Source organism: Clytia hemisphaerica, unplaced genomic scaffold (genome assembly GCF_902728285.1).
Source record: "Clytia hemisphaerica strain Z4C2 unplaced genomic scaffold, Clytia hemisphaerica genome assembly, whole genome shotgun sequence".
NCBI classification, from domain to species: Eukaryota; Metazoa; Cnidaria; class Hydrozoa; order Leptothecata; family Clytiidae; genus Clytia; species Clytia hemisphaerica.
In genome coordinates, this window is record NW_027104551.1 from 523,699 (window position 1) to 595,278 (window position 71,580).

At 35.2% G+C, this 71,580-nt stretch overlaps 6 protein-coding genes and 2 long non-coding RNA genes across 8 annotated transcripts; 2 read left to right on the top strand and 6 right to left on the bottom strand.

Annotated features, from left to right (window-relative positions):
* Positions 1–10,983: 10,983 nt before the first annotated feature.
* Positions 10,984–11,372, bottom strand: LOC136822867 (uncharacterized). Its single transcript, XR_010848953.1, has 2 exons — positions 11,328–11,372; positions 10,984–11,013 (listed from the first exon to the last, which is right to left on the bottom strand). It is a non-coding gene; the product is annotated as an uncharacterized lncRNA (long non-coding RNA).
* A 775-nt stretch (positions 11,373–12,147) lies between these two features.
* LOC136822897 (uncharacterized) lies at positions 12,148–13,230 on the bottom strand. The gene has a single exon (XM_067079205.1). It carries the CDS (start codon positions 13,228–13,230, stop codon positions 12,148–12,150), a length of 1,083 nt encoding a protein of 360 aa, XP_066935306.1.
* Positions 13,231–13,403: 173 nt separating this feature from the next.
* Positions 13,404–14,432, bottom strand: LOC136822898 (uncharacterized). The gene has a single exon (XM_067079206.1). The coding sequence runs from the start codon at positions 14,430–14,432 to the stop codon at positions 13,404–13,406; it is 1,029 nt and encodes a 342-aa protein (XP_066935307.1).
* Positions 14,433–29,583: 15,151 nt separating this feature from the next.
* LOC136822899 (uncharacterized) lies at positions 29,584–30,399 on the bottom strand. The gene has a single exon (XM_067079207.1). The coding sequence runs from the start codon at positions 30,397–30,399 to the stop codon at positions 29,584–29,586; it is 816 nt and encodes a 271-aa protein (XP_066935308.1).
* A 3,233-nt stretch (positions 30,400–33,632) lies between these two features.
* On the bottom strand, positions 33,633–34,770 carry LOC136822866 (uncharacterized). The gene is made up of 3 exons (XR_010848952.1): positions 34,511–34,770; positions 34,008–34,163; positions 33,633–33,759 (listed from the first exon to the last, which is right to left on the bottom strand). It is a non-coding gene; the product is annotated as an uncharacterized lncRNA (long non-coding RNA).
* Positions 34,771–34,789: 19 nt separating this feature from the next.
* Positions 34,790–36,662, bottom strand: LOC136822900 (uncharacterized). Its single transcript, XM_067079208.1, has 3 exons — positions 36,476–36,662; positions 34,877–36,300; positions 34,790–34,793 (listed from the first exon to the last, which is right to left on the bottom strand). Exons 1-3 carry the CDS (start codon positions 36,620–36,622, stop codon positions 34,790–34,792), a joined length of 1,575 nt encoding a protein of 524 aa, XP_066935309.1. The 5' UTR covers positions 36,623–36,662.
* Positions 36,663–42,017: 5,355 nt separating this feature from the next.
* On the top strand, positions 42,018–45,203 carry LOC136822901 (reticulocyte-binding protein 2-like). The gene is made up of 3 exons (XM_067079209.1): positions 42,018–42,918; positions 43,099–43,213; positions 43,592–45,203. Exons 1-3 carry the CDS (start codon positions 42,018–42,020, stop codon positions 45,201–45,203), a joined length of 2,628 nt encoding a protein of 875 aa, XP_066935310.1.
* A 555-nt stretch (positions 45,204–45,758) lies between these two features.
* Positions 45,759–46,935, top strand: LOC136822902 (uncharacterized). Its single transcript, XM_067079210.1, has 3 exons — positions 45,759–45,836; positions 46,010–46,720; positions 46,900–46,935. The coding sequence occupies exons 1-3, from the start codon at positions 45,759–45,761 to the stop codon at positions 46,933–46,935; spliced, it is 825 nt and encodes a 274-aa protein (XP_066935311.1).
* The last annotated feature ends 24,645 nt before the right edge of the window (positions 46,936–71,580 follow it).

Sequence of the window (71,580 nt, forward strand, 5' to 3'; positions counted from 1 at the left end):
TATCTCGTAACCCACACCCCATCTTAGAGCTTTCTATCTCGTAGCCCACATCCCATCTAAGAGCTTTCTATCTCGTAGCCCACACCCCATCTAAGAGCTTTCTATCTCGTAGCCCACAACCCATCTAAGAGCTTTCTATCTCGTAGCCCACACCCCATCTTAGAGCTTTCTATCTCGTAGCCCACACCCCATCTAAGAGCTTTCTATCTCGTAGCCCACACCCCACTTAGAGCTTTCTATCTCGTAGCCCACCCCATCTAAGAGCTTTCTATCTCGTAGCCCACACCCCCTAGCTTTCTATCTCGTAGCCCACACCCCCATACGAGAGCTTTCTATCTCGTAGCCCACACCCCATCTAAAAGCTTTCTATCTCGTAGCCCACACCCCATCTTAGAGCTTTCTATCTCGTAGCCCACACCCCCACACGAGAGCTGTTCAACTTCTTAGCCCAGATCTCAACTAATCATCACTTGTGGCCGAGACCCCTACCAATGGCTGTTCATCTCGTAGCCCAGACCCCATCCATGAGCTGTTCAACTCATAGCCAAGACGGTGACCCATAAAAAAACGGGCCATTCCATTTTATATCCTTACAACTTTCTGGATGAACATTTGCAGGGGGTAATTCGGAGAAGAATTTCCAGGAGGTCAAATGAAAGTTTTTTTTATTTTCAAGGCGGGATAAAAAGAATGATGTCCACCCCCAGCATGGAACATAAGTGGAACAGCCCAATGTATCGATTTATCATAAACACTATTACACGTTTTCTTTATAAGAATTTTTAAAGTCTTTGGATTTTCTTAACTTTTTTAGTTTTAGGTCAAGAGTTCTTATTTTCACAACTCTATGAGCACTTTCTTCTTAAGAAATTTGGTGTTTTGGAGTCCTGCAAAGCCTTAGAATGTTCTGAACTTGTTCTTAATTATATTGGCCATCGAAAGCTTAAGTTTTTATATAGTTCTAGTTCTAGTCTACTCTTATAAAAACGTATGCTACATTTAGTTGCTAAGTACTTGAAATATGAATGTGGTTAGACAAATCAAATTCCTGTCAGTTACATGCCAATTTCTAATAAAATTGTTAAGTGGGAAAAACCGCTTAGACCGAGATCATCATACCAACCACAAGCGAATTGATATGCAAATCTGTTTTGATGAGTTTCTTCCTAATCGATAGAGAGGAGTGCTGAGGAGTGCACAATTTACTTACTGGAAACATAATTGCTGCATGTGACCTAACCTCAAATCGTACTTAACACTCAACTGTGACACGATTTCTGGATAACTTGTCATCGAGCTAAACAATATGTTCGATAAGCCAATAATGTCGAGAATAACCTCGATAAACCAATAATATCGAGCACAACCTCGACATACCAATAATATCGAGCATATCCTCGATAACCCAATAATATCGAGCTTCAGAATTAGTTCGATCTACATGTGCATCAAATCCGGGTCTTAACTCGGTACTTTTATTATTTTCAATATCAAGATGACAACCAGGTCACGTTAATTAAAAAAACGACCAATCCGATTAGGTTTACTTTACCCAACTTACACTTCTCATTTTTTTCAACGTTTACTAATGTTTACAAGGTTCATTACTTCATATACCGTTTAGATGAAAGTTGAAACAAAGTTGTGTCTCGAGTGACTTAGGGCAAGTCTCAAAAACCTAATAGTTTACCCTAAGTTTTTGCGAGCTATCGCAGTCAGATTCGGAGATCCACCTAGGGTTTTAAAGTACCTCTATACCTTGAAGTTTATGAAAAATCTATAATAAAAACATTGTAATCATGACGTCTTAATTATTTGATCAAATTCGGTGACGTCATGAATTGTATAATCGCTATAATATATTAAGGTATGTGTTCACCTTTCTTGACACATCTATATTATAATACGCTTAAATCGGAACTCTCCCATTCTCGCATGAGGCTTTTTCGCTAGCGATTTTTAAATACACGGCAATTTTTTTCGCGCCTTTTTGATTGTATATTCAATTCTATTCGCCAAGTGCACTTCCATTCAAGAGAGCACATTTCTCCTTGATGGAGAAACACAACTGACTGTGCAATAGCACTATCAGCATAATTTATAGTTTTTAAAAAAAAAGTTTATGTCGGTTATGAAATAATTTTGATTCACATGGGAATACGTCGAAGATAAAATTTGAGTTTTCAAAAAGACATCATATTTATGATTACCCTTGAGATTAATAAAGCTCCGATGACATTTCCCTTCTATTTGATACTCTGATAAAAACATTTCAATTTAATGGACTTGACAATATGAGAAAAGTTGATGACTTATTCCCAATTCAATTATGAAATTTTTTAATCAATGTTTGCTATTTTTTTTTTCTATTGAGATAGCAAAATGAAAACGCTTTTACTTACGCATTGAGTTTAATTGTTAAATAATTGTTGACTCTGTTAAGAGGTATTGAAAAAAGGCACTCTTTATATTCTGTGGTCTTTGGAGTGATCGGTGTTGCCAAGTACCTCTAATACTGAATTTGAATTTCTATTTGTTTTTTATCTTCATCCTTGCGTGAGGAAAATAATAGTCTTTCCTCTCCCAAAAACCCAAAAAAAAGCACGTTTAAAGTATGACCGATTTCTCGCGAGAAATTTTTAACTCAATTTTCACCAATATTTGCATGAGCATTATTTTTAGCGAGTCAAGAACATTATTGTTTGAAGGTTTTCAACAAAAGAAATTATGACAAATTTATACAATTTAATAAGGAGAAGAAAAATCAAAATTCAACTAAAAATACTTTCACCATATTTTTTAATGTGCATTAATTTTAGTGTCCCCTTAAAAATTTTAAACATCAATTTTTACGAAAAAGGCCTAAATTTAAGAACATTTCTTCTCGCAAAATAAGTACATTTGTATACAAATCCCTACAAGTTTCTGAAAAATAGAAAAGCGAGCGAAGCGAGCGTATTAAAAGGAGTAAGAAGTCGTCTCGGACGACGCCGGGACGGCTAGTTCTCTTTAATTGATCATATCTTTAGAACAACAAATTTTTATATATCAAAAGTATATAGCCAATAATATTCTCTTTATAATGGTAAAAGTTTCAGCTGAATTTAAAAAAGTGGGCAGGATATAATTAAAATCTTAAGAATCTTAACCTTATACCTACTTCAAAGAAGTTAAAGTCACCCATAGCTTTTGAAATTTGAAAAAATAATTTCGATACTATGTTCCCAATAGATTGAACTGAAAAATTGTCTTGGGATTTTTTTTCGGATTGAGTTTAACTCGTTAAATCCTTAATTCTGTAAAAATATCGATGAAAAAGTAAATTTAAATGTGATTTTTACAGTTATCTGTAAATTGAGGAAAAACAACTCGGTTAGAAATAAAATCCTAAGACACTTTTTAAGTTTTATCTTTTAGGAATCTTATAAAAAAAGAATGAAGTCGATAGCTAAATACTATGGGTGACTTTAACTTCGTTAAAAGTAGTATGGTATGGTAAAATTTCATTTTTTTCTACATCAATTTGAAATTTTTGACGAGATAATTACTGTTTAATTAAGTAATCAGAGAAATGTGTCAAACATGTTACTATTCAATAGATGTGAGAATAAACAACAGCTGAATTCTCTTTTTTCTCTTTGTTGTTTCCGAAAGAGACAATTATTTGAGTAAATAGTCAATCATGAGACGAACTTTGTTTTAAAATTTAAATGTTTATAAATACAAAGCTTTTCAGTTCATTCTCGACAATGGGACCTGCTAGGGGTTTGTAATGAACCCAGTTTAGCCTATACTAGACGTCACCCGCGTTTATTCTACGCAATTAACGTCTATCCCACTTTGCGACTTTTTGGAATGTTTTGAGCCCAGGTTTTCGGGCTCCAAACATTCGATTTTTTGGCGTCACTTTAAACTTTTGAAGCCCTTGCAGTAGGGAAAAATCGAATTTGCGTCAAAACATTTGAAAGGGCTCTATTTTTCAAAAATCGTCAAAGTGGAACTTACTAAGAAACGAGATGAAAAAATCCCGGTTTTTAGTGAGTTGCTCGCTAAACCCAGTTAGACTTTGATTTTCGACGGAATTCTAAACAAATATCATGGGTTTTCTGACAAAAACGTGTTTTGCTGGAGACTTCCCTTCCTGAAGCAATTCCCTCGTCTAGATATCACATCTCCCAGTCCTTCACATTACGTGCTTTTTTTAAATAAGAATATCTTCTATAAGAATACCTGGGTGAAAACTGGCCAAATCGACAGAATAGCCTAAGAATACCCTCTAGGGTGAATTTCACAGAATTTGATAAGAATACAGTCATTTTGTATTTGGTTAACATAAGTAACTGCTTCCTTCTGCTTCCTTTGTTGAGATAAATTGAAGCTTTGAGGAAGAAATGTAATTTTAACTCAAATGTTCACTCAAAAGTCCAAGACTCTCAAATTTATCTTTTTTCATGATTGTAAAAAAGTCAAGTCTAAAAAAGTAAGAATACGTTAAGAATATTTCACCCTCAATTTTGGCCCTTTCTTAAGAATATTTGACCATATCCAAAGTACACTATTCTTATAAATAAACAAAAAGGTGCATAGCATAATGATGAATGGTCTGCTGCGAGGGTTAGCTCGGATCTTGTGTTACTTACTTTTAATTTAAACTAGTCATAGCTTTCACTAAATGCCCCCACATAAAGATCATGTCAAGCACTTATAAAGCATTAATGCATTAAAGATTAAAACATTAAAAAATATTCAGGAATAATTGATTGATTTAATAGACCTTTTCTCAAAGAGGACGTCCTGTTGAATAATTATGTAGTCCAGCCATAAAAACAATGATAGAGCCATGCATAATTACTGTATCATGCATATTGTAATAATTATGCATGGTTTTATCATTGTTTTTCTGCTGGACTACATAATTATTCAACAGGGTGGCCTCTTTGAAAAAAGGTCTAATATTGATTGATTGGTTGATTGATTGAGGCATTTGCTTGAAAAAAAAATTATATTCCATTAACATAGGGTGAAATAGAAACCAATCCTAGTTAAGGCCCGGCCTCCACTTGCGTACGCTGTGATTGCACTTCTCAAACAAAATCTTCTATTTTATTGGTCAAAAGAAATATAAAGGAATGCCATTGTGGTCCATTAAGACGTACAGTCAAGAAAAGTTAAAATGCGCCTAAATTTTTTTTCAAGTGCATAGTACTTTTTCATGATGCAATCTTTCTCCAAGCTGAAAGGATTGAAGCCATTAGGATGATTGCAGCGCAGACAATGAAGATACGTGCCTTCAGGAAGCTAGACTTTTTGAGTTTATAGCTATATATACTTTCCCTTTATGGTGTTTCTGTATGACTGTCTGTGTACCTAGTCTAACCACCGTTAAATGCCTTCGGGAAGGTCCATCCTAACTTGGAAAGCCAGAATTGGAGCTATTTCACCAAACCACTGGAGCGTAAGATTATTTAGGCTATCACAACTGCATGAAAAAGTTGAATGTGCGCATGTAAAGTTAAACGAATGTAAACAAACATTTTGCAGGTTTTTGAAATAGATTTACCACACTGAAAAAACCGTGAAAAAACTCTAAGTGCGGTAAATCTATTTTGAAGACCCCCAGTGCCCAGAAAAAGTTTGTTTACATTGATTGATATTCAACATTCATTCAACCACTTTTGGATTCAACTTTACATATGCATACATTCAACTTTTTTGTACTTTGCCGGTATCTTGTTTTACTAAGTTAAGAAGGACTTTCTCGAGTTACGACCATATGATGGTATTTAAAACTCGAGAAGCTCTATAAACAATAAAGGTAGTTATTAATAAAATAAAAGATAAAGATAAATTAGAGTTTGAACAAAAATATCAAATGTACATTTGAAAACCTGAAAACTTGAGCAAATTTCTTTAAAGATTCCGGAAAAAGAATTGAAATCATTTGAGTTTGAGTCAATTCTCCACCTATATGACCACTGATTTGGGGTTAATTGGGATTCATTTTGAGGTGCTTATACAGTGCATTTTTGAATTTATCAACTGGAACATTTTTCCTTTTTTCACGTGGTTTCAACAGAGTAGCAAGAATAAGTACACACCTTAAGGGTATGGCCTATAGATTTCTCTTACAACAACATGATGCCAGATTATTGACGTCACTGTAGCTTTATAATTTGAAAATATTGACGTCAAATATATCTGTTTAAATATGACTTTTACTTCTTCGTTTTCAGAATTGCTAAGAAATCGAGTTTGGATTCGCTGCCGACATGTCATGTTCAGTTTGCATCCCTTGTGTAAGTGTCATTCCTCTTTTTCCTGATTCTTCCGTTGCATTTTTCTCTTTTTTAAGAATATTTTTAAGAATGGCTCAACATTTGCAAAAAAACAAATTTAAAAAGACCTAATTTCAGACGAGGCTAAGGATAGAAAGACATTTTGCTTTCTGATGCTTTCGAAATTTTCTGTTGAGAAATTTTATCCTTTTGGTTTTTCTTAGCCTGTGAATAAATATCAATCTAACGTACTCGATAAAACTACTTAAATTTAAAAGCGTTTGATAATTAATCATTATCTCCCGACTTTTCGTCGAATGAAGAGGTGGCCAAAGCTTCTCTAAAAATTTATAAAACATCCTTCCATCGAAATTTTTTGAAGCCTCGACAAATGTTTTTAACTTTTTCAGTTTTATGCCTAAAAAATGCTCTAAATATTTTGGCTACGGAAGCCTTATGTTTTTATAGTTTTCTCTTAATTAAAAAAATATGTACTTTTTGCATTTGTATCCTCGCTTGTATTTGCAAAGACAATTGTTCCCATACTCTTTCAGTTATCGAATTCCACGGTGTTTTGTGAATTGACTCTTGTCACAGGGCTTTTCCAGAAAAAAACAGTATACCCCCTGTTGAGGAGGTCCCGGGGGGGGGTACTACCCTTGTCGACCGACGGGGGTGCTCCGCTGAGGTTCGAAAAATGGACCCTACGTGGGACTCGAAATTTGCGGAAAAAGTGACCCTGAATGGGACTGAAATTCCAAAATTTTCTACTTTTTCCCCAAATTTTCCAAAATAGGCACCCTACGAGGGACTGATTTTTCTATTTTGGTGTTTTTGCGACCCTACCTGGGACTCGTGGAGGTTGAAAAAGGTAGCCTGACCAGCGGAGCATCCCCGTAACCCATTTTGCCCTAGTACCCCCCCCGGGGAGGAGGTCCATCCTCTGTGGCTGGAAATGCTGTAACCCGCCCTGGAATTTCAGGCAATTTCAGGTTTAAACCCCTCTGGAAATCTGACTATTAGTATGATTTAAAAAGCTACCCCCATGGAATTCCAGTTATATTTGACAGATATTTGTATCTCCCTATGGAATTCTGCCACATATCAAACCTTACCCCCTTGGAACGGAAATGGACCTCCTCAATGGGGGTATACGGTATTTTTCTGGAAAAGCCTGTGGAGATTCCTGATATACATGGAAGTCGGATAGTTTTGTTTCCTTACTTACACCTCTGTCTCGGTGATTTAGTGTTGGGCGGGAGGTGGGATTGGTGGGATTGGTTACTGACTTGGGTGGTGGAGGAGTTAGAGCTCGAGAAATAAAGCTTATCCGACACATCATTTTACAACAATATTTCACCCTTTTGCATGCAAAACTTTTCACCATGAATCCTTTTTTATGTAGAATTTAGATTCTAAAAGGCAAATCTTTTTCTCTGTCAGAGACGCCAAATGTAATATTTTTTTCCATACTCAAACCTCAAAGGGTTGTAAATTATCAACAGTCACTCTTCCTAGATAATTATGGCAGAATTAATGAAATTGAAACCCTTTTAGACATTCTCAGAGACTCTAAATGACCTTACGAGTCCGTGCATAATTTTGCCTGAGTGATCCCCACGGATCTAGTGAGAATTTGCTGGGAGAATTTGTTTGCTATTTTGAAAAATAAAATGTCGTTTAGGGTTTATCACCGGAAAAGGCTTTGTGGATCCTATTTTGGAACAAGTTATCCCGGCCGAATAAATGTTCCGCCTTTATTGCCGCCCTCAAGTTTTGATTTACTCCGCTAAAACTTGAAAACTGAATAATTGACGTCAATATCTTAAAAAAGTGACGTCAAATATATAATCTTTAAAAGAAAGAATTCGCAAAAAAGTTGAAAAGAATGAAGCAGTGTTTGGAGGCGCATTTTCAATGAAGCAACTTTTGGAAAACCTCGCGCATATTATGGTAAGAATTTTGTACAGGTTTCATTGTCTTAATTTATTACAGTTTATTACGGAATCTTTTATTTCTTAAAGTATAGACCTTAACCTTTTAAAAGGTAGGGCAATATTTATCACGGATTGAATCTAGTTCTTTGTTATTTCCAAAATCTATAGATTCTACGCTCTTATCTTTAAGAGAGTCTTTAATATTTTCTAGATGCTTGCAAGGGAGTATTTTGTCCATTTTGTAATTGGAATTTAATGGAAAGGGAATTGAGGAGGTTTCCTTAAATAAGAGTTGGAAACAAAAATTCGATTTGAAAAAATTTCATTTGAATTTTCGTTAGCACTTTAAGGGGGTCTTCCTACCTAAGGAGAGCCTTGACCCCTCTAGAAATTTTATTTCATTCTAAATCTTAGGGTTAGGTTGGATGTTGAAATATATTGAGGTAAGTTTTATGAAGTATGACAAAGGGAAGCGAAGTTGGGTAGTTGTGTTTCATATTTCAGCCTTTCAATGTGCTAGTCAGTGGTAGACAATTCTATCGTCTCCACAAGGACAATAAAACGTAGTACTCTCGGGTACTTCATAGCCGGGGGGTTTGGAATAAGCGGGGGGTTTGGAAAAAATCTCAAAACTTAATAAGCAGGGGGGGGGGCGGTTGGAATAAGAATGTCCTGGGTGGAAAATCTTTGAAAAATTAATTAGCGCCCCCCGGCTATTAGGTACCCGAGAGTAAGCAGTTGCGCAGTAGTTAAAAGTTTGTTTCAAACTCTACCAAAACTATTTTCTATGATTTTTTCCGTAAACTGCCGTGACGGCTGTAATCTCTGCGTATATATATTTTCCTGCGTTTGCTATCCCTCTAACGGACGATAGCATCGTCTAAGCCAGTTGCCGATTGACTGGTCATATAGCAATCTTAAAATCTTCTTGAAGTAGACTTTATTCTCCTGAAATCATTGTAAAGTAGAATTGTTGCAGTTATTTTTACATATTACGATCTTTATATCTTTTTCCCGTCACCATTCATTTGGTACACTGACCCCTGCGGGGTACCAAGCTTGCTTGCAAATAAGAATGTACCGTGAAGATTCAGAGATTCTAACTTATCTACGGTTAAATGTGACTAAAACTGGCACAAGTACCTTGAAACTGTTTTATAACTCGTTACCATCCCTCTCTCGGAATGGCATCAACCATTTGTGAGCCGATATTGTCATTAATTTTAATCAAATTAAATAAGTTGCTCTTTGATTTTATTTTCAAGAGTTGTATCCTACAGGGTCGACTTGTGGTTATTTTTTATTTTTGATAATTCTCAGAGCGGATATAGTGGAAAAATTTTTTATTAAAAATCAATTTTTTATCTACTTTTTATTTTTTTTACCACTTTTCAGGGTGATTTTTCTTTCGATTTTTCATACTGATAGCAGGGTCCTAAAATTTACCAAACATTCATATTTAACAGGGTCAACTTTTCAAATTCCAGTGGCATGCAAAAAATTGACGTCACTAACTTTGAATTCAAAAAAATGACGTCAAATGCTTTTTTATTTTATTTTGAAAGTTAGATACTTTTAGGAAATCAAAATAGCAAATTTTAAACGCCGCTGATTTAAATCGAACGAGACTCTCTCTTTGAAAATAATATTTGTAATTTGGTGTATTTGGTGTTCACGGAAGATAGGTAGTTAAAAGAAAGGTATTTCTTAAAAGGTTCATGGACCAATAGAAATTTGCTGAAAGATAGCTGATGCCCCTGTCTCTTTTGATGTTTTAGTCCAACAATTTAAACTTAAACCTCATAGGGTACACCCCTGACATTTTTCACAAGTAGGGGTAAAAATAAAGTAGACTGGCTAATTTGCGTTATTACAGCCCAGGTAGCAAGTAGGAGTTCCTGGTTTCTACCTCGTGTGCTTCTGGGATGAGCTGGAGTTTTCATAAGATATTTCACTAATTGGTCATTTGAAATGATAGAGATGACGCGTTATTTAGAAAAAGTAACAAAACTGTTTTATAGCGGGTAAACGACCAACCAAATCTTACCTGTAAACTGAAAATAAGCAATATGATCAAAATCGCCATACTTTTGCTTCAAGTATGTATCCCATGTTGAATTTCGGTTGAGTTTGGATCCTAACCAAAAAAAGCCTAAAGACACCCTCTTCTTACAGACCTACTGGGACCCCTTCACACTGGAAAAATTGGCCAGAACATCGTCCCCAGTGGAAATTTTTTGTTCCCATCATAAATAATCAAATTAATCAATCCTCAATGTAAAATGTTATGCTTTTATCCCATCCCCACTGAAATTTCTGATCTGACTTGAAAATAATAAAATTTAAATCCCCTGATATTAAATAATATGGGAATAAAAATCCCCATCAAGCTTAAATCCGTTATTTTTACCCCCACTGGCTGAAAAAGTTTTACCGGGTCTTTGAGAAGGGGGTGTCTAATGAATTTTTCATAATGAATTTCCTAAAAAATTTAAAAATCATAACGTCTAATGAAATGGAAAACCACCATATTTAAAAATGCCTATTATGAGACTATTCATCTAACGTTTCCAGATCATCTAAAAAGAACGACAAATAACTATTCCTTTTTGAATATCACGGGAACTGCATGTGGTTGAAAAGAACGGTAAATTACGCATGCGTTAAGTCTCTATTTGGGTGAGCTGGAAACATTACATGAACTAACTCTTATGAAAAAATGCACAATTTGTTGGGGCAGAAACAATGAAGGGTGACAATAGAAGGCTGTGTTCGTAACACTTGATGTGAATGTGTTCAAACTAAAAGAGAAAAATTTGACTAAGTCTTACAAAATGTCTCTAAGTCTGAAAAGTATAAGTTTGAAAAATATAAGTCTGAAATCTAAGTCTAATTTGAAATTTATATGTCAGTACAAAGATTGATTTGAATATTTGAATTGAAAAATGAAATCTAAGAGTATATGTATAATTTGTATGTCTATGTTGAAAAAATGTAAGTAGAAAATAAAAATCCAAGATGGCCGACCTAAATCCTACAAGTGCATGACTAAGCAAAAAGAAAGCACCCCAGGCAAAATGGCAAAACAAAGCAAACACTGTAAAGCAAAACTTACCAGCTAGCCTGGGTGTGAATGTTGTGAAATGTGAAATGATATTTGAGTTTGAATTGAATTTGATGTTCACCCTTCAAGTGTCTCTTTGTGAAATGAATTGCAGGTCTGAGAGTGACTCTGCAATTTATGCACTTTGATGTAAAAATGGCAAACAAAAACAAACACTGAAAGCAAACTTACCAGCTAGCTGGTGTGGAATGTTGTGAAATGTGAATGATGTTGAGTTTGAATTTGAATTATTGAATTTGATGTTCACCCTTCAAGTGTCTCTTGTGAAATGAATGCAGGTCTGAGAGTGACTCTGCAATTTATGCACTTTGATGGTAAAATACAGACCAAAAATTTATAAATTAATTATGCAAAAATAAAGCAAAGTTGACTAAATAAATATTGATTTGATGAATAAATTAACATAAATTAACATAAAAATGGCCAAAAGGGACAAAAAACTCCAAATGCAAAAAAAAAACAAGACAAAACACAGACCAGACTGAAAAAATGCCAAAAGGCAGGAAACTGAAAAGACCAAAAGAACATGAAACTGAAAACAAACAAAACTGCAGCTGATGCTGTAACACTCCCCCCACAAAAATATTGAATTGAAAAATATATTTGTATTTGAAAAAACAATTTATTTGAATTTTCCCATTGATCATATATTCAAGTTGAACACTTGAAAAGTTCTTTAGATAGATCTAGTTCATCAACACAGTGAATTAATATCAGTGATCTCACAGATCTTGTAGTCAGACGTTTTACATTTTCAGATGAATTTTGGTATTCAACGACACTTTTCGTATTTTGTCATCACGATCCACTTTCACTTCTTTGATAATCCCATATTGATACGTGGATGAAATGACGGAATCCTGTTTGTGAACAGAACGATATCACCAGCCTTGACGTGCTTGTTTGAGTTGAACCATTTTGGTTCAATAAGATTTGGAACGTGTGACACTAGCCATGAGTCAAACCAAGCGTTGTAGATCTTTTGGTTCGATCGGATAATCTTGTCATAATCATTTTCAACAGATAAGGTACCACTTGGGCCACGATTGTTGTTTCGCCCAAGGATTAAGCGGTTGGGTGTTAGCAAGTCTCCCATTTCGAAGTTTCCTTTCACGTTTCGAACAGCTATTGGTGCATCATTAATGGAGTTTGTGAGGATGGCTGCCATTGTCTCCCACTGTATGATTGAAAGTCTTTCGTTGTGCATTGATTTTTCTAAGGATGATCTGACCTCACGAATTTTCCTCTCAACACGGCCATGATGATTATGACCACCAACTGGGCATGTTTCAAAGTTGATTCTTTGATCTCGATGAAGTTGGAATGCGATGTCAACAATGTCGAGTTTCATTGTCTCACAGCCCTTGATGAGCTGACCTCCTTCGTCTGCCAGAAGTTTGTTAGGATATCCAACCTGACAGGAGAAACGTGTGAAGGCTTGCAAAAACGACGTAGTAGAGTAATCCTCCATTACTTTGATGTTAACAGCAGTTGTTGTGGCGCAACAGAATACAACCAGCCATATCTTTACGGTAGTGCGTTTGTGATGTTGCGAGTAGCTTGAAAATGGTCCTGCAAGATCCACTTGTGATATGTAAAATGCAGGTGCGATGATGAGGTTGTCTTGTGAAAGTGGTCCCATTTCCACAGCGATTGTCTTTTTGTTGATATAGCGACAGCGTGGACATGAAGAACGTATGAAGTTGACGAGTGATCTTCCTTCTAAGATGTATGCGGTCTTGAGGACTTCTCGCCAAGTTGTTTCAACACCAGAATGTTTGACGGTGCTATTCCAGTGGATGTCGTTGATTATGCTGACAGCCAATGGTGAGTGTTTATCGATGATTGGCACACAAAATGACGTTGATGTAAGATCTTTCATGGTTGATGTCATTCTACCAGCAACTGTAATCGAGTCTTCTGGCAGTAAACGACCAATGTGATGAAGAATACCATCCTTTTCAATTGATATCTTGCCAACCTTTTGTTTGACGAAATGTTTGACCTCTTGAGTAGCCTTCTGAAAGAAATATCTCTCAGCTTGAGATATCTCCTCATTTGTAAGGATTATGTGTGGTTTATTGAAGAATTGATCTTTGTTTTCCCTTTAGTGCGACAAAGTTTGATGAAACGTAACATTATTGCGAAGACACGCACAACTTTGGTGAAAGAATGGCGATTTGGGTCAACCACATAATTGGAGAACTTGTATCTTTGTTGCGTTTTGTTGAGAAACTCATCAGTGATTAGTTGATTGTGATAGACAGAATGAGTTGAAGGAATCTTGGCTTCACGATTAGCTTGTTCCAATTCCACCTGACTGAGCCTTATTTCTTTGGCGGTTAGTGCTGGGAATTCTGATACTTCTTGCGTCATCCACTGGAATCCATTGATCCACTGGGAGGATTGGTCAACATCGGTCATGGTTGTACACCTTCTTGTTCCGATGTCAGCGATCATGTTGTTTGATTGGACGTATTTCCATGATGTAATGTCTGTTAGTCGGTGAATCTCGTTTACACGGTTGCGGACCCACTGCTTGAGTTGTAGTGAAGTGTTGTTGATCCAGTAGAGGGTGATTTGCGAATCTGTGAACTTGGAAGCTCCAGTATGTGTTGAATGGAATGACTTTCTTACAACTTCACTTGTGTGGGTATTGATGATTGATGCATACAGTTCCCCTCTTGGTTGAGTATATTCATCCGGTACAAGTAGTGAGCGGGCGAAGATCAATTGACAGGAGTAGTCGCCTTGTTTTCGTTTGAATCGAGCATAGATAGATGAGCATGCTAGATCCTGGCTTGCATCACCAAAATCGAGAGTTGTGATGTCTAGATTAACTGCATCTGGTGGCACAATAGCACGGTTGAATTTGATGGATTTGAGTTCTTGAATCATTTCGAAATGTGATGACCAAAGATGTCTGAGATCGTTGGGTAGAATATCATCCCAATCCATTTTGCGTTTGACGAGAGTGTGGAGGTCCATTTTCAATGTTGCAGTAATCGGCGTTAGAAGTCCAGAGATGTCAAACACTTCAGATGCTTTTGAGACACTGTCGACGCGTGAGATTGAGTGGTATTTCTTTGATTTCATTGGGTTTCTTGCCTCGATATTTTCTTGCGAAGTTCAATTCTTGGATATCTAGGCTGATTTGATCTTCCAATGGATACCATTTGAGACCAGCCACTGATACAGTCTCACCATCAGCTGTTAGTTTGTCATTGGTTGTTGATTTGAGAAGGTGAATCCTTTTAGTGAAAATCCACCATGATTGACCACCAGTTCTAAGTTGTCGGCTAAGTGGTTGGCTTCTGACTGTGATTGATGACCGGTTATGCAGTCATCCACGTATACATCATCGGTTATGATCTTGTGAACTTCCGGGTACTGGTCTTTGAAAATTTTGCAGTTTCACGAAGCGCATGCTCCGCCTGGTTCCCACTTGATTTCACGCCATAGATAAGGGTTTTTATGACTTTCTCTTCGGGCGGTTTGTCTGGGTTGAGATTTTCTTCCCACAGATAACGTTGGAGACACCAGTGAGTTTGATCGAGTTGTATGGTGTTATACATTTTAGCAACATCTGTGTGGATACCAACCTTGTGTCCCCTCCACCGCAGGAAAATTTCTAAGAGCTTATTCATGTTATTCCTTCCTTTTGCAATGATGTCGTTGAGTGAGAAGCCACTTCCGGTCTTCATTGAAGCGTCGAACACAATACGGCACGGAGTTGACACTGAGTTCTCCTTCCATACTGCGCGCCATGGAATAAAGTTGTTGATATTGGTGTTTCGAAGTGTACGTTGTACATCTGGGCTGAGGTTTTTAAATAATCCACGTAGCCAAGAGTTTGAAGTTTTTGCTCTGAGTTGAGGACATCTTCCTTGTCTTTGGAGTACTTTGATAGCCGTCTCAGTTGTTGGTTGTAGATCTGGAGTGCAATCTTTCTATTGGAGAAAGATATAATGATGGGTCATGTAGAAGTGGTAAAAATGCAGTCGAATTTTGCTTGCAAACATCAACATTGATTGATTCATTGATAACATGTTGTTCAACTTCTTCTTGTACACTCATGACCTCGTCAGTTGTTGAAAGTTCCTTACAGGATTTACAGCCACGACAGTTGATACATCTGTATTGGAATTCGCTTCCAACGTCTTGTGATTGGTTGAAAAGTTCAGACTTCTCTTCAATGGCTGAGTTTGATGTAATGAAGATGTCGGTATTCTTGTTGGTGTATCCGAGCAGGTGAAGGTCAGGATTGACATGATATCCCAACTTAAACAGCTCGTGTTGATCATTGATGAATTTATTGGTGTTGAAATGGTGATCTTTGATGTTGTTGAAGACAGGGTGTGGACCACCAATAACGCCGGTTGATCCGTCTGGACTTTTGAAGCATGATCTGTAAATTGTCAGTCCTGATGGCATCTTGAATACCTCCTCCGGGAAGTATCTTGAATATTTGATGCCAATCATAAAATCTGTATGACCACCAACTTGTTTTGGGACCAGAGGAAGATTGCATGGATCACCACCAGATTTGGCATAATCTTTACGAATGTCGTTGATGACTTCACCGTCCAATTTGTATGTCGGAAACTTCTGAGTGATTTGGTCCAAGCATGGTCCAACGAGAGTTGCATCTGTTCCATCAATGAGTGGAAGATCAATTTTGTAGGTGCCGTGCTTGCTTTGACTTGATATGCCACCAACGCCGCCCATTGTGATAGGACCAGCGTATTGTTGATTTGCTCGGTTGCCAAGTTTTTTGATTGCGTGATGACGTACAATGAAGTCGTAGCACCCAGAGTCAAATATGGTGAATTGTTTTCCATTGACAGAGATTGGTTGTAGCATGAAGATTGCTTCGGGATCCTCATCGTTTGAGTCGTTAGCAGAATGGAAGGTCAGCTTTATTTCTTTGGAGTAGGCTGGCACAGGTTGTCGGATGATGCATCTGGTTCTGTAATGTTCTAGGATGTCCAGGTTTTGTTGGTTCGTCTTATGTTCTTCACAAACGAGGATATGCTTCCTTGGCTTGAAAGGTTGATGGTAAGGATGCTGGCATATGAACGTCTGTTGACATTGACCCTCTTTGTGTTTGCCTTGGTCACGTCGTGCCCCGGGGAAGAGACACTGGTAGCAGAGTCTTCTGTTGCAAGGTTTTGAATCGCTCAGCTGGAGTCATTTCGACGAAAACTTTGCAGGAGAAATATTGTACTAGCTTTGTTCCACTAGGACCATTGGTTTGTGTATGATCTGTTGCTCCACAGATGTAGCATGAAGATTGGTCAGGAAACGTGTTGTAAGTTGATCGACCTCCTTTACCACCTCCGCCTTGGGTTTTTCGGTGTCAGGTTGTTTGTTGATTTTTGGATGGCAGCTTTCTGTTGGTGAACTTTCATCTCTTTCTCCAGAAAATCAATCAGTTGTTTCCACTTGTACTTGCCGCTCTTTGGTTCTTCACAAGTAAGAGTAAGCCATCTCATCATTCGTTGATCACCAAGTTTTTCACTGACTTGGTTCAAGGCGTTACTGTAGTAAAGTTCATTTTCAATATCATGAGTGGCTGCAAGTTGCATTAAATCTCTCATAGAATTGGTTATTTTTGAAAGAAAGTCAATTGTTTTCATTGGATCTTTAGATTTGGTTTCAATACTGTACAACGATTGGAGCTTGTGTTGAAGTAAAACTTGCCGGTCGCCGAATACGTTTTTAAGTCGACCCCAGATGTCTTGGATGTTATCGATGTTTCGAACGAGTGATAATGCTTGACCATCCAGATGATTGTTCTTTAGTAATTCAGCTTGCATTGATTGTGGTACAGAGTCCTCATACAGTTTCTTGAACTCTGCGATGAAGGTGTATATATCAATTGAGAATCATAGCCGCTAAACGATTTGAGTTTGATGTTCAGTCGCCGCTTGTTGAAAGTTTCGTGTTTGTCAAGTTCTCTCGACTTGAGTTCGTTGTTAAGTTTCTTTTCATACTCCTCCTTTTTATCTTGCAGAGAGGAATATGATGATTTCAGTTCTTTGTATTTGTCCATCGGTGGACGTAAGTAAATAGTTCTTGTAATTTATTGGAAATCTCCTTCAGTTCTTACTTTGTGTTTCAAGAAGAGTCTTGCGTTGCTTTAAATCGACATTGCTGATAAGACTGACAGAGCATAACATCGAGGCAGTGAGAAAGTTTATAGAACGATCAATTTCGCTTACAATGAAATCTGATTTCTGTTTGTCTGCATTGGTTTGTATCTCAGTGTTTACATCACTACTGTCTTTGAAGAATTGTTAACTCGTCCAATATATTGAATGATATCACAACACAGCATGGTAAATGGTTTGGAGTATGATTTTTCATAATCATCCTTTGATAATTGTAGTTTGATCTTTCTATTAGTGTTTTTGTATTCAGTACGCAATGTTTCTAGCCTTGTAACGCATTCTTTCATCCTCTCAGGGTGTATCATATCGACCGGATTGTCATCAATGGTATCTGTGATATCCTCATGAAGTTGCGCCATTAGAAGAAAAAGTTCATTTGTACCTGTATTTGTTGTATCAGTTGGTGGAGTGTCACGTGGTTTGACATCCATTGGAGTTGGTTGAGGTGGGTCCACTCTGTTCGACTGGATGATCTCGGTAAGAGGTGGATCGCCATCAGTTGGAAGTTGGTTAGTGTCGCCTTCAAATAGGGGCGGATCCGACATTGATGGAAGTGAATCTGTTGATTGAGGTGGAAGTAATTCCTTGGGTTGATTTGAAGTTGCTTGAAGTGGAGGTGTGGTCTCCTTTGGCTTTGATATTTTACGACCAGTTTTTGAGTACGAGTTGAAGTCGAATCTCTCCTTCGGTCGTGTTTGCATTGAGGTGTGATTGAACCCCTTGCTGTTTGAATGTTGGGGCAGAGACAATGAAGGGTGACAAGGAAGGCTGTGTTCGTAACACTTGATGTGAATGTGTTCAACTAAAAGAGAAAAATTTGACTAAGTCTTACAAAATGTCTCTAAGTCTGAAAAAGTATAAGTTTGAAAAATATAAGTCTGAAAATCTAAGTCTAATTTGAAATTTATATGTCAGTACAAAGATTGATTTGAATATTTGAATTGAAAAATGAAATCTAAGAGTATATGTATAATTTGTATGTCTATTGAAAAAAGTAAGTAGAAAATAAAAATCCAAGATGGCCGACCTAAATCCTACAAGTGCATGACTAAGCAAAAAGAAAGCACCCAGGCAAAAATGGCAAACAAAAACAAACACTGAAAAGCAAACTTACCAGCTAGCCTGGGTGTGAATGTTGTGAAATGTGAAATGATGTTTGAGTTTGAATTTGAATTATTGAATTTGATGTTCACCCTTCAAGTGTCTCTTGTGAAATGAATTGCAGGTCTGAGAGTGACTCTGCAATTTATGCACTTTGATGTGTAAAATACAGACCAAAAATTTATAAATTAATTATGCAAAAATAAAGCAAAGTTGACTAAATAAATATTGATTTGATGAATAAATTAACATAAATTAACATAAAAATGGCCAAAAGGGACAAAAAACTCCAAATGCAAAAAAAAAACAAGACAAAACACAGACCAGACTGAAAAAATGCCAAAAGGCAGGAAACTGAAAAGACCAAAAGAACATGAAACTGAAAACAAACAAAACTGCAGCTGATGCTGTAACAAAAGGAACATTATGAAAACCTACAGCTTTCCGAACAAAGCACGCAAGCGAAAGAAAGAAGTGGATCAAATCAATTTCGTTTTGGGAGGAAGATGAAATTTAAGCGATGGTAGTCCATGTTGTCTGCGAAAAACACTGGTCTGTTGGCTTCTTCGAAAAGAAAGAGAACCGTGAAAAAATGCGACTCGCCAAAACTCCGTCATCAGTAGAGAAATGCTCGATCCCAACTCCTCCTACAAAAGAAAGACTGACCAAGAAATCATTGTTTGAGACTAAGAAGCACAAAGAAAATCAACTTGATAAGTTCAAATTAATAGACGCAGTCAATTGTAAATCCTTTCTTGAGGGTCCATTAAAATAGAAAAGGAGTGGGAACTTTCCTTATTGCTTACGAATGCGAAGATGCGCTGTGAATCTAATCCAAAACTTTCATTCATGCCTACTCCATCAAAGTTTACGAATGGCTGACGCTGCACGTTTGCCATGCCTGTATTTTAAAATGTTATGGTTGGATGCCACTTTTTCAATGAGGCCCCCAGCGTTTGCGTGAGGTGTTGATGGAGGGTTTTTCGCGGCGTGATGGCGTGAAATTTTGAAAAAACGCGTGATTGCGTGAAAATGAAGTGCCGGCGTGATCGTGAAATCGAGTTTTTTTAAGCGCGATGGCGTGAAATTTGCAGTTCAGCGTGATCGTGAAAATTATATTTATTAATTGAATCATAATTCTATATCCATTTTAGCCAATTTAGAGGGTCTAAATTTCAAAATTTTCTTAGTCGGCCCAAACTATGGTGGGGCCTCCTACAGATCTCATTTTAAAACATAAAAGAAACGGTGCAAACAGTTTTATTCATCTGCCATTTATCCTCGATAGCTCCCAATTGTCTTTAGCAGTTGCTAGCTAGTCTTCAAAATAAAGTGAGAGGGTCCACGGTGATCTTTAATCGGATTCAATAATGTAGAAAAAAATTAATGTTGTTTAAAGATAAGATTTTTTCTTTATCTGATAAAAATAAAAAGAATATCCAGTGAAAATTTCAAAGTTCTACTCTTTCCAATCGAAAATAATTCCAATTCCGATTTTGAGGGAACTCACACGGGGTGTGGGTCTGAAGATCGCAGTGGTCGAAAATTGAAATCTCCTCCCGTCGGCGCAAACCATGGTTGCGCTTCCTCCTTTACTAACATTTTCCTCTCTTTCTTACTAGATGCTTATTCTTAGATGCATTTCTTGTTGTCAATCACCTGTGGTTCCCGCTTAACTCCTCCTAGGGAAAATGAGGTAAGAACTTAATTTTTTCACTAAATGATAGCTAATAGATACAGGTACCGCCCTTTATAGTTTTGAACACCTAAAAATGCTGTCCGATAATTAGCGACCATAAGGTCGAAATTTGAATTTCTTGTTGTCAATCACCTGTGGTTTCCGCTCAACTCCTCCTAGGGAAAATGAGGTATGAACTAAATTTATTCACTAAATGATAGCTAATAGATACAGGTACCGTTCTTTATAGTTTTGAACACCTAAAAATGCTGTCCAAGAATAAGGTTGTCCGATAATTAGCGACCATAAGGTCGAAATTGGAATTTCTTGTTGTCAATCACCTGTGGTTTCCGCTTAACTCCTCCTAGGGAAAATGAGGTATGAACTAAATTTTTTCACTAAATGATAGCTAATAGATACAGGTACCGTTCTTTATAGTTTTGAAACCCTAAACTTGATGTCCGAGAAAAAGGTTGTCCGATAATTAGCGAGCATAAGGTCGAAATTTGAATTTCTTGTTGTCAATCACCTGTGGTTTCCGCTTAACTCCTCTTAGGGAAAATGAGGTATGAACTTAATTTCTTCACTAAATGATAGCTAATAGATACAGGTACCGTCCTTAATAGTTTTGAACACCTAAAAACGCTGTCCGATAATTAGCGAGCATAAGGTCGAAATTTGAATTTCTTGCTGTCAATCACCTGTGGTGTCGGCTTAACTCCTCCTAGGGAAAATGAGGTATGAACTTAATTTTTTCACTAAATAATAGTTAATAGATACAGATACCGCCCTTTACAGTTTTTAACACCTAAAAATGCTGTCCGAGAATAAGGTTGTCCGATAATTAGCGAGCATAAGGTCGAATTTGAATTTCTTGCTGTCAATCACCTGTGGTTTACGCTTAACTCCTCCTAGGGAAAATGAGGTATGAACTTAATCTTTTCACTAAATGATAGCTAATAGATACAGGTACCGTCCTTTATAGTTTTGAACACCTAAAAATGCTGTCCGAAAAAGATACTGTCCGGTAAAGTGAATCCAATGCTGGAAATCTGAATTCAATGCTGACAATCACCAGTGGTTTCCGCTTAACTCCTCCTAGGGAAAATGAGGTATGAACTTAATTTTTTCACTAGGTGATAGCTATTAGACACATGTAACGTCCTTTGAAGTTTTGAATACCAGAGAATGCTGTCCGAAAAAGATACTTTTCGGTAAAGTGAATCCAATGTTGAATCCGATGCTAACTTCATTTTGATGAAGAAAAATAACTTACGGTGCTAAAGGAATTGCGTCAGCTTTATCTTTGGTACTCTCGTGGTCCACAGCTATTTTATGGGCTTTACCAGTGAAATGACGAAGAACAGCATGTTTAGTTACGTTATTGGTCCCTCTTTTGTTAATGTGCCTAGTAAAACTGTTGATGAAACTGTCACATTGAAATATTTTGAGCCTGCACACACGTTTATGTCCGCAGACAATTTCCACCATAAGGTGGAACAAGCTATGAAGCAGAAAAAGCGGGTTGAGGATTTTCAATACTTCGTGAATGTTGTGGTAAATCACTTCAAATGAAATGCAATAATTTCTATGATTATTACATATTATGTCTTTCCCAAGCTAAATACGCCATCAAAAAGCCAAAGCTTGAGAATGTTCAAGTTCAATGTTCAGTTCCAAAATTATTTTGGAAGCAAAAGCATTCAGATCAGGAGTTCGATTCGGCATTATTCCTGCAAAGGAAAGTCAATGTCACTGAATTTTACTAGCTAGCGTCAATACCGTCAATATTTTCGAGAAAAAATGATAATTTAAAGGAACGAAAATAAGAAATAAAAACATTTCAAAGACATATCCAGTAAAATCAACCAAAATGAATAAAAGAAAACCGACAAATCCAATCAAAATTGCGGCAAGATGGTCGAAATTTGCGTGGTACCAAAGAGTAAGCACTTTCTACTACCCATGTGTCACATGTCATCTTTGCCAGAAAAACAGAAGCAGTGTTGATCAGACACTGCTGGAAGAAGAAATATAGAAAAAGAAGTAAAATGGCCGAAGAAGTGGTCCTTCGTGGAAACAATTCTTTAGCTGTCTAAAAGCTTTTGAATTTTTCGGAACATAACACTTAAAATATATGTTGTTATTATTATTATTAAGAAGAATACTAAAAAAAGGAAAGGTAAAGTCGGTCTAGAACCCGGTACGGAATAACGCATCCGATCGACCGCACACGACGGAAGTAAAAAGGGACGACAGGAAAGAGAATAAATGATTTAATTATCTGGTACTCGATGTAGAAATTTTCTTCCGACACGCTAAAGCTCTGAAGGTCGGGAAAATTTTAACATCTGGAACCTTTGGTTTACGGAATTTCTCCTGGCCGCGTTCGTAAAATTTAGAAAGAATCTGGGGACGGTAAAAAGTTACAAGTGCCCCGAACTAAGAGTACAGATGCAAAAAAAATTTCCCGTGCGATTTCTACATAGTGCTCCGAACTGAAAAATGTAAACAAAGCAGGACGCGAACTAAAGATTTATTGAGAGTGGCTCTAAACCCAAACCCAATTACAGTTCAATTTATAGCAATAAAATGCGAATTCTTTGCTGCTACTAGAATAAATAGGTTTGTCTCCTCACATCGAATGACAATTTCACCTATTCAAGAGCTTTCACTGCCTAAAAAAAGTAAACAAGCAATGTCACGAACCAAACAATTAGAAGAGAGTGGCCATGAGCCAAATTTCCCTCAATCTAGTCCAATTTATACAGCAATATGTGAACTTTTTGCTATTTGCAGAATCACTAAGCTTGCCTCAACACACCAAATGAAAATTACACCTGCACTAGATCTTTCACTACCTGAAATATGCATGTCAGCCTCTAAAAATAGAGTTTGGCGAAACAGGCAAAGATGGTCCTTACCAACAATAAAAGCTTGTCCTAAGATACTGATACAATATATGGGAACCTCCCTCCAACTTTGTTATTGATGAAGGAGGATTCTGGCTTTTCCAAATAGACAACACACAGGTCATGATCAACAAGTTTGTTGATGTCGGTTGGGGTTGGGCGGTCCCGCTGCTCTGCATGGAGGGCGGTCGACAGGCTCTAAAGGTCTAAATTGGAATGCAGCTGCAGCAGTTTAAAATTCCAGCATAAAAATTATTGGTAAAACTAAATAAAACATACCTGATATGCTTTCTTTGATTTGGCCTTTGAAAATATAACCAGTCAACCACCAAAAACAAATAAATAACAAAAGATAATAATCAATGTCAAGCATTTTTAACTTGGTGCACTTACTAAGAACAAAGAAGTAGTAAGAGAGATAGAATAACATGGCCTTTTGTGCTATTGTAAAAACGCAAGTTGTATTTGCAGGTGGCATAATTCAAAAATCCCCCTTACAAAATCACACGTGATATTGTGCACGACAATTCTCGGGATTTGTCGTCCTGGTTTCATGTAAAAATCATGAAATATCGTAAAGAGAAGCGTTGGGAAAATCAAAACAAACTTTTGAACAAATCAAACAGACAAGACTGCAAGATGGCTAACTACTCACAGGAGGATCTTCAAGAAGAGAAATATCTATCACTTTTGCAAGAGATAAATATTGATGACGAGATTCCAATCGAGTTAGAGGCTTTTTCATTTCAAAGTCAGGAAGTTCTCATTCCTGATGATATTTCAGATGGAGATCTAAATAGCATAGGGTTTGATGAGTTGGAGAAGCAAACCATTCCAGATATTGACTTTACCATAACTCAACAAGATGATAATGAAGATAATGATAGTGAAGACAATGAAAATTGTAAAGATGACGATGACTCAGATGGTGAACCTTCTAACAAAAAACTCAAGACAGTTTTAATTTGTAACAGCTATGGCAAACGTTATGTTAGCAATTATCACTATCAAAGGCATGTTGAATCATTGTGTGGTAAAAATTCAAAGAAAAAAACATTTTCTATTATTTTGTATCAATAAATCTAATAAGGCTTTCCCTCTAATTTTTACTAGAATTATGATTAAATTTGTATGTGTTATAGTGTATGTGCATTTGAGTTTTAAAATATGGTTTACAATTCAATTCATTTCACAAATTTCTAGCACAAGGTTTGAGTTTTAAGGTTGCCTAGATAGAGTTCACTTAAGTTCTTCAACACTGCTGACAACAGAAATTTTTATGTCATTTAATTTTTTTTCAGGTTCAATGACATTATGTATACAAGGTATTGACATGATCGTACTTTATCAAAAAGTCTTTACTAGCATCAAAGAAAATAAAATTTACAATTTAATAGTCGAAGGATATAAAACAAAAGGCAATTACATTGCAGAATATGATGCTGATATGCTTGTTATGCAAGATAACCCAACCACTGTTCAACTTTTTGATGACACCGTTAAAGTGGTATTCAATGAATTGTCAAAAATTGTTGTTAACGACTCCTATTCTCGAGAGCTATTCCATCGAGAAATCCATAGGATTTTTCTCACACCCTCCAATCGATGGAATGACATATGTTTAAATTGGAATGTGGACATTGAAAGTCCAATTTTTCAAACATTCTTTCATAACATAATCTCAAATATTGAAATCCTAATCATGAAACATAACAACAAAAAGATTGAGGAAAGAGCCATTAATCATGATGATATTGAATTGACAGAGAGAGAACAAATGGTAATTCATTATGTGGCTGGTTTTGTAATTTATGCACTCGAGAAACATTACAAAAGACTTAAAAATTCTCAGATACGTGAAGCTGGTCGATTATTCTTTAAGTCCTGCTCCCTCATTAACAACAATGATATTAATGTTAAATAGGGGAGGCTTAAAAGTGGCGACTGATGATGTTTACGTGTTGTTCAGGCGCATTGAAAAGTCTGTGCAAAGAGTGCTGAACAAAGATCTTATTTGTAACTACCGAAATGCTGATCAGTACTTCTCAACTCTTCTAAGATAAGATAAGATAAGATAAGTCTCTTCTCGTTTTCAAGATAATGTACAGTGAATAAAAAACTAAGAACGATTAGCTCATAAATACTAAGCTTTCAAAGCCGTTCATTAGTATAAAGGAAAATCAATCTAGATAGCTATAATATATGGATCATAAATACTACTACTGACTACCAATATTAGTGATATTAGTAGACTAAGGTTTTTGGTATTATACATTCATATACAAAATGGACTACAAGATTTAAAATAGCACAAGTTCTATGATAAAAATGGGAATATAAGAAAATGGAAAACGGACGAAATATTTTTACTGTGTTAGGGCCAAGCCCTTTTTTAGATTATGACTCATAGTATGAATAGAGAATTTAGTGGTTTTGTAGCAATCAAACTGGTGCCAAGCTAAGGGGGCGTTGTACATAACAGAACAGTCAGTTTGATCAAAATGGGTTACAGCCACACTGTTGCTACTGTCTCTCCTAGTTGGATGGTTGATGTCATGGAGACGGGGATGACGAGTGAATAAATCTGAAGATGATTTGTTTAATGTACCATTCAAGAATTTATATACAAGTTTACATGCTTCAAGTTTAAATAAATTTTGGATACTCAACGGTTTGAAATTGACCTGGTTTACATTAGGATTATCATTAGTTTTGTTGTTTATGAATTTACTACATTTAATGATTAATTTGTTTACCTGATTTAGCCCAGCAGTCTCAGGACCACCCCATGATGTAATACAATATTTTAGGTGGGATTGAAAGAGTGAGTAATACAACGATATCAGGTTTCTCTTTGCAAGAAACCTACCTATTTTATGTATCATACCTACTCCTCGTTTGATTTTGGTGCCTACCATGGTGACTTGCTGTTTCCAATTGAGTTTGTCATCAATGAGGACTCCAAGGTATTTACAGCTGTTTGTGTTTTGGAGTCTCTGACCTGAAATAGTCAAGTTAAAGTCTTTAATTTTGTTATGTTTGCCATAGAAAAGGATGAAGTTTGATTTGGAGACATTAAGAGTAAGTTTGTTGGTTGTGAGCCAATTAGAGATCTTATCTAATTCTTGATTGAGAGTGTTTTTAAGTTGATTAGGATCTTTGTCACTAAGGAAAAGACAAGTGTCATCTGCAAAAAGGATACTAGATAAAGATGTATTCAGGGCTAAGTCATTGATGTAAATCAGAAAGAGCAGAGGACCAAGTACGGATCCTTGTGGCACTCCATGTGACATTTCAAGAGGATCTGATTTGACTTGGTCTATTATAACAGATTGTAAACGGTTTGTTAGATAGCTTTTAAACCAACTGAGAGTGGGGCCTCTAACTCCAAGGTTGTTGAGTTTTTGGAGAAGAATGGTGTGGTTCACAGTATCAAAGGCTTTAGCCAAGTCAAGAAAGATGGCACACCCATATTCTTTCTTTTTAAGAGATCTTTTAACGAGCCTGCTAAGGTGGAGAACAGCAGATGAGGTTGACTTACCTTTTTGAAATCCATGTTGGTTGACCTCTAGATAGTTATGTTCATCAAGAAATTTAATTAGCCTGTTATGCATTGCTTTTTCAAAGATTTTATCAAAAATTGGCAGTACTGAGATGGGCCTGTAATTTTTTATATCTTCTCTAGGACCAGATTTAAAAAGAGGTGTGACCTTGGCATGTTTCAGAGTATTTGGAAATATGCCCTTCTGTATAGAATGGTTGATAAGATGAGACAAGGGTTCAGCAAGTAGATCAGCTGATGCCTTTATAACGTTAATAGGAAAATCATACAAGTCCTTGGCCTTTTTTGCATCTAGATTGTTCAAGAGGGTTAGGATTTCGTATCTGGTTGTTTTATTGAAAAAGAAGCTTGATGGACTTGCAGCTGTGGTTTTCGGAGTGTTGTTTGAAGGATTTTTTAAGTTTTTGATGAGGTTTGAAGCTACCTCAGAATAGTGCCTGTTGAAAGTTTGTGCAATGTCGATCTTTTTGGTAAAAGTTTTCTTATTGTATTTCATTGTGTTGGGAAAAGAGGAGGTCTTTTTTCTCCCAAAGAATGTATTTATGTTTTTCCAAAATTTTTTGATATTCTTACTACAGTTTGAAAATTTTGTTTTTAGGTGATTAAATTTTAATTTATTTGTTTCGCATGTAATATCTTTTTTTGCAATGAGGTATTCTTTTTCTAATTCTAAGCACTTTGTTCTCATATATTGGCCATATACAAAATTTTTGTATTTTATTTTTTTAATCATTTTTTCAGTCATCCAAGGTTTATCTTCTTTCCTCAGTTCTTTTTTTGTGGTAAGCCTGTGAGGAGCATGCATTTCAAATAAAATATTTAAGCCACTGTGAAAATAGTCATATTTTTTGTTTACGTCATTGATGTTTAATATTTTTTGAGTAAAATCTATCTGTTGTAAATTTGCCCTGAATTCTAGGATGTCAAAATTGGAAAAGTCACGCTTGAGTCTTTTAGATCTTGTGGGTTTGATTTAATTGTTGGTATCATTAAAAAGTTTGGTAAATGGTCCGTGACATGTGGAATAAGGTTTCCACTAAGGCATTCATAGGAAATACTATTATAATAAATATTGTCAATCAGTGTGTGTGTTTTACCTGTAAATCTGGTTGGTTGAGTTATATAAGGAAGCATTGAGTTCAGTAACATATTATCTAGAAAAATGTCAGTGTTTCGATGAGAATTACTGTTAATTAAGTTTATATTGAAATCTCCCATAATAATGATTTTTTTCCTTGTATTTCGAATTTTTTTTAAGATTTTTGTGTCAAAAATTTGATTGAATTCCTTAACACAACCACTAGGGTGTCTGTAGACAACCCCAACAAGGACATGCTCAGACCCAAGAATAAGGATTCGAATTCACAATTCTTACCTGAGAATGAAACTGAGAGGTCTTCTATTCTTGAAAAATCAAGTGTGTCATTGATAAAAAAACCAACACCCGAGTTTTGACTTGATCCATGAAGACTTTCAAATGGATGGTATCCACTGATGCTGTGATCACGTAGGTCGTGGAGAGCAGTATTCCAGGTCTCTGATAACCCTATAATGTCAAACTTAAATTTTAAGATAGATAATAAGTCAGAAAAAGAGTCAATGTTTTTGTTGAATGAGCGAATGTTGCTGTGAAGTACTGAAAGAATATTTGTGTTGAGTGATTGTTTCAGCTTCATGAAATCATCAATCTGGTAATATTCAAAGTTTAGTAACTCGTTGTTCGAGTTAGTGTTGTCAAGGTTTATGTTTAGTTTATCCAGATGCTTAAACTGTTCAAAATTATCTTCAAAAGATATTGTCTTATTTTTAGTTTTATAAATATGGTTTGTAGTGAGAATGTCATCGAACAAGACTTCATCAAGATCTGAAAAGGGAAAGTTTAGACAATCCTTACAGGACCATATTTTATAGTTTAGTTGTGATTTATCTGGAATGTCTGTACATGATAGGTGGAATGGGTTTGGATGGTTACCAAGCTGGCAATGAATGAATTTGTTGGTGGTTATCATTTGGTCACATTTGTGACATTGTTGAAGTTTAGGTTTAATATAGTTAGAATTAAAATTTTCTTTTTTAAGATTATTAATTGTTATGTTTAAGAATGGAAGCTCTTTGGATATACATGTATGACAGAAGAATGGCAATGGTGAGTCGGCTAATTGTTTATAATGTTTTTGATTTATTTTCATGCATTTGATATGGAGCCAGGTGTGACAAAGCTCACAAAAAACACCACTATTTAATACTAAAAGGTTGCAGGTGTGGCAAATTGAAGATTCCTTCAAAATATCTATGTCAGAGCTCATATGAGTTTGATTTAAAAATGGATATGGTAGTTATGATAATAAAATATATATATAAAAAATATATATAAAAAAAGCAAACATAATAAACAACAAAGAAAGTGAGAAATAAGTTATTTTTTGCTTTTGTTTGTTTTGTCTTGATGGGGACCTTTTGGTACCAATTTAAAAATGTCATTCTTTGTTCTAATGATGACTTTTTCACTCTTGTGTTCTTTGTTGAAGGTTTTCCATGCACAAGTTATACCATTTTCTGTAGTTACACGATCAAAGTGACCAGGAATTGTCCCATGTTGTTTTAAAGATAGACCTGTTGTGTTCAGTTAAGCTTTCGTTAAAGTAGACAGAGTTATTTGAGTCAAAACCGAAATCTGATGCTTTTAGATTTTTAAGTTTGTAGCGAAAATTCCACACTTCATCTCTTGTACGTCTCGAGTTAAATTTAACAATTATTGGTGCATTGATCTTGGGAGAGGTGCGGTGGGTTACTTCAATATCATCAAGGTAGAGATCTATACCTAGTTTGTCAGTGATGTTGAATACAATCTTAGTCTGCGTCTTCGTTGTTTTTCCTGGATGCCTGATATGTTGATCATTTCTCGTCGTCCATACTGTTCTAGCGCATTGATGTCAGATTTGTTTGATAAAAAAGAAGCTTCAGTAAGTTTCAGGCGTTCTTTCAGTTGGTTGATGGTCATCTCTTTATCACTGATGTCGGTACAGAGAGACTTGACCTTGGTTTCCAGTCTTGAGAGTTGAACTTTTTGCTCTTCGTATTTTGTATCTAAAAATTGTTGCGATTTGATGGATTGATAAAGTTCTTCTTTCATATTCTTCATTGAGTCCACTATCTTCTCGATTCGTTGGTTTGTTTTATTTTCTAAGCAAGTGATCCTACTGAGGATAGTTTCATTTTGTTGGCTGATCAAATAGTTGGAGCGTATAAGTTCCTTTAAAAGCTCATCTGTAGATAGTGTTTTGTTTTGCAAGATATCAGAAAATTTTTTGTCCAGGTTGGCCACAGTTGGCGACTCCTGGGTATCACTCAGTGTATCATTGGGTAAGCTTGGAGTATCCATGATTGCTATTTTTGGTGATATGGCTGTTGGTGTTTGGCATTTAGATTTAGTTGCTGTATTTTGTTGGTTGTCAGGTGTCGTGTTTTCAGGAGTTTGATTATTTTGTCTTCTTGTTTGTCTTTTGTACATGTTGGTAGAATAATTAGTAGTGTTTGGTGTTTGATAGCATTCAGTAGTATTTAAATAGTTTGCTGATCTAGATGAATCCGTTGATTTTGTTGTTATTTTTGATTTTTGTCCATTCAGTGACGCCATCTTGAAAATCGTGTCTCTGCTCCGGACGCCATCTTGCGAAAAAAAATTTTAAAAGAAATTTTAGAAGAGCGTATTAAGGAGGATCGCTTTGTGTCGTTATCTTGGGACAGTCTCGCACGACATATTCCAAGTACTGAATTAGCCAAAGTACTTAGGCGACAGATAATTATGAAATGGGTAGATATCAGGGCTAGGTCATTTGTGAAGAACTACATATTGATTGTACGAAAAAAATTGAGAGATTTGAAAAATACTGAATCTAATGATGATAAGAACAAAGACAAGAAAAGCAAGAAGGACAAGGCACCATCCCAATCTGCTGAACCATCTCTTAGACAACTAAAATATTTTTTGCAATTTCATTTTATATATTCTAGTTTTTTAAGTTAACTTTTCATTTTTGGGTTTTCTTAATCATCAGATATGTACAGTATTGCAATAGAATTGTTGAATTTTTTGTCCTGGAAACAGCCTAATTTCTAACAGGCCTGTAGCAAGTAATTTTTTCTAGGTAGGTGACTTTCAATAAACTTTAATTATTTGCTGTATTTTCGAAGGAAACACCTGATTTAGATGTAAATAAAACACTTTTGCTTCTATGGATTGTGCCAAAATTGTTTTTTGCTCTTTCAAATGTAACAGTTATATTTTTTCTATTTTTATTTCAAAAGAGGAAAAATTTCAAAAAGTTTACTGTGATATATCTTTATCAATAATAAGTCATAATTTATTTTGAAGCCTATGAATAATTTTTTTGTCTACTTTTATTGGTCTAATAAACAAAAATGAATGTTCTTTCTGTTACAAAAGATTTGACTCTCAAAATTTAGTTTTTAAAGTTTTATTTTTCTCAAAATTGCAAACAAGAGATAAAATATTGATAATACTTTTGATTGAATAAATGGACTGTTTATTATTTTTAATTTTCTTCAGATAATTTAACATCAGGCCTGTTATTTCATTGTAATTGTTTTTAATAATTTTCCTATTCTTTTAATGAATGTAATTTAAAGTGAAAGTTGGACTATTATTCCCTGTCATCCAATCATCCAATAAAAAACTTCTGTCTCGGTTTACTTTTATACCCTAAGGTTTTTTTCACTGACTCTGGATAAGTTTTCAAAATTTCGAAAAACCTATTTAATGTTCTAAATGCACTCATTTTGTAAGAATCTCATGGAAGTAAAATTATGACTCAAACTAATTTTTTGCACTTTCAGCCTAAATTTTTTCTTGCTTTACAGTAGGTATTTAAGTCATGTTTTCCTTTATATTTACCTTTGATAGACGTGCGAGCCTTAAATTTGTTCTTATTTTTTGGCTATTTTGAACCTTGTTTTATATAAAATTGTTCTTATAAAAAAAGAGAGTAAAGTAACGTAATGCTGATGAAGTTTGAATAATTTTTTTTGAAAATGAGATAGTTACTCCAGGTGAAAATTCACAAGATTGAGAAAAAAATCGTCCAAAGTATAGTTTTAATTACTCTCGAGTCTCGAATAAACGTACAGGGATGAAAAATCAGGCTTCAAATTTTTATTGAAAAAAGTTCGCACAAGTTTACAGGGGTAAATAGGGGTAAGATTGCATTACTCTGAGGAGTAGAATAAATCCCAAATGTCAAGGCTTACTAATAATTGTTCTAGTGGAAGATAAGTAGTTCAAAATCAGGAAAAAAATCAGCCAAAATAATCATCGTACCTATAGGTTTATTAGAGCCCCGAGAGTACGTTTAAAGTTTTACTTTTCCTTGCCTAATTGTAAGTAAATTGCAAACGTTTATTTGAGAGTTTTTCAACAATAACAACCGATTCTTTTTCGTTCACTGTTTTCCTACAAAGTATGAATGCAATATGATGTAGCAATATGTTGGTAAATACAAAAAAGCTTTATAGGATATATAAGCACTCCCTAAAAAGAGAGTATTGAGTGTTACTAAGTAAAATATAATAAATTCTCATAGTTCTTGACTCAATTATTTATAAGGGAGAAATTTACAAAAATGGCTCGATATTTTTTTGCACACACCATTTTTAAAGGTGGTACAATGGAAAAGGTAATTTTCCAGGAGTAGAGAAAAATGTTCGAAAAGTGTAAGAGTGCACTTTTTTTTGTAACCAAATAAAAATATTATTTGAGAAAAAAAGGCATCTTTAGAGAACCTGAAGACCTACTGGGTGGTGAAATTATTTACATAATTACAAGGGAAGAAAAGTCTTATTTTTCATCTACTACAAAATTAAAAAATAACTTTATAAAATGCAAAAAAAGAGAGGAAATTTTCTCTGATTCTAAGTTCATTTAGTCTTTCTTTTTTTCGATTTAGGTGCTTGAGGTAGGGCCCGAGTGTAATTTACATCAATCTTTACTCGTTCTTTATCTTTGCCACTTGCATTCCCATGTCTAATAGTTTGAATGAAATCATATCCCATGTTATTTAAAGAAATTTCCTGTTTTAAAAATTGTTTGTAAGTAGGATTTTCATTGTTTCCACCTGCTCTGCGTTGTCTCCCAAAATGTTCTTCAAGTGGGTCCTGTGAAAACTTTTCACTCAACAGGAATGATACACCTTCCTCGTCTAGCAACGTATTGGTGAGGTCGATGAACGAATGAACTAAAAAATAAAGAATGTAAATTTTAAGTGATGATCTCAAAGACAACACTTCCCATTCAACCTAATTATAAAGTAAACCAAAATTCGAATGTATTAAACCAGACAGAATCAAAGGGAAAATTTTAATAAAGCAAAACAACAAAACTCACTTGTCATATACTATCCTTGCTCTGTTTGAAGACTGAGACAATGTTTTCCCTGTTCCTCTTTGGTGAGAACTGTTTGACCTTCTGCCTCTATTCGCCATTTCTTTAGACAGTCAAGGACACCAAGCATAAACTAAAAGTGAAAGAAACAAGCCAAAATGTCTATCCTGATATATACAGATTGGGAGCAAAAGTTTGTGGGAACTAATTATTACGATATTTGAAGGTTTTTGCTTCAACCATAATAGATTTCGCAAAATTTTTGTAATAAATAATTCAAACAATGATCAAAATTCATCATCAAAAGTTAGTTTCCACACAAAAAAATTCAAAATAGCACAACACAAAAACTTGTAATTATATGATGCATATACAAAATACTTAAAATTGAAAAAAATTCAAAAAGTATATCTTTACTCTTCCATATTTCTCGATAGTGCTTTTTCTGTATGGTGCTCTGTCCAGTTTACCATAATTCTTAGAAGAAATTCCATCCAAACAATCAAACAAGCGGTCAAATCTTTCAATGAAATCCTGTGTTCCTTTAGTGTAGAACTTCTTCTGCTTTTCAAGGGCGATGGCAACTCTAGTGCTGAGAACCTTAAAAATAATGAAAATTACTTATTGGCTTTAATCACACAATTTTCGAAAGTCTAAAAGATTATAGCTTGTTGCCTTACTTAGCAATTTTCTCTAGAATTTTCTATCTATTAGTTTGATAGTTGAATTTATTCAAATATTATTTTGGAATATATATTTTCTGAAGAGAATTTATTTTGTTAATTTTCTTAAACTTAAGATTTTAGTATTAACTCGCCTGGTCGACAAAAAAATAATTAAAGTAATACCTGGGTTGCTAGCTTCACTTTCATTCTAAGACGAGGTGAAAGTCTCACATGATCTTCAGTGAGCTGTGGCAAGAGACGCAAGCCAAAGGGTTTTTCAGTTAGATCCCAATCATACACTTGAACTATGTGATTCCAACTGATGTCATGTTTGTCGTACTAAAAATGAAAATATGGCTATATTATCTATGCCTAAAAAGCGCCCCCTCCCCATTTAATAATTTCTCGATTATTTTTCAACCCCTGGATCTTATTAGGACACCCCCGTTTTTGAAAAAAATTCCTAGCTACCAATAAAAAGGCCCTCATTTTGCTAATTAGCCTAATTTTAGTCAATTAGTCAATAAAATTTAAAAATAAAATTTAAAAACAATTTCCATGGCTAGAAGTTTAGGCATTCCTACAGCAGATGTTGATAACATTGCTTCGCTTTAACGTTAAGCAATTAAAATTAAAGTCAAACCAAAAATGTCATAGACTGTGAGAAAATTTTTAGCTGTACTCACATGAAGATTTCTTGAGTTGCGATTTCCGTGGGAATTTTCAAGATTATTTCGGGTAGTCTTGATAAGGTGACAATAGTCAGAAAAGAAATAAATCTTTCTTGACTGATCAAAAGGATTTTCTGTCCAATGTACTACTTCACGGTCAAGTGGATTTGAGAAATTTTCACAAATTTTGAAGAATTTTCTGTTCGGTGATGCACCATCGGCTATCCAAGCTCTCACTTTGAATCCAATGCATTCAAGAACATTGGTTGCTTCCATGCAAGTTGGATAAGCTGATCACCTGTTAGGCCTTGTGAAGCAACATAACCAAATGGATAATGTAAATTCGTGAATATGCCTCTGACCATGAAGACATTCACATACCTTGCCAAATCTCTCTCCTCGTCAGTTTTTTCAACCATTCTTGCAAGCTCATCATTAATATCTCCCATCTCAGCAAATACAACAAGCTTTCCTGTTGCTCTGTCATAAACCAAATCTCCCTTAATTTTCATTTCATCAAAAATTCTGGAAACGTTTTTTTCATACTCCTTTAGTTCTTTCAGTTTCGAATCTTCAATTAAGCGTGCTATTATGTCAGGATTAAATCCACTTTGTGGTGTCGTAAAGTTTGTGTATTTTCTGATTGTGTTAACACAAGGAAGCATGAAAAATTTGTTTTGTTTGTTAATGAGCTGCCTGTATGCTGCTGGTGATGAATGGTATATTGAAAGTGCAAACCTGACAATTAAAGGGTGCCATCTCATTGATTTTGCATCTTTCAAGGATGCATATTTTGCCTGTTGTTGCCAGAGTAACCACTGAGGTGTTCCTTCCTCAAAACCGGGATCATCTTTCTGAAGTACGTCCTTTACCATATCATGATGAGTTTTATCAAGTTGAACTCCGTCATGTGTATTCATCTGGTTTATTTTATCAGTGAGTTGAATTCCTCGGTTGATAGCTGCTCTTTTAACCTGTTGACAGTTCTTTACCTTTTCAATGAGTTCCTCTTTTGAAAGGTATCGTAAATTTACATTTGAAGTGTCACTTGTACGACTTACTGTAGGTTTTTCATTTTGAGTCACCAAACGTTTTTCATAAATTTTACACTTTTTGTCCAAAGACAAACATTCAATGCAGATATTACTATCACCCTTGAAAATAACTGGACAATTTGGGTGGCGAAGAGTGTCAAAGGTATTTACATTTAAAACTGCTGATGTGTTGGCAGTTTCGACCAGTGCAGCAATACCTCCAGGGGTTTTAAAAGGTTGTTCAATTTCCAGCCTTTGTTGTATCAGGTTTGCAAATTTGGTATTTCCTCTACAAACATTTAATTGTTTCAAAGTTTTTGTAAAAAATTCAATATTGTCATCATTCAATTGCGAATATGGAAATTCACTTATTGCCGCAATAGTTCTCCCACAAATATTCATTGGCCAGGAATAATTGTTTTCAACAGTGACACTTATGTCAGGTATAATATTCCCTTCAAACATTTTAAGTCTCGTGTAAATTTTTGGGGGGCCATTGGAAAAAATTATGAACCCAATTTTTAGGAAACATTGATCGAGGATTTTCTTATGAGATTTCACAGGGTCAGGAGACGGTCGGTATTTCTTTTGCTCAATTACACAAACATCACAGGTTTTATCGGCAGTACATGGCTGAAGCATTGCTGGTTCGACTTGCTTTCCAGATTTCACGTATCTTTTGATATTTCGGGCACAGTTTTTACATACTGATTTGGGAAATGTATTAGGACAATCTCGGCTGCAATCGATCCGATAAACATTGACAATATACTATAAGATAAAAGAGTTAAATACTATATAATATATAATTCTTGGCCAAGGATCTTTATAGCTATTGTTCTTGTTTTCATTGATGAAAAAATACTAAGTTCCCTAGTTACGTTACAGCAGCTGATGACATGTATAAAAAAGAAATCAAACAAAGAAGTGCTTTTCCACCACTTACCTCATGAAGCTCTGTGCAGGTCTTGGGATTAGGATAATGTTTGTCATTCTCTACAATCTTGTGTTTGCACAATCTACAGTAGTTTAGAAGATTCTTCCTGTGTTGTTGAGCATGAGTTGTGTCTGTGTATGTATCTTGTCCATCCATGGTTTTATTTTACTTTTTCATTTTATGATTTTGGTTATCAACTGATGGAGGTGTAGAAAAGTTATCAGCAAAAATGAAAAATTAAACAATGTAGAAAAAATACATAGTTAAATTTTAGACATTGTGTATAAAACATGAAAGTTTAAAAAGCGTTTTGATGTCTAAATTCAGCACTTTTAAAACCGATAATAAAAACCGTCTTCTAAACAAAGTCTAAACAAATGAAACTTCTAAAAATCCACCATTTTGTGTTTGTAGAGGAAAGAAAAAAACCATAATAAAAAGCAAGATGGCGACCGACTATCTTCTTAGCAAAAACAGATATTTACATGACATTATCTTCAAATATTCATACATTAGCTTTAGGGGGGATGATGAATTATACATCAAAGTCGAGTGAAATTTAATCTGAATCTTGTATTTTCCAAGGCGATTTCAATTCAACTTCATATTTTTTTTGACGCTCAAAAACACCATAAAACCATTATAACATCATAATACCACCACACAAGTGAAAGCACACTTTTTTAAAAAAATTCTTGAAATAAACAAAGCAAACTCGCTTGTTTAATGTAGCATACACACGAAATTGTCGTCTCTCGTTTTTTGTTTTGAATTATCGTTGTTATTTCTTGAGAAAGGGGAAGGCAAAACCACATCAAATTGTCGTTCAATTTTTGTTCTCAGAAAGTTTTTGTCGTTTCACCGACAAACTACAAAAAGGAGCTGGGGCGAGAAACAAGCCGTCTCGTTCTTTATCTCGCAGAAACAATAGCGAAATAATACGGATTGATTACGCACGACCGAGTGCAGCGAGCGAGTGCGATTCTTTTGGCAAAAGCGCGGGAAAAAAAGCTGACATGCGGGGTGATAAAATCGATTTTCAGCTTTTTTAGCCTCGTTTCCATTCAGACTTTCGTCGTCGTGCGCAACTGTCTTAACTCCGAACATGGAGAATTGTCAGTTACACCCGACTGTCTATTGGAAGCATTACGTAATGGATTTTTTCCAAATCTCTTTTTAAATCGAGCTCAATTATAAGATCATTGAAATAGAACTTTAAAGATAACTTTTATGTACAAACAGTATGAAGTAAGCCCTGAATATACTAATGTATCAACTACTAACTAACAAACAAATCTTGATTTACAAGTGGGAATATCTAACCAAACTACTTTGATAGCTGAAATGCTCCAACTTGATTTTTTTAATGATGAACTATATAGATGAACCCATATATAGTCTGCGGCCAGATTAGAAAATTATCATTTTTCACCCGGTTGGTTTCCAGAACCGCTACATTTTTTTATGGCATGAAGACTTTTTTCTTTTTGGAAATTTTGGAAATTATGATTGACAATTATATACTGTATGTGGCATTTTTTGCTTTTGCAACATACTTTTGAAAATTATAAAATGCCTTCTGCTAGTGGAATTTTTTCCTTCCGACGTTCTTTCAGATTATGAAAATGTTTCCCAGTATATATGAGATTTTTTTTTCTTCTTTTTTAGCATTACACTTTTTTTATATAACAACCAGTAAAATTTCGAGCCTCGACTTTTTTCTTTTTTTTTTTGCACTTTGAGCCTCTATCATGTTATTATTAATAGGATGTAAGTGAGGTATTTTAGGGATTATACCCAATTTTTATTACTTTGACCCCTAAATTGCTTGAAATTTAGTAGTTTCAGGCTCAGCATTGTTCTTACATTGTTCCTATTTTTTGGCGATTTTGAGCCTCGTTGTTCTTATAAAATTGTTCTTATATTAAAAAAAGTGTATGTTGTTTGAAATTATGAAATTGTTTCCCTGTTTTGAAAGTTTTTAACTTTTTGACATGCGTTTCAAAAAATATAACTTTTGGATGCTATAATTTTTACCTTTTTTCAATATTTTATATATTTTACCTTTTCTCCAATATTTTATATATTAACCCTTAGAAGCCAGAATACGTATATATACGTTTTGAAAAGGCCATTTTACCGATACAGAGTCTTTTGGTCATAACTCCTGACCACTTGAGATTCAGAGAAAAAAAATCTGCTATTTTATGTAGCTGAGAGAAAGAGCTTTCCAACGATACCAAAGTTGATACCTGAATTGTTTGTCCTGGTCGAGAAATTGCCTTTGAAAGAAAAAATTTCCAGAAAAAAATGATGAAATTTTTGGCCTTTTTCAAAAAAGTAAGCGGCTTTGAAAGGTTAAACCTTTTTTCCAATATTTTATACCTTAAGGAAACTCATTTTGGCGGGAACTAATTTTGGCGAATTTGGCGAATTTGGCGAATTTAGGCAAAATTCGCCAAAATAAGTTCCCACCAAAATTAAATTTTTTGTTCCCTTGCCTAAATAACTCCTGAAATTCATCAAAATAAGGCAAAATAGAACAGATTTACGCTGTCATTCGCCAAAATTAGTTCCCGCCAAAATTTAAAAAATTCACTATTCGTCAAAATAAGTTCCCGCCAAAATTAAAATATTTTAAGATTTTCGCCTCTCGCCAAAATAAGTTCCCTTAAGGTATATATATATATATCTATTTTGAAAATATAAATTTTCCTTTGGTTTTCTCATTGTAAAATATTCTCAATTTTTGATGAACAAGATCAATTTTTACCCCCTGATTTAACAAAACGAGAAAAGAGAAAAAGACGGAACAAAATTCCATTACTTTGCGCAAAGTATCATAAGACATTTTTTATACCAAAAAATCCTTATTATGTTCTTATTTTAGGTCGAAATTTTAAGATATTTGAGTTAAAAAAAAATCAAAAAAGCAGTTTGTTTTGAAAATAGAATATCAACTTTCTTTTGGCTCACCAGAGTTTGTACATGTTTGAAATGCATTGATAGAAATTTTCCTTGCTCTTGTGACGATCATGAAAATTACATGGTTTGTTCACCAGTATCGCGAAAATAGCCCAAATCATGCCTCAAATTATTTCTCGATCACGCATCACGCAAACGGCTGGGTATAAGTTTTTAAAATTGTATCATAAAATAGCTAACTTTCTCATTCCCGGGAAAACATACCTTCTAGGCGTCTCCGGCAAAAATCGGTCTTAAATCTACTTTTGTGGCGTTTTGGTCCTTTTCCGTTGTACACTAGCAATCGGAAAGTTTCGCTGGGAATAAGAAAGTTTAGCAATCCTACGGTATGTAGTGTAAAAAACCTTTCGCTTGCGAACACGAGATTTTCGTATCGTGCGGAACCCCTTTTACAATTGATTGACAGCTTTTCCCGATGTTTTTCTATCTCTCTTACTACTTCTTTGCTAAGAAATTACACTAGGTACTAAATATAATACTGAAAAAGTAATGAAACTGTCAAGTTTCAATAAATCCACCAAAATAAACCAAAAACAGCCAACAATCGAAGGTTTGAATGTTTCTCAGGACTTCTCAGGCAGCAGAGATTTTCATGCTAAATTCAGTCGGGTGCAACCGATAGTCAAGCAAAAAGTGTAAGGACAGCTAGACACGACTGTGATGCGGTACATCAAACGATGACTACTATAGGTCTCCCATGGTATATTGGCCCGCACCTTCAAGAGCTTTAGCGTGGGCGGTTGCCAATACGCCATCAGAATATCAGATGAATGGTTTAAAGGAAGAAACTTTCGCGAGGCGAAAAAATCGCGAAATTTTGGGAATTTACTTTCGGAGCATACCACTTAGAATCTAATATATATTTCGCGAGAAATAACTTTCGCAAATGATCGATTTGACCATATTTCCCGAGAATTAACTTTCGCGAATAAGGCACTTCCAAAAAAAAATTAAAAGAAGAAAATTTTTAATTAATGTTCATAACTTTCTTCTACTGTTATACTCTCTTTTATACTAATAGGGAGGTCGAACGCGCGCGCATTTTCGGCGCGAAAAAAAGAAATGATGGAAAAAGAGTCTTCGAGTGACTTTTTAGACCCATAACTTACTAAATTCTTTGAGTTTTGCATTCAATTTTTTTTCCAAATAGTAGAGAATTTATCAGAGATAAGAATAAAAAAAAAATCACTTTGATATCTTTCTTATATCGAAAGTTACATTCATTTCCCCATCACTCGTCGCCATCTTGAGAAAGAAAATGTCACGGCACCAAAAATTTTTTTGATCGAGATGTAAACAAACGGCCGTCGCTATTGAAGCGATGGTCCGTTCGTTCCCATTTTTTTTTAATGAACGCGGAAGGTTTCAAGCGTTCTTTCGAAGTATGCTGATGCACGAACTTGTCGTAAGGTGACAGAGAAAAATCAAAATAAAGAAGATTCTGAAGTTTTTTTATACTTTTTTTTAACTTTTCACATTATCAGCAGGCATCAAAAGAATCCTTAAAGCTTGGGCTTTCTGTTGGTAAGATTTATTTTCCTTCAAATGAAATGCTTCAAAAGCGATTGCCCAAAGTGTAACATGAGGTATGAAAATATTTTTAAACATTTTTTATTTCGACCACAACTTTTTTTCACTCTTTTTTGATTGACGTTTTTGTTTTTTTCAACTCTCTGATTGGTCGATAGAATTGTTGTAATGGGGGATTCAAATGTAAATAAAAATTTGGGAGAATTTTCAATTTTTTTGCCTAATTTATTCAACCATCTTGTCCTCCGGATCCTGTTACTCAAAAGATAACATACTTCATTTTTTCTGAGTTAGATCTTTACATTGCGAAAAACAACTTTTCTCAAACTTCCAACATTCCTGTGATCAATGCTTTATCACCATGTTAAAGATATTACTAAAAATAACGCTGCAAGTCTTTCTAGAAAATTTCGAACCTTCATAAAGAAAAATCCAAATTCTTTACATAATGTGATTGAAGAACTTTATTCTTTGGATAACAATTCTTTGCCATTACTTGGGAAAGAGTGTGAAAGCATTGGTTTAACTGTTGAGATTATCAGTGATATGAACGCCCTGTCAGATTTTTCAAAAAATTCTCCCAGAGTCTCAAATGCATGTTTCCTTGAAATTTTTCAATTTTGTAAAAAATTAAACTTCACATTGGATCATATTTTCAATATATTTCGTGAACTCACAGCAGCTTCTGCTGAAATTATTATTCCAAATCCTAACCAGATTGACAAACCTAAAAGGCTAAGACTTCTTTCCCGTTTTACAGTAGCACTGGTGCAGCTAAGATATCTAACAAGGTAAATGAATTGCAAAAATCTTTGAAAGTACCTGAAAAAAAAGAAAAACTGAATGAATTTCTCCAGAAAACATTTCAACTTTCCATTTCAAATAAAAACACTGTAAAATCGAGTTGTGAATCTATTAAAACATCTCCTCAAATTCAAGAGACTGAACGTAAAAGGTTGGAGACTTGAAAATATTTCTGATCTGGAAGAGTCAAATGTGAACTTATGTACATGGTTCAAACAAGAATGTAACTCAAATGAATAAAATAAAATTTAAGGACAAGTTAACAAAATTGAAATCAGAACGTGATTGTTTAAGTATTAAATTACAAAACAAAATAAACAAACTAGGAAAGATATGTACACGAAATGTGACAAAACGTATAAATACACAATTGAATAATGTGAAAAAACTAACTGGTCAACTTGAGGAGAAAGAAAACACCTTAGACTCAGATGTTAATGATAATTTGACAAAAGAATTGGATCGTGTTTTAAAAAAGAATTCTAAATACAGGAACAAAATTAGAGTTTTGAAAAATCAAATTAAAAATGATAAAGACCAAAATGAAGAACACGGTTACAGTGAATCTTATGTGAATGAGCTCAGAAAAGCAATAGAAGATCATAAATCCGCTATTGAATCCCTCGAGAATGAAAAATTTGAACTTGAAGAAAAGATAAATGATTTTTTGGAAGAGAAACAAGTAAAAGTTTTTCGTAATGGTCAATATTCGCAAGAAATTCGCATGGTTTATGAAGATCTTCTAATGCTAGGCATAAGTACTGCTAACGTACAGCATGCTGTCCGGACAGTACTAAAACAGCTTGCTGGGTTAGAGATTGACAGGCTTCCAAAAGCAACATTTGCTAAATATATGTTACTTGAAGCTAGAGGGTTAGCACATATTCATGTTGCAAGTGTTCTTGCGGATGAACCATCAAATTGTAACACTATGCAGTCTGATGGAACATCAAAGAAAGGACGAACATTTATGACTTACGATATGTCAACATCAAGTGGTAAATCAATGATTTTGGGTTTGAGGGAGAGTGGTGGTGGAGATGCATCTACTCAGCTGAAAATCTTTCAGGAGGTTGTTGATGACCTTTCAAAAACAACCTCAGATGACTCTTTTTTTAACAAAACAATGGCAAGTATCAAAAATTTAATGTCTGACAGGTGTACAACACAAAAAAAGTTCAATTCCTTATTTATTGCATTTAGAAAAACCATTCTTCCTGAAATTGATAAAAATTGGGAAAATTTGTCCATCGAAGAACAAGAATCGCTTTCCAAAGTAAATGAATTCTTTTGTGGTCTTCATTTCATTGTAGGCTTGGCTGACCAGGCTGATGCCTCTCTTAAGGTGTATGAAAAGATCGGGTATGGTACAGAATCTAATTCTCCCCTAAATAATGGTTTTCCCACTTCTGAGTCAGGAACTACAAGGTTTGTCAGAATTTGCTGTAAGGCAGTTCAAGACAGAGGCTGCGAAAAATCAGGAAAGATGATCCAATTCTCTACCTGGCTTCAAGATCAATATAAAATCACCAATGTTCCGTTATATCCATTTTTTGGCAACAGGTTTAATATAATTTTTTTGAATAGTGCTGGGGTGTACTTTTTAAAGGAAAAGCTAGTAGAATTTTTCGATTACATTGATAAGACATCAAACAATCTATTAAAAACTGTTGCAATTGATGCTACAGTGGTTGGCTACCAGGCTGGGTGTAAGGCCCTAGGTCTTATACACAAGCTGGTGACTGGCCCCTTGTGGCGTCAGATGAGCCAACAAAAGTCTTGTCTTGATATGACTCAACATTATAGGACAATGCTTGATTTGTTCACTCGTTGTTGTGACAACAGCGATGAGTTTCTCAAGGGTCAAGATTGTCTTTTCCCAGACTTAGTTCACAAAGATGAAATATATTCTCAACTCCTTCAGCCCTGGGAACATGATTCTTCAATGGTAAAACCTTTATTAGAATTAATCTTTAGTGGCTTCATAACAGTGACAAATCGAATGCTTTTTGACCATTTAGAAGGTGAGTTTAAGAACCCCTCTGACTCACTTATTTCTGAAGCAAGCTCAGCACCAACAACAAATGTTTCTGCTGAGCGAGATTTTGGTATGCTCGACAGATTACTTAAACTTAAACCTAAAGCTTTGGATTTATCAATAGAAGGGATTATTATGTTCAATACAAACAAAACAAAAGAGTGGAGGAACAGCTTAAGTAAAGAAAAACTATCTGAAGTCATGGAGGCTGCCAGAAAATCTAAAGAAAAACAAAAAAAATTGTACCATAAGCGCAAGGAAATTATTTTTGAGCAACGCGCTACAAAGCTTGCAAATGAATATGAGGAAAGAAAACAAAAGGAAGTTAATTTAGTCCTGGAAAAAGAAAGGCTTGCAATTGAAATTGAATCTCATGGAGGTCTATGGTCTAATGAAGAAAAAGTCTCAAGTGCATTAGAATCAATGAACACTATAAAAGAAAAACGTGAAGCAATTAAGTGTCAACTAGATTTTCGGCGCAAAGTCCTTGGCATTAATTGTGATAAATCTCTTTTTCATATGTCTACAGGGGGCAAATTGAAAGCTATAACTGAACTGCAACAAAATCTAGTCGAGGTAATTAATTGGAAAGAACCAGAAATTTCAACAACAGAGGAATCAACATATGACTTTTCCAAGCCTGTCAATATTGATTTTAATTTGATCAATGAGGCAAAGAAAAAAAATTTGGTTGAGGCTAATGAAACTACACAAAAATTACTTGATAGAGGGGGGAAGAAAGGTTCCAAAAAAAAGTCTGTTTCTTCAAAAAAGACAAAGGAAGTACCAATGACTAAAGTACCTTCTAAGCGTGCAAATTCCAATAAAGATGTGTGGAAAGTCAAAAAGACAAAGTATCCGAAAACTTCCACAAACACACCAATTGTTTCCTCCCCATCAGACCTTGTAGGAAAGTTGGTGAGACATTTTGTTGATCGTGGTAACGGGGAAGATTGGTATATGGGTGTTGTTCTAGAAATATCTAGGGGCTCTAAACAAAACCCAAAATACAAAATTCAATACACAACAGATGACGAGGAAGGTTTAGATATTTCATTTGGCAATCTTTTTTTTGATTTCAAACAAGAAAATCTTGAATTATTTGAGGTAGCCCCAAAAGATTTCATTGATGCCACAATTTCTCATATGTATGAGGATGAGGAAACTGGTCAGGAAAAATGGTGGACTGCTAAGGTTGCCGATGTTGATATTGACAGTGAAAATAAAGATTCACCAGCTTTTTTTTTGTATTTTAAAGAAGATATGTTGAATGTGGACGAGGGTGACGAAGTTATAATGGAACCAGAATATTTTTTAGAACCCTTAATTGAAAATTATTTAAATGGTTCAGTTAGGTTTTTGGATTGCCCAGCCTCATGAAAATTATTCTTGAGTGGAAAAAGTTTTCAAACTGCTAAAAATGAAATGCTTTGATGTTAGCACGACTATCTCTTCTATCAATCAACATTTTACTTTTGAAAGAGTTTTCGACTTTACAGTAACTGAATTTGCTCTTTTTGACAGATCCATTATCGAAGGGTAAAAATTAAATCAATTTGTATGCATGCTTTGAGCATCTACGGAATTCACTAGGACCATCAATTTAAAATGGATGTGATGGACTTGAGGTCTGCGAGGAGGGGCAGTATCTCTATACATCTTTGTGTTAACAAAGATTTAAGGCCAATTTATGGCATTAGATTTTTCCTAAGATAGTGGAAGTCAAACAAATTCCTTACTTTTTCAAGCAGAAAGAAAATATGTTGAGGTTGATTGATTGGAGAGAACTGGTCATTTTGAAAGAACTTTCCAAAAAATCCCGTCCTCATCCACGTTTGGCTTTAAGTTTAAAATCCTCTACTAACACTGCCCATCTTGAATAAGGATGCTAAAATGCCCTTTTACTATCTTCTGTTTTAGCAAAACTAAATAAAAATGGATCCATTTGAATTTGAAGACATGAATTTGGCATCGCCACCTGCTGCTGTCTCGCCTGCATCCACTGTTGCTTATGTAAGAGTTTCATTAACATTGTTAGGATATTATTACCTCGTTTGTCTTTGAAGTTCATTTGATAAGTTAGTGTCAGCTTTTCTACATAAAACCAAGCTTATAGAGTTTACTTCAATCTAAGGGCTAACTTTCAGTGAGTTCCGATAGCATTAAGAGTTAATTTCTTTTATTAGGGTTTTCATGATGAAGGTGGAGTCACCGCCGAGCAGGTGGTTTTGGTTGCAGATACAGAACAAATTGAGGAAGAAATTGAGCTAGTTAATGAGAATGAAGCAGATAATGAGAATGAAGCAGATATAGAAGACATTAATATTCCTATTCCAGTGTTGTTAGATGAACAGGAAGATATTCCAGATATGCCAGTATTAATGAATGAAGATGAACAGGTAGATGCAGATATTCTAGGTGGTCCTGCTGCAAATCAGGGTGGCCATGCAGCAATTCAGGGTGGCCATGCTGCAATTCAGGGTGGTCATGCTGCAATTCAGGGTGGTCATGCTCCAAATCACGGTTATGCTGCAAATCACGGTCATGCTGCAAATCAGGGTGGTCATGCTGCAAATCACGGTCATGGCCATGGTCGAGGTAGAGGTCAAGTAAATCGTGGTCAAGGTCGTGGTCAAGCAAATCGTGGTCAAGGTCGTGGTCAAGCAAATCGTGGTCAAGGTCGTGGTCAAGTAAATCGTGGTCAAGGTCGTGGTCGCGCAAATCGTGGTCAAGGTCGTGGTCGCGCAAATCGTGGTCAAGGTCGTGGTCAAGTAAATCGTGGTAGAGGCCGTGGTCAAGCAAATCGTGGTGGTGGTCGTGGCCGTGGCCGTGGTAATGGCTTGAATCGTCAAGCCCTCCACCCATATAATCATCAGCACCAACGACGTATAGAAACTGTATATTTGCTTCTGACAACGATAAACAATCTTTTTTGACTTGAAATTTTGATTTTTTTTACCTTCACGTTTTTTATATTTTGATTTTTTATGATCATATACAGTACTTGATATCTAGAGAAAAAGAAAAAAATGTTAGCAAACCTAAATGCCAATGATTACAATTCATTTCTCATTAGCCTCATTTCACTCAAGAAGGATATGTTGGACGGTGAAAAAGAATGCGGCTATTATATTTTGATTTTTCCCGACATGTTTCGGACTCGGTCCGTTCTCAAGGGAATGATATTTCTATAGAAAAAAAAAGCGTTTTTATACAAAATTATTTGACGTCAAATTGGACAAATACGTCATTTTAGGCGATTTCGGCTTGAAAATGGGTTGGTGTAAATGGGGCCATCTGATAAGTTGAATTTGGTCTAAAATGAACGTGTAAATCAGACTTAGGCGCTCGGTTGGAGAAGATTGAGTTCTTGGTTCAACCCATGAGGTGCGAGGGTTCTCAGTTCTTTGATCCAGAAGTTTTCTCTCTGTAGTATTATCCTTTTCATTCTTTCACTTCTTCACTCAAGAAGGATATATATATTTCAACCTAAATTAGCTACGGATGAAGACTAAAATAAAGCTGTTTGTGACATTCTCAAAATAGAATTTTCGGATCAATATAATGAAAAAATTGTTAGCCTCCAAATTGCAGGTCATTTTGGAATGATTCTTAATTTGAAATCTGAAATAATCAAACAGTAGGTTTTCAACCAAATTGTAACAATATAATTATGATTTTCATTGTTTTTCTTTTACAGTTAACTAAATAATAAATCTCAAACAAAATAGTTGTTTCTATCAAACACAAATCCAAATGGTTGCAAGATAGAATTTATGAAGCAATAAAAGCTACTCAAGGAAGCCTGGATGTTTTCATTAATTGGACTGGATTTCAACAACAAGAGTAAGCTTGAATGTTTTTCAATTAGCCCATGACTTTTTTGTTTCGTATTTTTTATCCTTGATCATGGGAACTTCAGTTTGCAAATTTGATCTTTTTTCATCAATCCTTACTTCTGTGCCAGTTTTCAGCTGAAACCAATCGTGGGAACGTGTGTTTTCGATCAAAATCAAATGCTGCTGTATTTTACAGACTGGTCTGTAAAATACCACCAGATGGTCCGAAAAGTTTGAAATTTGAAATTTAATCTATTTCTATCAATCCTCACTTCTGTGCCAAATTTCAGCTGAAACAAATCATGGGAACACAATGTTTTCATTCAAATAGTGTATTTTACAGACCGGTCTGTAAAATACCATCAGATGGTCCGAAAAGTTTGAAATTTGAAATTTAATCTACTTTTATCAATCTTTACTTCTGTGCCAAACTTCAGCTGAAACAAATCATGAGAACACATGTTTTCAGTCAAATGGTGTATTTTACAGACCGGTCTGTAAAATACCATCAGATGGTCCGAAAAGTTTGAAATTTGAAATTTGATCTACATTTATCAATCTTTACTTCTGTGCCAAATTTCAGCTGAAACAAATCATGAGAACACATGTTTTCAGTCAAATGGTGTATTTTACAGACCGGTCTGTAAAATACCATCAGATGGTCCGAAAAGTTTGAAATTTGAAATTTGATCTATTTTTATCAATCTTCACTTCTGTGCCAAATTTCAGCTGAAACAAATCATGAGAACACATGATTTCAGTCAAATAGTGTATTTTACAGACCGGTCTGTAAAATACCATCAGATGGTCCCAAAAGTTTGAAATTTTAAATTTAATCTATTTTTATCAATCCTTACTTACGTGCCAAATTTCAGCTGAAACAAATCATGGGAACACATGTTTTCAGTCAAATGGTGTATTTTACAGACCGGTCTGTAAAATACCACCAGATGGTCCGAAAAGTTTGAAATTTCAAATTTGATCCATTTTTATCATACCTTACTGGTGTTTCAAATTTCAGCCAAAACTTAACATGAGAACGTGTATTTTGGCTAACTGAGTATTTTGCGGTGCATTTTGCAAACCGGTCTGCAAAATACACACCTTGCGTTAGAATGGTCACACAATTTTTTTTTGGAATATGAAAGGTTTCCTTGGTACCTTGCTTCCCTGAAAATTTTGGAACTATTCCTTGATCAGGTCAAAAGTTATGATACTCTAAAAAAAAAAGAATTAATTAATTTCCCTGTTTTTGGTGCCTTTTTGGTGCCTATACTTGCTAACCTTTTACCTGTGGGATTTTTCACCAAAAGCAGCATAATTTGGTACGCTAAAAAGACCATATCTCTTGAACCGCTTGTCCGTTTGAGGTCAATGACCCCTCATTTTTCTTCTTATTTCATACTCTCCAGGATAGGCCTAGTTTCAATTTGAAATGATGAGTTTGAAAATTTGACTGACCTCTCTAATACTAAATATAAACAAATACAAACAAGAAATATTAACGTGATCTTTAAGAGTTCAGTCTTCCCACACATCTTCATCTTCGCCTCCGTCGCCTTCATTCGGTGAGTGTCCAAGCTGCCTTTCTTCAATAGTTAAATCACATACGGCTTCTACTAGTTGGGCTTCTGGTAAGGCATTCTGTAGCAAAGGGTCAATTTCATGGAAAGGGTCAAATGGAGGGAGATTCTTTGTCCCGAGCCGAATCGCATCAGAAATACTGGCTGCTCTCCACCCACTTTCAATGATCGTTTCACCTTTACTTGAAGTCTTTTCGTTGTAAAAATCGACAATCCATTGGGCGTGAAGCGGTTTAAGAATTGTCAAATGAAGATTGACATCCACTTCGTCGATTTTTAAACCTTCACCTCGCCTCGCCTCACCTCGTATCGTGATTTGTGTAGCATACCAAATGCTAAATTTATTCTTCAAAAAACGTTTTGCGTGTCCATTGACTGTCAATTCCAGAGGCTGATAGAATTTGGTCATGTTGGCCGGTACGTTTACAATGCAAATGTCGTTATCTTTCAGAACTTTAGAACGTTCGTTGTCATCTGGCCAGTGAAGACCTTCATTATGAGTAAACCTTTGTGAGAAGGAGATAAACCAAGTGCTTCTAATGCTTCTAATGCTTCTTCTTCTAATGCAACTCTCTTTTTTGAAATACGGTACCAAGATTTCTTCAATTAGCTTTAAAGATTCTTCCGTGTTGAAATAATGCGTGGGATGGCCGCTTGTACTAAACCCCTCTGGAAATTTGAAACGGGGTAAACTTTGATCGGTCTTATCACCGTAATTTAATTGGATTGGTAAACATTTATTTGTGAAAGAGATTCCAAATGTTCCAGTTATTGTTCTTTTATCATTTCCGCCTTCTCTCTTACATTTCTTCTCCATGCAGTATATAATATTATTTGGAGAGAAAGCCCAAGTTTTTTATGGGATATGTTTACTCTAACAAAGTCGCCATATATACTTCGTTCTGGAAAAGGGAGAATTCCTTTACGCAATGTAGGCAAAACCAAAACCTACGGACTAAACTCCTTAGTCTTTCGTGGTATTCTTCTTTGGAATTGCCTGCCTTCTGAAGTCAAAGCTGCCGATTCTCCTAAACTTTTCAAAATTAAACTCCAAAGCTGGTCGGGTGAAAATTGTACCTGCAAAATTTGTGCATAATCTCCATTGACTTTTTAATTTTTTTTTACTTTAATTATTTTTTAAATAGTTTTTACTAGTGTTGGTTTTTATTAGTTTTGTATTTATATGAAGCTATTTCGTTACCAACAGAAAATAAAAAGTTAATAATAATAATAATTAATGATAACTGTAACAGGTTTTGATCCCTTCTCAGCAAGAGTGTAATTTGCAGTGGAAACACATTTTAAGGTAGTCTGATTAATGTTGATTATCATAGAGTGCGGTATATTATACTTTTCTATTTTCGATACTATCTCATAATGGAATAAATATTGGATCTCTCTTCTTGCACTGTCTGGAATGTCTTCATTCTTTTAACGAATCCCGTACGTTTAAACAAACTTTTTGCCCAGCTAGACGATTCAATATCGATATTCTTTTCGACTACTCCAGGGTGTTGATCGATTATCGCTCTCGCTGCTGCTTTAGCCGAAGCTCTCGTTATAAGGATACCACGGGAGCTCCTTGACTTGATATAAGATTGAACCATCGCGTCAAGTTCACCTAAAAGTTAAGGACGACCTGTTGGTTTGGTGTATCGTTTTAATGATTTAACGATTTGACGTTTACCCTTGGTAGCTGTTTTCACTTCACTGATGACCCTTGTTTTAAAAGTACGAATTGTACTCTCTTTCAATTTGGGGTATTTTGATCGAAACTTGCGTAAGGTAGCAGTATTTCCATTTTTTCGAGCGTAATCACCAATCTCAAATCTACTTTCTTTCGTCCATTGGTTGTATTTTCGTCGGCCTTTCAACTTTCCTGTTTGGTTTATGAGTGCCTGAACATCGATAGCTCCAAGGCCACTCTCTGATTGTACTTGTCCTGCATCTTTGGCTGAAAAATATGAAATAACGCATCCCTTACAAATGGAAAAAAATCTAAATGCAATCAAAGAGTGGTTTCAACGTAATCCAACTCATGATATGATTTAAATGTAATTCGTAATTCCTGAAAAAAAAGGATTACATTTAAATCACATTACATCACATTACATTTGAATGACATCAACCAATTTCATGAAGTGTTTTAAATGTAATCCAATTTAAAAGAAAACTCTAAATTACATTTGGATTACATTTCATATTTTCCATATCAGCATTCGATAATGAAAATAGATCTGGATTACATAAACATTACATGCTACAAATTGTAAGACCTGTCTGCCTTTTCTTGCCGTGTCAATCCAAATTAAATCGACATGAAATTTTTGAAATTGTATTTAGAAAGAAAACCCACCCTCTATCTTCTATTTTTGTAGATAATTACCGTTTCAAGACCACTTTTAGCTGATTTCAGGCTCATTCTCGAAATTAAATCCACTCTCAGGAAAATGGCACAATGAAAACGTCGAAATATGGCCTAAAATTCTATTTCTTCTTAATCACTTTCATTACTGTTCACAAAATCAACTAAAAATATAGTGTTGTTCATTCTTGGTTAGACAAAGTTTTTTGTCCAAGATGCTGCCTACTTTGATAGCTACATACTCATCTGACCTAGAACAAAGAACAATAGTTAAGAAATGATTTCAGAAGGACTAATCCTCCTGGAGCAACAGATATATTTGAACTTTTTCTGGGGAAAACGCATTTTTTGAGCCTAAATATGTTATACCACCTCTAAGATGGACATTTACTTTTTTCCCTTTTTTTATATTTTGACGTTATATTTTTATTTATAAAAGAGTAAAAAAAGAAAAAAAACGAATGAGACAAAAAACGAATAGATATACCTTTTAAAAGACTTTATGTGAGATACATGGAAAGTCTCATCATTAAATTTTCCGTAAGGAACTTCACCATCGTCAATAAATTCAAGACAGCCAAAATATGCTCACGTTCGTTTACCTAAAACATGAAATATTATCTATAAAACTATAAAACTTCAAATTTTTGGACCGAATAGTTCGCTTAACCAAGATACATAAGGCAATGTCAAGCTGAGTGAATTAATTCATTTAATATACATCAGTTTCATACATTCTTTATTTCTTAAAAAGACCTCAAAGTTAATAAAAATAAGTATATGTTCCAGTTTGGTTTAAAAATCTAGCATAACAAAATTTGACATTACACTGTGTCTGTAAAAACGCGGTCAAAATTTTGACTACATAAATAAATAATTTTGTAATTCATTTAATAATAAGACAAATAAGTACAAATAAAACATTGAAATTTAATAATATATTCAGATTTAGAATCTCTTTGAATTACGAGTAAATTAGATTGAAATCATGTATAGTCTGAAGCTGACCGTGTATTTACATGAAAATTTCATACAATACACTTTTTTATGTACACATACCTGTATAAAATAGTTAATCAAACCAAACTTGTTGTCACCATGAAAATCGAAATGAATGGCAGCGTTGTCTCTTGATGGCGAGCAGGTATATTTTTCAGATTTAAGAGCAAAGCATTTTGTTTGTAGTCTTTGGAATTCATACAAATCTCTAGAATACAATGCAAAAACCAAAACTTTGTTTTGATTGATAGATTAGACTTTTTCTTTTTCTTTCTTTTCTTTTGTTTTATGTTTTCGAATGTAATTAACGACCTTATTTGATTTGAGACATTCCAATTCTTTTCAAAACAAAAGAAAATCTGTTAAAGAAAAGAACAAATATAAAATAAAACATAAGAATCACAAGACAAGTTTGTTAGAACAACAGCAACATTAAAAATACATTCAAAAGGCGGTAAAAACTAGAGTTCTTTCTTCGTAAAATGGAGTCTTTAAACATCTATGTCGATAATTATTTTGCTGTAAATCTAAGTCATTGTTGAATTTGAAAAGTTATCGAAGTTATGGCGAAGTTATTTTATAAAAAGCAACATAAAATTTTTTGTCTGCGTGTCCTAGCTGCCTTCCGGGGGGACTATGGTTGCGAGCTGACTTTCGGCCCTGCCCCTCGGACCCTTAGCAGAATAAAGAGGAGAAGAAACAAGGGAAATTGTGTGAATTTTAATTAACTTTTTGGAACTAATTTGATCAAATTTCTATCTTTCTGGGGGCAAAAAGTTGAAATTTTCCTATTGTTCCGATTCTTAGTGGGACTGAAGTTTGATTTTCGATTTTTCAAACTGCCATGTTTCAAAAAAGGCACCTTTAAGGGCGGCACATACCCATACCCTTCTCTTGCCTAAGTACCTCCCCCCCGGCTGCCTTTTTTCGACGAATCTTGTGTGTCATGTCTATTATTTCACTCCGCTTATCTTGACATCAAAGCTTTCCTAAACATCAAGAACTACGACAAATATAACGCGAGCAAAGCGAGAAAAAAAATCTAATTGCAGAGCCGTCTCGGACGTCGCTGGTCGCCGGTGTGGTGTAATTTGGGAATGACGTCCTTTCTGTTTTCTGATCATTTTTGCCACAAAAATCTTTTTCAAAATATGGTTAAAAGATACGTCACCCAGGAGGGACAGAGTCAGATTTTGAAGAGAATTATTCCCTTTTAATTTTGATTTCATCGTGTTTAAGCCACCTTTCCCAACATCCAAAGGACTTTAAATGCGTTCAGCAAACAGCTAAACCGGCGTGCGACGCCGGGTACCGGCTAGTTAATGTTTAATTTGCGCTGACCAATAATCTTTTTGACTTCTAATGAATGAACAATTTTTCTTGCAGATCACCAAAATGCTGTTCATAACAATGTTAATGCTGGAACTGGAACGCCCTCACCCGTTTACCCAAAGATCAATCAAACAAGTTAGTATATTTGACAAAAATTATTTGAATATTCGAAATGGGGTTTAAATAATGGATTTATGATAATACTTTTAACATAATATTTCTTTTTTATACAACATGAACAATTTTTCTTGTAGATCACAAAAATGCTGTTCATAACAATGTTAATGCTAGAACTGGAACGCCCTCACCCGTTTATCCAAAGAACAATCAAACAAGTTAGTATGTTTGACAAAAATTATTTCGAATTGGGTCTTAATATTGCATTTAGGATAATTATGCTTTTATTGATAGGATTCTTTTCAAACTATACATCATCGAGTCAAAAAACTTCTTGGACGTGTGAACGAATTGAAGACTTTCATCTTTTCACTGCGATAAATGTTTGGGCTGTCAGTGTTGTACGCTATGCAGCCGGTATAGTTGATTGGACGGATAAGGAGATGAAAGACCTTGACGCGAAGACGAGAAAGATTTTGACAATGAATGGGATCTTTCATAAAAAAGGAAATGTGAATAGGTTGTATCTCCCAAGAGGTGGCGGTGGAAGGGGTCTTATCAGTGTTGAGTCGTGTGTGAAATCTGAGAGATTGAACCTACGGAACTATCTTTTTAACTCAACTGAACCTTTGCTGCGGGCAGCAAATGGTATTCTCTACCCCAAAGATGTCGAGTTGAAGAATAAGGTCGTGGAAGAGAAGGATGTGTATTGGGATGGAATAGAACAAATGCAGTTGGAAACAAGTGATGAATTCAGGGAGCAAGAAAAGGATGACAAAGTTTCGGACTTACTCAGTAAATCAATGCATGGAGAATGGTTTCGAAACCTGCTCGAGAATTTTGATAACGTCAGCCAGAAGACTTTTGACTGGATGAAAAAAGGGTACTTGGACAAAAGAACGGAGGGTTACATATTCGCTGCCCAGGAGCAGGCTCTTCAGACGAATTGGCTCAAAAGTAGAATTACAGGAGGTGAAGTTGATAGGTCTTGCAGGAAATGTAAGGAATTTCCAGAGAAAGTTTCTCATCTCATTAGTGGATGTTCAAAGTTGGCCGGTAACGAATACAAGAAAAGGCATGATAGAATGGGATTTAGGGTTTATTGGGAAATCTGTAAAAATCATGATATTGAATGTAGCGATAGATGGTATAAAGAGACCCCTGAAAAGGTTAAGGTAATATTATAAAGAACAATTATCTTGAACAATTTTAACATGCATTTTCTTTAAGACCAATCTCCAAATTTGTTAAATGAATCCAACTGTAAGTATATTTACAAAATGAGTATTTCCAACATTAAAGTCAGATTCCGGTTAGCTTTCTCACAACCAATTTTCATTTGATCCGTCCATGCTTTAAAATTAACATTTTTCTTTTTCTTGCAGACCAACCTCTATGCAAACTTATGTCATCAAATGATACCATTAATATATATTTTACAGATCTTCATCACACTCCAAATAGGCAACATAACACAACGCAGCAGCACACTCCAAATAGGCAGCAAATTCAAAATGGTTATTTCACAAGTGAGACTATTTTTAATTTTCACAATCTCACAGGTCTATCAATTCTTTCATATAAAATCATCATGAAGAGTCATTGAATCTGTTTTTTTTCTAACTTGTATCACTTGTCTAAAACAATCGAGCAAATTGAAATTTGCACATTTGAGTTTTTGGTGATAATATGATCTATATTAATAGCCGTATTCTGAAATTAATAACACCTTAGGTAACTAGTTACCGTGTAACACTAGGTGTGATCCCACATATTTTAGCCTAAAATGTTGCCTGTTTGGAAAAATACAGACTCAAAATCTTTATTTGTAGGAAACTTTTTCCATTACGTATATTTTTGGATCTTCTTTTGTAAATACTGACAAAAAGAAGATCTTTTTGGCGTCAATTATTTGTTCGAAATGTATCCATGATTCTAAAAATGGCAAAAGGAAGTCCTTTTATTTAATATCTATCGAGAGCTTTCAAATGGGGTTTGTGTGTTTTAGGGAAAGAAATTTTTGAAATTTCGAAATTTTATGAGCACCTTGGGTTTTGCCTGGTAATAAGGGCAAACTTTTTATAAAAATTTTCTCAAAGACCCTAAAGTGAGGCTTTGGATATGTTACTCTACATCATATTTGGTTTGCATTGACACCAGAAAACGAAATGCAAAATGGCAAACATTTGTGATATCCCAAAACACAATATCAGGAAAATTAATCTAGTAGATAAAGTAGTCAATTTGAATTGTATAATCTTTTCTGTAGACTTGATGAATTCTGATGTTGAAATTGATTTGGAAATGGCCGATTTAAATTCCAATGGAAACAAAGGTTTGTTTAAATGAAACATTCTGTGAAACATTAATTTAGGGACCATTCAAAAAGTACGTACACTCGAGAGGGGGAGGAGGGTATTCCCAAAAGCGTACGAGGGGGAGGGGTCCTTGAGGAGAAGTACATACGCTATTGATTGTTCCGAAACTGTATTTTTTGAGAGAGAAACATTTTGACAATAAAAACTGCTTTTGCGCTTTTGTGATAGTTATTTTCCATTTCTCCTTTGGTATTTTTTATCATTATAGATTCTTTTAATTTATTGAGATTTTGTACGAACTGTACGAAAATATGATTGAGTACCTTAAGTTACAAGAGTTACAAGAGTTTGATTTGGGATTGTACTAAAAAGCGCACATACGCTGAAGGGGGTACGCATAAAGCGTACGAAAGCATACGAGGGAGAAAGGGAGTCAAATGCCTTTTTCGAGCGTACATACTTTTTGAATGGCCTCTTATGTTCTGTGTAAAATACTTATTTATATTTTTTTAATTATTTTAGTTAGAACAATTTTAATGAAACCTTTTTTGTGAAGGAGAAGTTTGAGACATTTTGTATTGACTTCTTCATTATTTTGTTGATTTTAGATTATGTTCTTCCAACATTGCCTGCAGGTTTGCCTGCAAGTCAAAAACAAAAAAAGTGTTAGATTGAATCCATCATTTAAATGCCCCTCAAATCTTAAGGCTTAGTGCCCTTGAAAATTTACAGACCAGGATTTTTGCCAAAAACCTTGAAAAATACACCGTTCAACAGTGTCGACTGCGCACGCGTATGAACAATTTTCTATTGTTTTGATTTTGGCAACCACGGGAAACTTCACTCTCCCCCGTAAAAAATGGTAGGTAAACATCCAGTTCTCATAAGAAAACCCAGCAGAGAAATGGTAGGTAAAGAACTCCTTTTAATCATAACTTCTTTTCCTCTTGATGAATTTTTATGAAATTTTCAGGAGAGATCCATAAAATTATCATTGATATCATGTTCAAATATCTAAAACATTCTCTTTAAAGGAAAGAAAAAAAATGCCAATGTTTGCATTTCTCTAACCTTCCACAGTACTAAAGTGAGCATTTTTACCTACCGCCTCTACGGTGGAGATGGCGAGACTGTTAAACGATGTATTAGTTTCCACGAAAAAGTTATTTCCATTATCGAATGGTCGATTACCGTCGTTTCGTGTAAGATTTTCCCGCTATTTTCCCCGGGATAGCCAGTATTAGATTGGAAATAATTTTATTTTAAAGGTACGGAAAGTCTTGTGTTTAATTGCGAAACAAACTATCGTACTTACCTATTATAAGTATAACAATACAGTAGTTCCCTTAAAATCCAAAATCGCAAAAATTCAGATAGCTGCGGTAAAGCCACGTTTTTACGATTTTGGCGCTTTTAATTGTTAAGGGAACTATTGGATTGTACTTCGAAAAATTACCGTACTTACGTTACCTACGGTAATTTTTCGAAGCCCATTTTTCAACTATCCGGAGTTCTGGTCTTTTTCCGGTAGAATGTGTCACAGGATTCTTCTTAGTGCGGGAAACTGAAAGGAAATATGCAAAATTACGGTACAATTGATTATAGCATAGCAGGGTAGGGTAGTCAAAGAAAGATTGTCGAAGGGTCATCGAAGAGTCATCGAACGTCATCGAAGGGTCATTGAAAAGTAATTGAACGGGTAATCGAATACTCACCAAATTTCAGTATCGAAAAGTAATCGTTCGATTACTTTGGTTATCTTCGATTACTTCTGTAATCGAAGCGTTCGATTAGTACCGTCTGGTTTACTAGACTAATAATTTTTCCTCTTTTGACGAGCGCATTTATCTTATGTGGAGTGGAGCTGATTATTGACCTGGAATTTTAAATTATTAGTCTAGATCTAGACTTGAAAGAGAACTGCAAATCGGACTATTTTTTTGGCTAAAAGAGAACAAAAGGTGCTTCATAGAAGCGACGCTACAAATTCAACCGCATTTGTGTTAAACTTTTTGGATAGAAAGCCGCATATTATTGGTCTTTCCTAATTCAATCCATACTATTACATAATGCTTGTTCCAATGTTCCAATACTACTATACTATGCCATACTATACTATCTATATATAGTATGTCTAACATATGTGCCGTCGTTCCATGTTCCAATGTTCCAATGTATATGCTTGCGTAGTGTATATGTAGTATGTAATTTCTTCTCTAAAGGTAATTGCTTTCAATTGTAAGTGTTAAATGTTACAATTTCTTTTACATCTGCTATATCTGGTAAAATTTGAATAACGCACGGGCGGGAGAATCTCCTTTTCGGGTGCAATTATCTCCACCCGCCCGCGCGGTTTATTTATCGGCCCGATTTCCCGATTTTCTCCCGATTTCTTAATTTATTTGCATACGCATGCGCTAAGCGCGCAAAAAAAATTTTCAATTCGACCTCGTGGGTTGAATTTTAAAATTTGTTGGGCTTTTGTAAGTAATTAAGTAAGTAAGTGATATATTTGTCCTAAAAAGCGAGACTAGCGACCACACTCATAGACATAAAGCTAAACTAAGGAGGTGGCCGCACAATATAATTACAAGAAAAGCTAAGAAGAATAAAGTTACTGAGGTCTTACTAGTAACAAAGTGAAATAAATTTTTTTATAAAATAATTATCGAAAAATAGTTAAAAAATAGATCAATAAAAAAAAGAGAAAAAAAGAAGAAACTATCGAAATTTAAAATCAAACTCGACAAAGAGAGAGAAAAAAATAAATTAAAAAATTAAAAAACAAAAACAAATCAAGTGTACGAGGAAAATAAATATAATTTACTTAAATCCAATGCTAGTGTAGACGAATCGTCGAAAGTAACGAAATCTTGAAGTTCATTCCAAACCAAGATGGATTGGATAGCTACCATAAGTCACTGTATTTGCTTCAGGTATTTTTAAAAGTCCAGACTTAACAACGGATTATTTCATGACGGTCTGTATCATTTAAACGTTTGTAATCAAGAGTTTGTATGAGAGGAAGAGGTAATTTTCGATTCAAAAGTTTAAAAATAAAGAGAATGTTAAGGTATTTAACAAAATCAAAAAATGAAAGAAGTTTAAACTGCAAAAAGAGAGGAAGAGAATGAGCACGGAAGTCAGAAAAAGACATGATTCTGAGAGCTTGTTTTTTGAAGGATAAGAATTTGTTGTGGGGAGCGAATGAATCCATAGTGAAAGAAAATTAAAAGTCAAAATCGACATGAAGATCAACATTTAATGGGGATCTTGAAAGAAATAACATGATGAACTTTACAGTTAAATCTGATGTGCTTCTTCCTTCTCTTAAATAATATCATTTCTTAATCGAAGTATATATACATGCTGTTTTGATTTGTGATTTATTTGACTGTCAGAATAATTTTTTTGGTATTAACTCTGTTATAGACAAAAAAAATTCATGATGCTGTACGGAAACTTGGACACGTCACTTTGAAAACAGTGATCACTGAGGCACGTGCAGTACAGTTTCAAGGAGTGGTTGGAAGCAATGGCTTGGTCAAGAAATACCCGGCCAGGATTTGTTCTTTGTCTTGCCTCCTAGCCATAAATTCAATTCCCGGGCCAGCAACCAAAGTAATTGTCAGGGAAAGTTCAAATAACTTGAATGTGAAGCATCCAAGAAAGGCGTACACCAAGTCTTGGGCTTGTTTGTCATCATTTTGTCTGAACCTGGTTCCGGCAAAAGCAATGCCTTTACACTGGCTGTTGAAGACCCATTGCTTGAACAAGAAAATGATCTTCACAAAAGTTTAACTGTTCAGGTATGTGTCATTCTTTGACTTGGTTCTTTCATTATATTTCAACTTAACTAAGATCATAATCTGTATAAAAACCCTGGTCCTGGAACAGATCATATGAAAGGTCATGTTTCTGTGTTTCGATTGACCCGAAAGTCCACAAAAATACCTATGAGAAGCGTGCTTATTTCTAAGATCTCTTTTATTGACTTTCTCCGTTATTGTAATAGACAATTCAAGGTCGTTTTTATCTACTTTAATGGGATAAATTTTCGCGGGGATTAAATTTCGCGGTTGAGCTCATCCGCGAAATTTTAAGATTTCGCGGGGATTAATTTTCGCGGATGGCACTATTGGGGGGCATTATTTTCTCGATTTTATGACTTTTACTGTCAAATCATGCAAATTGGTTGTTGAAATACACATTATTTGCGCTCCTTTGATGCAAATAACCACTCAAATAGTATTTATTTGACATATTTTGAGTTTTGTTTAGAAATATTTCGCGGATGGGCCTTTTTCAAATTTCCAATGGGACTTATTTTCGCGGATGACACCCAAATCCGCGAAATCCGCGAAAATTAATCCCCGCGAAAATTTATCCCATTAAAGTACTCACAATTTAAAAAAAGCTAGCTTCTTATTGAAGTTAGAAAAATAGAGAAAATGTTCTGCTAGCTGAAAAGTTATTGTGATTTTAGAAAAAATATAGGCGGAATGACCAACAATAATTTGAGTCTGACCGACATGATTTGATTTCAGTCAGACATGGTGTCCGAGTGACTAAAAATATTTATTTGCAGCCCTGTGGAAGATATATCACATTCTCTAAAGCAAAAAATAATAGGTTCTTTAGAAAGGAAAAGAAAATTCAAGGGAGGCATAGTGTGCACCCCCCCCCCCAGAATAGTGGGGGGGTTTTGCTGATTTGGGTCGAAAATTTTCAGGTGGGATTTGGGGTTTTCCAGGTTTTAGGTGGGAGAAACAAGTTAAGGTGGGAGTTAATTTCTTTAGGTGGGACTTTGGGTGTTTTGGAAAAAGTTGAAGTAAAATTTCTTATTTTCAGATTTTCAGATTTTCAGATTTTATGATATATTTTTTTTATATATTTCATAAATGTATATAATAGACATATTTATGTATAATATATTTTGGATTTAACACAGGTTAAATTGCGGTTTAACTTTTATTTGATAAGCGCTATATACAGTATTCGAATGGCTGGGTGGCCGCCCTCCGCCAACTGAGTCTACTTTGCTAATAGCCATGTGACGTCATGTTCAAAATGGCCATCACATCTCCCTGTTCAAGTCGACGCTCTAACTGAAAGCTGACAGGATGAAATATTTTACCTCCCTCCCTCCCTGCAGTTATGGTTGTAGGCGATCCTCACTTATTTATACTAATATTGTAGTTATCGGGACAAATTTTCCCCAAAACTTCTTATTCGAGGATTAGCCATAATTTCATGCCAAACTTATATCTAACGACTCACACTTACTTCTAAGCCCTCTGACTACTTGATTGGTTTCTACCCCTAATGTAGGTCATATGCAAATGGAAAGTTAAACATATGTAATATATTGCATCTTCATATTACGGTAAAGAAATTTTGTTTTGTTCCTCGAATTAGTATTTTTTTTATTTTTAGCTGGGATCTGGGAGTCTGGGCTGAAGGTGGGAATTTTAGGATAAGGTGGGACCTGAATTTTCAGGTGGGACCTGGAACCCCCTTGCACACTATGGGAGGAAGAAATAAGGTCACAATATGGAATTCCAAATCTAATGAAAGTCCCTCACATTTTCTTTTGTCAATTGTTTATAGGACTACGCCAAAAAGGGACTATTTGAGTCCCTCAAATCTCACAAAGGCAGAGGATTACTTGCTTCCTCTGAGCTTCAAAATTTCTTTGATTCGCTAATGAGAAAGCAACAAGAAGGGTGTGGCGAGCAAAACAGATTAAACACTCTATATGATGGGGATAGCATCTGGTCGATGACATCCTCTGGCGGAAGAGCCGAAGATGGCAAAGAAAAAAGAGAGGAGTTGAGACACAACACCTTTTGCATTGATGGATTTGCTCAGCCAGAACCGTTTATCAATGCATATCGTTCACTAGCAAAGCTGCGTGATGGATTTGGGGATCGGTTATTGGTCTGTAGTATTCAGCCACAGCTTTTAAAAGCAAATGAGTTGGATAGTTATGATAGAAAGTTGGACAATTATCCTATCCAAAATTTTCAGAGTAAGTTGTTGTTCTTTTAGGATAATACTAGTTCCAATTGATTTTCAGTAAATAATAAGAAGTTAAGAAAGATATTTTTCTAGGATCGCAATTTACTTGTTTATTTCATCAACATGGGACATTTTTAAACTTCCCAAGTCACACATCTTGGGGCAATCAAGTCACATCTTAGGGCAGGGGTCACATCTAGATCATCAAGAACACAACTACTCTTTTGATCCGGCAGCAAAAGTATTGTACAATGAGATATCAGATGAAATGGTTGAGCAATGCATTTTGATCTGGAATTCAAACGAGCTTAATGATACAAATTCAAGCAAGGAAAAACGTAATCTTGTTAAGTATTAAAGCTTCAGCTAATTTTTACCCCTATCATAAACTTTACTCAGAATCTTGAATTGATTGGCATTAACCTTATCTTCCTCTAAAAGAAAAGTTGGAAATTGTCCGATAATTTGAATGAGCTGAAAGAGTTTATAAGGAAAACTAATTTGAGACCTCACTCATACATGTGTGGAAACTGAAGTCTATCATGGCTTAACCCTATTAGCCCCAGGGGGGGGGGTAGAATCTACCACGCATGAGTTCTTTTGCTTATATCTCGGAGAAAAATTTTTTAAACGACTTGAAACTTTCTGACTTTTAATAAAATCTTATTAAGAGTACTTGTGCAAAATTTTAGGGTCATTGGTTGTCCAGATCAGGTTTTATGACTTTATTGTGAAACATGACATAAAACCCAGCTAAAATCGCTTAAAACTCAAAATTTTAAAGTGCTGATAACTTCTAAACTATTAATTCAATCGTTTTCAAATTTTGACACGTGATAGGCATTGATAATACAAATTTAAAAAATCAAGACAAAATTTTTGAAAATGATGACGTCATTATTTATGACGTCAAAAAATTTTGAAAATTTTACTCATCTTCAGCATAGATTTTAAGAAAATCTCGTCATGGAAATTGCAAAACCGGCAATTATGTTAAAGAACAGTCTTTTACCTTTCAGAATCTTCAAACAGAATTGAAATATCTTTATTGGTTCGACTGTAATAGACATTTTTGTAATGTATATCTTTGGGCTTTTTTCCGACAGGTGGAAATTTTGTGATGACGTCATCAGTTTTTGAATGACGTCATCAATTTTTTTTTCTTCCTGGAAAATTGTATTATGATGGAGAACATCTCTACCAAATTTCATGGCCATAGCTCTTCCAGATCGTAAATAATCGAGGTTGGTAGATTCTACCCCCCCCTGGGGATACAAAAGTCAAAAAAGCTTGGGGCTAATAGGGTTAATCGATAATATACAAAAATCATTACAAATCCTCTTAAAGTTTAGCTTTTTTAGCCATAAGTCGACGTTTGTATTTTATTTTGTATTTTAACTTCAATCTTAATCAAACAAATAAATAAAGATAAATCATACTTATGTCCATTAGCCTTAGGTGTGCACTAATCTTTATTTTTCTTGCCATTTTTCAAAGAAAGCTTTGGTTCTAACATACTGTATACTGTTAAAAAGGTTATTCAGAGCACTATAATTTATAAGAAAATGTATTCAAAAAAAGTGAAGTGAAAAAGAACCCAAGGGTGGAAAGTTTATTTTTTTATTCTTTGTGTTTCATCTTTATTTCTGAAATGTATTTTTGACAGTATATAATGTGTATTACAGTTGAAACATTCTTTGAAGATGGAAAGCAAGCGAAAATAGACTATAAGATACAAGTGTGTTAATACTTTTAGGCAATTGTGTCACCTAGAGTAATTTTTATTTTTGTATTCTCTCATCTTTTTAGGATTACCTTCTCCCTTCACATTCTTATTTCAACATTGAATAAGTTTCTAGTTGAAAAACAAGAAGAAAACATGGCTCTATCGAAGGGTGATATCCCCCTTCAAATTCAATCTTCGTCATTACAAATTGGAAAAGACATCGTTGATTATTTTTCACAACAAAGAGACATTTTGAACAAGGTGATTTCTTGCAGGTTGTTAGTCTGCTGGACAGTACATGTACTTGCATTTTAGCCCCATTAAGAATGGTGAACTTTTGCTGGGAAAACCAAAACTTCAATTGTTTTAAACAATTCTTCAATAGTTTTAACGCAAGAAACTCAGTTTGGTGGACTGGTGATATCACGAATTCTCAAGGAGAGGACATTAGCGAGTTAGCTTCACAATATGGGTTACATCAACTGATTGATGAGTCGACTCATCTTCGTCCTGGGTGTTCTCCTTCTTGCATTGATCTTATTTTTTCATCTTCGCGGACTCCTATTTTAGACTCCGGGGTTTTACCTTCACTTAATCCACGTTGCCACCACCAGATACCCTTCGTAAAACTAAACTTTCAAACTACATTCCCTCCAGCCTATAAACGCAAGATTTGGGACTTTTCTCGTGCTGATGAGAGGGGAATCGTGATTGCCCTGAATGCCATTGATTGGGAAACCTCCTTTCTGGGACTCAACGTAGAAGATCGTGTTTCCCTTCTCTCTGAATATATACTTAATATTTTTTCTAATTTTGTTCCCAATAAAACTATCACCATCAGAGACAAAGATGCGTTATGGATGACTCCTGAGATAAAGCAGATGCTTTTGAATAAGGCTAAGATATATCGTCGTTGGAGAAAATGGGAAATCCTTTAGATGGTCAGGCACTTGTTGACATGGTTGACAGGTGTAGATTGGCCATCAAGACTGCCAAGGATAACTATTTTTCTCGTCTTGGCAACTCTTTAAATGATCCAAACATAGGAAGTAAGAAATACTGGTCTACTCTGAAGCAGTTTCTGAACGTACGTAAAACCCCGAAAATTCCACCTATTCGAAATGAAAGAAACGTCCGTGTAAGCGATGTTTCTGAGAAGGCCGACATTTTCAACTCTTTTTTTCCAATGCTCACTTATCGATACTGGCAGTGTTTTGCCACCTGAACAATTTCTTACTAACTCCAGACTCGATAATCTTGTATTTGAAGAAGAAAAAATCGAGTCTATTATTAATTCTTTGAATGTTAACAAGGCCCATGGGTGGGATAATATTTCTACTCGTATGGTCAGAATCTGTGGTAAGTCTCTAGTAAAACCTTTGCTTAGTATATTCAATCTTTCTATCAACTCTGGCATCTTCCCATCACAGTGGAAGAAAGGAAATGTGGTTCCTGTCTATAAAAAGGGAGACAGGAGCATAGCCAAAAACTACAGACCAGTGTCTCATCTCTTCTTCCTGTGTTTGGAAAAATATATGAAAAGTGTATTTATGATACACTTTACAGATATTTTGAAAATAACAACTTATTTTCTCCTTGTCAGTCTGGTTTTCGGGAGGGGGATTCCTGCATTTCTCAGTTGTTATCCATAACGCATGATATTTATACAGGGTTTGACAAAGATCCTTCTCTAGATACCAGGGGGGGTGTTTTTAGACATTTCAAAGGCATTCGATCGGGTGTGGCACGATGGCTTACTCTTTAAACTAAAATCTTATGGGGTGACTGGACCGTTACTTTCCTTAATTCGCAGCTTTCTTGACGATAGGCATCAGAGAGTTGTGTTGAATGGGAAAACATCTGAGTGGAAGCGAATCAATGCAGGGGTACCTCAAGGCTCGATTGTTTGCTTTGATTGTCCATTGTTCTTCTTAATTTATATTAATGATCTTCCAGAAAACCTTGAGTCAAAACCCAAGATCTTTGCTGACGATACCTCTTTATTCTCTCTTGTGATTGATCAACTCTTGAGCCTTGATGTACTTAACAGAGATCTCTCCAGGATAACTGATTGGGCTCATCAATGGAAGATGTCTTTTAACCCTGACCCATCTAAGCAAGCTGTTGAAGTCTATTTTACCTGTAGACTCACTCCTCCTAATGCTCCAGTAATATCCTTTAATAACTCTAATATCGCGACCAGTGAGTACCAGAAACATCTTGGTTTAATCTTAGATTCAAAACTTTCTTTTGATCGCCATCTAGATGAGAAGATACAAAAGGCCAATAAAGGAATTGGTCTTATTAACCGACTTCGCAAGCATGTGCCTAGGAGATCTCTACTGACCATTTATAAATCTTTCATTAGGCCTCATCTTGATTATGGTGATATCGTATATGACCGCCCAGGAAATGCTACCTTTGTGCAGAAGCTTGAATCTATTCAATATAATGCCTGCCTTGCTATAACAGGCTGTTTTCGTGGAACGTCTCAAGAAAAACTATATTCAGAACTTGGTCTTGAAAGTCTTGCTGACAGGCGCTTTGCTAGAAGAATGACATTCTTCTATGGAATTATTAACAATTTAGCCCCTTCGTATTTACGTAACTACCTGCCAGTAAGACTTACAGCACCAGGTGGCCTTAGAACAAGAAATCCTATTTATCCTCTTAATATACGAACTGAACGTTTCCGTAACACTTTTCTTCCGTACTGCATATCTCAGTGGAATGTTCTGGGAGGTAATATACGAGATCTACCTTCAATTAAAACTTTCAAAAAAGCAATCTATGAATTTTTGAGACCCAAGCAATCCCATGTTTTTGATGTTCCTGACATTCAAGGAGTGATCTTTCTTAATCGACTTCGGGTCGGTTTCAGCCATCTCAACGAGCATAAATTTAGACATGGCTTCCGCGACACTTTAGACCCTTTCTGTGGTTGCCGAACTAACTCTGTTGAAAACACTCAACACTTTCTTCTGCACTGCTCTATATATTCCCATGCAAGACAATCTTTGTTCGACAAACTTCAGACCCTAGGCATTATTTTTCATCCGCCACTTAACCCTCCTTTTTTCTGTCGGCTTTTATTATATGGGGATGAAAGTTTGACTTCAAATCTAAATAAATCTATTCTTTGTTCTGTTGTTGAATTTCTTAACAAAACTGGAAGGTTTAGCGGTGCTTTATTTTAGGCTTTTACCTAACAACTGTAGCTTCCTTCTCCAAGATTTTTTTTACTTATTTATTTATTTTTTACATAGTCTAGTACCTCTGGCGATATAACGTTAGTTCCTAGCGGGGGGAGGGACTATATTTTATGTTTAAGTAATGTTTTGTAATATATGTTCGTGTAGTGTACACGTGTCTTTGTTTCAATAAAGAAAAAAAAAAAAAAAAAAATAGTTTTAAACAATTTACTTTTTTCCTGAAACTTAACTTTTAGGTTTGACCTTAATAAAAGAAGGCTTTGTTTGACTTTCATTAGGTTTTCCAAATAAAAGGATCGAAAAAGAATCAATGTAGACCGCAAGGCAATACAGAAAATGGTTATGAAGTTGATGATGAGTTTCTTCGTAAAATTCACTCATATGTTGATCAATTGGTTAAGAATAAAGCTGACGAGGTAAATTGGTCCTTTAATTGTCAGCTGGGTCTGTTTTAGATTTGGGGAAACTTAGCTTTTGTGATTAAGTTTGATTTTTCAGGATTAAGCCAGAGAAAAGTAAAAATTCTAGCACTCTGAAGGGCAAATTCACAGTCGTCTTTGTCAATACTATCTTTATTTAGATTGAATACCTGATTGAATTCACAAATGATTGCATATGTGTTCGAGTAAACATAGCAGATTGTCCATTTACAAGGGAATACATGCATCCAAACTTAAAAGGACGCCTTTTGAAGAATGAAACAAACCCACTTCAAATCTCAAATATTAAGCTACACTAAAAATGCCAAGGTTGCCATTTGCGAAAGTTAATCCCGCGAAATATTGTCAAATTTGTCATTTGCAAAAGTTAACTCCCGCCAAATACATTTTTATTTACCAAGATTTTTAAAAATAATTCTTGCTGGAGAATAGGTGAACCCAATCACATTAATATTTCTTGTGATTTGTGTATTTGTTTAGATATATATTTAAAGATTGGGCAAGAATTGCAATTTCTGCACTTTCACTTTAAAGTAACATAGTTTCCTAGGGTCCGGAACCCCCCTAAATAATCAACCCCACCTAAATAATCAACCCCCCCCCCTAAAGGGCAAACCCCCTATATAAATTAAAATAACCCCCTAGTGAGACAGTCCTATTTGCATACTTTTTCAGTGGGCAAAGAGGTAACAGTTATCAAGTACCTTGCAATTTTAAGTTTTTTTGACTTGAAAAGTAAAAGTTAAACTTTGTGTAGAGCCCGGGGGGTACTAGGGTTGCGAGCTGGCGGGGGAGGGGTGCCGCCCGACTTTTGAACTTTGGACCCTTACCGGGACTAAAAAGGAGAAAACTTTTTACGACCCTTATAGACTGTTTATAACATTCTGTGTCAGACTGATCTACCTACACCAAGCTCTATAATCTTAAAACTTTGTGAGGTGAGGTATTTTTTGTTTTTTCTAAGATTATGAGCTTGGATTCCCAGGCTACTACAAAATTGCGAACAAACCAAACGCCACAAATTCCATTAAAAAAACACTAAAGGATTGTTACTGAGCAAACCAGAGTTTCACCGGAAGTGATCTGAGGGTTCGAAAGATAACTGATGTTTCACTAGAACGTTTAAAGCAAACCAGGTGGGTAAATCTTTGTCTTGACTTTTCCCTTATAATTTATTCTTTTTAGTGTCTATTCCGTAAATATTTCCTCATATATTTGAAAATTCACTTTAATACTTATTATATGCTTCTATTTTTATTTTCCAAGTCTAAGCAAGGAAAATTATGTTTGTGTATCCCTTTGGCTTTTTAGTGGGCGAGAGGCCGCGTCACATGGCGCTCTAGCCTGGATCCGCACATTTTTGTCAAACATCAAAATGTTTGATAGCTATACACGAAAGAAAAATGGGTAAAAAGTATGAAATATAGAGATTTTGGATCCTTATTAAGATAGATCCTACAAATTACTAGCAATTTTGCACATTGCAACGGGTAAAAAATATTTAGCCTGGGTACCCCTGGGGGGGGGGGCACTCCAGGTAAGTGACCTACCGGACGTGCGGCCCTTAAGGGTAAGTTTTTTGGACTTTAGAAAGTGCATTGTAAGGGTTGATTTGTGAGCAAGTGGGAAAAATTGCACTGTAAGGGTGTAAATTTTGAGAAAATAAAGGGCAAAGAATTTCGAAAAATTGCACTATAAGGGTCGATTTTCAGCCAAACTCTTCCAGCACTGTAAGGGTCCGATTTTAGAGACCAGATTTTTGGCCGAACGTTCGGTCGTTTTCAAAATCGAGTACCCCCCGGGGTATATTGTTACGAATTCATAGAGGGATACCCTGGAGGATACAGCCCACACATTCCACGCCCTTATGACGGATACAGCTATGATTTGGTCAACGGAGAGTTGGAAATTCAATTGATGCTGCTACCTCCCGCACCAGATGCTGCTCTGAAACTCGTCAAATGTGGCTGTAAGAAGGGCTGCCAAACGCGGTAAGGCCCATGGTATACGTTGTTCAGAGCTATGTCATTGCAAGGATTGCAAGAACAAGGAAGAGCGCCCAACTATTGACGAGAATGATGTAGGAGATGATGATTATTGCTCGGACACAGAGGACAGTGACGGTGAACAAGATGAAAGTGACAATTATGAATCTTCTGATGACGAAGATTATAATAGTATCCGCTAACGTATAAGTTTTCTATGAGTTTTTCTATTCTTCGGTCCTCTTCTTTAGATGACCAAACCACGTATTCTAATATATTTGACTTTTATGCTTTGTTTTCTTACTACTTTCTAGTAGGTTACATTTTTAATTGTATGTATTGTTTATAGAAAAAAAGAAAGCTTATTATTTATCTATTATTTTGGTCAATTTGATCAATTTTTATGGTGACGTCACACAAAGCTTCCTGGCGCTCTATCTTTTTATAGCAACGTTTTCAGATATGGTTACTGACCTTTTTCTTAATCTGCATGAAAAAACGCTTCGATTCCTATATAACATGCCTATGTTTTGAGTCATAAATTTTTCTGTTTTGCTTACGAGTCGCTTATGACGTCATCAGGACCTAAAATTTTACCGGACGCGTCCGGTAAGTAATGAAATTAGGTCCGGTTCGTCGTTTCGAGATATTTAGGTCGTATATTTTCGATTTCGATCACTTTTTGGTTGTTCGCACCCCGTCCAATATTTTTGTAACCTCAGCTGCCTGACTAACATATTTTAATCCACAAGAAAAACGAAACATTTCTTTTGTTTAAATTTCTAACCTGTAAATAAGACTAACATTTCAAACATATTTTATCATACCACAAGAAAAATAAGAAATCTCTTGCTTATATTTAAGGAAAATGAATTAGGCCATTTCATTTGATATCCATCTACTCCTGGTAGACAAACATGTCTGCATTCCTGGACATCTAAGACTTATGTTGGTTTGTCCACAATCCCTTTCGATTTTTTTCTTGAAAAAGTTCTTCCATCCCCACCTCCGGATAAATATGTAATGTAACAGCCCATTCTTTTTTGATAACTTTATCCTTTTGTTTATTTTTTAAACCTTTTAACCTGTAAATATTTCTGGAGACTGGTTTCTCACTGTGGTTCAAGATCATTCTTCTATTTTGGTTATTATATCAGCTTACTCTTTTACTGCAGTGAAAACCGACCTTCAAAAGGTATATCTTTATTTGAGAAGAAATCTTACTCTTGTCATATCTTTGGTTTTATATTTTACAAGAAAAAATTTTATTTATGTTTGTTCAATTTTTTCCTATACTAACTTTCCAATTTAGTATGAAATTCTTTTCTATAAACCTTGCAAAAATAGCAAAATGATTTACAATGATTTACAATTGATTCACAAGAAATTTTTAAGTTAAGGTGCTTTCTACCATTTGCGATAAATTCAACTTGTCAAAAAGAGTGAAATCTCTTTTGTACATTTCTTTTTCCTGTATCTGAGTGAACAAATTACATAGGTATTTTAGTTGTTGACGAAAGAACAATCAATGAAGTTGTTTTACCTGTTTTGCTTTTTTGGGATCCAATTGAGCAGCCATGTAGAACTTTGCTTTGCCCTCTCTGTCACCAAGATGGAAATAAGAATGTACCATTACGTCGTCCAGATAATCCACTTAAAGGCTGGGAAAATTGTAGCTCAAATTCTATGATGCCTAGAACAATATGGGATATAAATTGATACATTATTAGTAGGCAGGAGATACAGGTGTAATAATAGCAATCTGTCACATCTTACCATGCTGGCATTCTTCGCCAGTTAAATGCAGTGACTGAAGTACC

What these genes read in the sequence shown, in the direction of transcription:
- LOC136822899 (XM_067079207.1), bottom strand. Translation starts at nt 30,399, where the DNA reads ATGGCGTCACTGAATGGACAAAAATCAAAAATAACAACAAAATCAACG.
- LOC136822898 (XM_067079206.1), bottom strand. Translation starts at nt 14,432, where the DNA reads ATGAAATCAAAGAAATACCACTCAATCTCACGCGTCGACAGTGTCTCA.
- LOC136822902 (XM_067079210.1), top strand. Translation starts at nt 45,759, where the DNA reads ATGGATCCATTTGAATTTGAAGACATGAATTTGGCATCGCCACCTGCT. An exon ending in CTGCATCCACTGTTGCTTAT is followed by an intron (nt 45,837 to 46,009) that starts GTAAGAGTTTCA and finishes TTCTTTTATTAG; the next exon opens with GGTTTTCATGATGAAGGTGG. An exon ending in ACCAACGACGTATAGAAACT is followed by an intron (nt 46,721 to 46,899) that starts GTATATTTGCTT and finishes ATTTCTCATTAG; the next exon opens with CCTCATTTCACTCAAGAAGG.
- LOC136822901 (XM_067079209.1), top strand. Translation starts at nt 42,018, where the DNA reads ATGAATAAAATAAAATTTAAGGACAAGTTAACAAAATTGAAATCAGAA. An exon ending in TTTTAACAAAACAATGGCAA is followed by an intron (nt 42,919 to 43,098) that starts GTATCAAAAATT and finishes ATTTCATTGTAG; the next exon opens with GCTTGGCTGACCAGGCTGAT. An exon ending in TCTGAGTCAGGAACTACAAG is followed by an intron (nt 43,214 to 43,591) that starts GTTTGTCAGAAT and finishes TCAACATTATAG; the next exon opens with GACAATGCTTGATTTGTTCA.
- LOC136822900 (XM_067079208.1), bottom strand. Translation starts at nt 36,622, where the DNA reads ATGGATGGACAAGATACATACACAGACACAACTCATGCTCAACAACAC. An exon ending in CCTGCACAGAGCTTCATGAG is followed by an intron (nt 36,301 to 36,475) that starts GTAAGTGGTGGA and finishes TTTATCTTATAG; the next exon opens with TATATTGTCAATGTTTATCG.
- LOC136822897 (XM_067079205.1), bottom strand. Translation starts at nt 13,230, where the DNA reads ATGACATCAACCATGAAAGATCTTACATCAACGTCATTTTGTGTGCCA.